The 72,089-nt window shown below is 43.3% G+C and overlaps 2 protein-coding genes and 1 pseudogene across 2 annotated transcripts in view; 2 read left to right on the top strand and 1 right to left on the bottom strand.

The window, feature by feature from the left end:
• The window catches only part of slc6a15 (solute carrier family 6 member 15), an 18,053-nt gene extending 15,191 nt beyond the window's left edge, over positions 1–2,862 (top strand). The window contains exons 10-12 of the mRNA XM_018747068.2: positions 768–927; positions 1,585–1,747; positions 2,340–2,862. Of these exons, the coding sequence (XP_018602584.1) occupies positions 768–927; positions 1,585–1,747; positions 2,340–2,711 (695 nt within the window). The 3' untranslated portion in view covers positions 2,712–2,862. The remainder of the gene's footprint in view (positions 1–767; positions 928–1,584; positions 1,748–2,339) is intronic.
• A 5,570-nt stretch (positions 2,863–8,432) lies between these two features.
• On the bottom strand, positions 8,433–35,753 carry LOC108931447 (mucin-2-like). Its single transcript, XM_029260067.1, has 39 exons — positions 35,687–35,753; positions 35,243–35,272; positions 32,127–32,349; positions 31,281–31,416; positions 31,121–31,166; positions 30,935–31,032; positions 30,637–30,829; positions 30,200–30,325; positions 29,664–29,784; positions 29,448–29,580; positions 29,253–29,330; positions 29,075–29,144; positions 27,326–27,463; positions 27,096–27,245; positions 26,859–26,938; positions 25,719–25,851; positions 25,363–25,609; positions 25,159–25,199; positions 24,860–24,933; positions 24,593–24,747; positions 23,966–24,104; positions 23,036–23,140; positions 22,748–22,942; positions 21,844–22,086; positions 20,884–21,040; positions 20,410–20,520; positions 18,699–20,285; positions 18,293–18,385; positions 16,790–17,031; positions 16,466–16,652; positions 15,959–16,157; positions 14,737–14,930; positions 10,730–10,799; positions 10,505–10,614; positions 10,099–10,130; positions 9,607–9,769; positions 9,307–9,344; positions 8,968–9,072; positions 8,433–8,848 (listed from the first exon to the last, which is right to left on the bottom strand). The coding sequence occupies exons 1-39, from the start codon at positions 35,736–35,738 to the stop codon at positions 8,750–8,752; spliced, it is 6,393 nt and encodes a 2,130-aa protein (XP_029115900.1). The 5' UTR covers positions 35,739–35,753; the 3' UTR covers positions 8,433–8,749.
• Positions 35,754–51,635: 15,882 nt separating this feature from the next.
• On the top strand, positions 51,636–58,352 carry LOC114909079 (cAMP-specific 3',5'-cyclic phosphodiesterase 4A-like; annotated as a pseudogene).
• Positions 58,353–72,089: the final 13,737 nt, after the last annotated feature.

Here is a 72,089-nt window from a genome sequence, read left to right on the forward strand (position 1 = left end):
CCTTGCTCCTTATTGTAGACCAACACATTTTTTGTGTGAAATGATCGTATTAATAGAAAAAAGTTGTAAATGGGTCAGATTTGACTGCTACATAACTAGACGGTTAAGTGGCCTAATGGCTTTGTTAAAGTAAACAGAAAGGTCCAGAAAATTAAGCAACCAACACAAGTTTTATTCAAGTCTTTATTCTAGAGTTTTTTCTTTTTTTGAAAAAAAGAGTCTGTAGCCTTTTCTGGTTCAGTATTTAGGGTTCATCGACACTGAATGGCTTGTCCTCTCAATCAACCTTCTCCGCACACCCTCCATAACCCCTTCTGACTACTTCACTGACAGGCAGTTTATACCTGGGATGTTTAGACTGGTCACGGGGGCACTGTTGAGTGCTGTTGGTTGTTTTCTCATGGGGCAGGAGCGTAAAGACGTGCTCCAGACAGTCCTCACCAACTTTCTTTGAGCTGAGGAACACATATCCTGGCGAGGGCCTGCATAAGTTACCTTTGTGCTCTAACTGACCTCACCCATTTCTCTGATTCTCCTGTTTGTTGAAAGAGTTAGAATCAGCCTCAAATTTAAAGAGTGTAATTTTTGGGCCCAAACAAACTTTCTACGTACACATGGTTAGGTACACGGTGGTCATCCTTACCATCTTTGACATCATTAATGCTTGACTATGGAATCATTTGCTTGTGTTTGAGTGCAAAATCAGCCTAGTTCTTTACTGGGTCCTTGCCAGCAACAGCCCTTCTACTGTTTGCTTGTGAGCGCAGTGGGATGCTGCCTGGTGGCGTTCAGCATCGGCCTCATCTTCGTGCAGCGCTCTGGGAACTACTTTGTGGCCATGTTTGATGACTACTCTGCCACACTTCCCCTGCTCATCGTGGTTGTCCTGGAGAATGTTGCAGTGGCCTGGGTCTACGGCATTGATAAGTGTGTTTTTAATGCATAAACTATCTGTGATTTCAGCCTGAAAAAAACATGGCAAATAGATAATTCTAATTATACTTTTCCAGGGCTCAGCTTTGTTTTCTAATGCAAAAAAATGCTTGTAAGGCAATTAATGACATCACATGGTTTCTTTTTTATGAATTTGGTCATCACACACACACACACATTTTCAGAACCGCTTGTCCCATACGGGGTCGCGGGGAACCGGAGCCTACCCGGTAACACGGGGCGTAAGGCCAGAGGGGGAGGGGACACACCCAGGACGGGACACCAGTCCATCCCAAGGCACCCCAAGCAGGACTCGAACCCCAGAGCCACTGGAGAGCAGGACTGTGGTCCAACCCACTGCGCCACCGCACCCCCTAATTTGGTCATCATTTTGCCTCAAATCTTTTAATACTTTAGCTTAATTTATTGTCCACCCATGCCTCCAACAGCTATGAAAGTATGAAAGCAAACTACCTGTCCCAGACATTCAGGCAGCTGTTACTGTAATACTGCTGTATGAGCTCTAGTAAATGATGCATGGGTGTAGGTAACACTAAAATAATGCATGAACTATGAGGCAAATCACATGCACTGAACTACCCAGATTGCTCAACATTACTGAATAACTGAGCTGCAGTCTCCTTTTCTCAGATTCTTTGAGGACCTGAAAGACATGCTTGGATTCTCACCATACCGATTCTATTACTACATGTGGAAGTACATTACCCCCTGTGTGCTTCTTGCTCTGCTAGCAGCCAGTGTTATACAGTTGGGAATGACCCCACCCAGTTACAGTGCTTGGATTGAGGAGCTGGTAAGTAGTGGCAGGTACCATGCTATGAAAAAGCTTTTGTATTGGTCGGTGAACTTCCCATGCCTCCTCAGTGGATGCTCCTCATCATCACATTACTATATCGTAACTTGAAAATGAGGCAGCTTTAAATTACATGTCCCATATAGCCTTTTTTCGTACTTATAGTTATATTTTCACGTAAATCTTTTTATAGCATTGTGTATATTGTCTGTGTATATTATATATTGTGTATGTTGTCACCAGACTCTGGCCTGTGTATTACACTCATCTGTTGTATTTTTGACAAAGTGCACTGTATGTTTTGTGTGGCATGGAGGTCCAAAGAGAAATGGTATTTTGTTCTCCTGTATGTGTAACTCACATATAGGCAGAATGACAGTAAAGTTGACTTTTCATATTTATTTGTAATAATAATTTAATTCCTGTGTCTTCATTATGTAATGGAAAGTAAGGGGATTTTCAGCTAATGACAAGGTTGACTTACATCAGGACTACCTGTACTGCCCATACAGCTTGCTATGACAAGCACCTCCATAACACTGTTGGCTTAAGAGAAAGCAGGGGATTGAGCCCCTGTCCCTGTGTGTCTCAGGCCCAGGAGCAATCTGTGAGCTACCCTGGCTGGGGGCTGGCTGTCTGTGTCTTGCTAGTGGCCATGGCCATCCTCCCAGTACCGGTGATCTACTCCGTGCGCTATTTCGACCTCATTGACAAAAGCTCCAGCAGCCTTTCCTCCGTGTCCTACAAGAAAGGCCGCATCATCAAAGAACAACCAAGCCCCGAGGATGATGACGCCAGCCTCATCCATGGCAAGTCACCAAGCGAGGTGCCCTCCCCCATGCCTGGCAACAGTATCTATCGGAAGCAGAGCAGTACTCTGGACATCGACACCGCCCCCAATGGCCGATATGGGATTGGCTACCTGATGGCAAACATAACCAACATGCCTGAATCAGACGTATAACACCTTCAACTGGCCAGTAATTTCAAAACGACCATTTGGCTGTATAAGCATCTGCTTTTGCATTTACTTGTATATTTGTAGATAACTTGTCCCCAGGCATCACATCACCCTGTCTGCTGTAAAACATGAAACACTTCTAACTTTGCTCTAAAGTGACGCTTACGATTTTGCCACTGATGAAGTCAGAGACCGGTTGCTGGACAGAACCAGATTAGGTACTGGTACTGTGGTAAAATGGTCAGTAAATAAAAATAACAAGGAGTGTTGCTTCAGCATTCCTTTGGCACTTTATCAAAAAGATAAAAAAAAAAAGATTGTTCTCCAGAAATCTGTGCCTAATAACTTCACATATTTGTTTTTTGAACTCTTAGCTTCATGGGGTATTCTGTGTATATATATATACATGTTTATATATATATATATATACACACACACACATTTTCAGAACCGCTTGTCCCTTACGGGGTCATGGGGAACTGGAGCCTACCCGGCAACACAGGGCGTAGGGCCGGAGGGGGAAGGGGACGCACCCAGGACGGGACGCCAGTCCGCCGCAAGGCACCCCAAGCGGGACTCGAACCCCAGACCCACCGGAGAGCAGGACTGCGGTCCAACCCACTGCGCCACCGCACCCCATATATATATATATATATAGGGTCTGGGGTTCGAGTCCCGCTTGGGGTGCCTTGCGACGGACTGGCGTCCCATCCTGGGTGTGTCCCCTCCCCCTCCGGCCTTACGCCCTGAGTTGCCGGGTTAGGCTCCGGTTCCCCGTGACCCTGTATGGGACAAGCGGTTCTGAAAATGTGTGTGTGTGTGTGTGTATTATATATATATATATATATATATATATATATATATATATATATAAAAAAATATAAAATCTATTTTTCTTAGTTTTGCATTTAGAAAAGTTGCTCTTAGTCAGAAATATGTTGATTAAAGCTGTTTTTTCTGTTTGCTTGCATATGTGCCGTCATTGTAAAGTCTGATTCACTTTTTGAAAAGACATTTTTCTGTGATATTGCTTAAAATGCAGCGCTTCTCTGGTAAGATTAAAGTTCAAACACAGTTCACGTTATGGTATGTTGTCTATCTCTTTTTAAAGGCATTAGAGCAGGAGGTGAGATTTGTTCAGTTGCCCAGAAGGTGAAGAGTGCTTGAAATCCAGGCTCACAGTTACATTGAGCTGACACTTTTTTCCAAAGCAACTTACAATGTTAAACTACTTACAATGATTTACCCATTTACAGGACTGAAACAGAACCAAATAAATACGCATTAGTTTATATGTTTTAAGCGATAGTTTAATCACCTGAATAAAACAACCTAAAGCAACCTTACAAAAGTGCTATGAAATGTCTGTGCTCTTGATATAGTTTGACCACAAGAGAAAGAATGTTAAGATCGGTACATCGCTACTGGGGCCCTATAACATCTAGGTGTGATAGAGCCATAAAATAACAACAAATGATAGGAAAAGTGACTAGTAACTTTACAAAAGGGGGTCAAGAGGTAACTGGGGTCTTGTTCATGGCCACCTGTAACATCCAAGGTTATAAATGACTGTTCAATATATTAAGACTATGGGCCAGTTGTGACGTCCGATAAGGGTAATAATAAAAGGTGTGAATGTCACGCCCACGAGCTCGGTGACAAGCAACACCGGTGGCTAATCAGGCTCCAGACACATAAAAGGGCAGCCCGGACCTTAGGAAGCTGTGGAACCTTGCTTCAGCCTCGTGACTCACTCACGCGCCTAGTAATTGCTCCTCGTCCTGCTCCTCGTCCTGCTCCTCGTGATTGACTCCCTGGTCTGCCTCGACTCATTGCCTGTCTTTGAATTATGCCTCTCGGATTCTCCCTTCAGACTACGTGTGCACATTGGTTACCTTTGCCTGCCTCCTCAACCATGTCTTCCGGATCGCCCCCTGAACCAGCTTACCCTGCTCCGCGCTTGGGTTCGACGCACCCGCCCCGGGGAAACACCGTGACAGTGAAAAGTAACAAAAGGTGTGAACAGAAATAACAATAATTAATTTCACACCTGTAGCTCCACCCACAGTGCCAGATAATACTCTCTGACCCAGCCAGGCCCACTCTGACTCCCTGGATGCTGGCACAACCCCAAAGGCTACTGCTGGATTCAATACCTTATTGTGCACTATATTTTGCATTGGAGATCTGTCGCTGCAGTTCATGGTGTTTCAGGTAAGTGTAATAGTGTTGCTACTGCTTTTTCCCAATGCGCATTCCTGTCATGTAGCTGTGCAGATAGACAAACACAATTGGTTGTGTGTCTGTGTAGTTGTTGGCGGTATTTTTATTCATTTGTTTGTTAAATTGTATTTAGTGGTTTGTTAGGGCACACGTTCACCTAAACAATTCTGTGTCCCGTGGTGTGGAGTGGGCATGACTCCATCGATCAATTAATCACTTTTGTTTCTTTGTATTGGTCACCAGTGTTGGAGTAGTTTTGATTTTGATTGGGAATCTCAGCTGACAGGAATTAGCCCCCTTTAAATAGCGGCTGGTGACTCGTAGCAGCAGCCTCTTGGTGCAAAGACGAGGGAATCTACCTGTGGGAGTCCCCCAAGGAAGGCCACTGGTGCCGTGTTCCGTAAGGGATCATGTGTCAAAAAGTGTGAACCATCAAAGTCGTCTACAGCAACAGAGCCATGCAATGTCGCCACCCCCGGACACCTGGATGCTCTCGCTGCTACAGTAACCTGGTTTATCCTCACCTGTCAAACCCTCCACCCTGATTTAATTTCTCCATGGGACTCTGAAACTGCTAGACTGCTGTGAGAAAGGCTGACTTCATACCAGCCTACGCCTCCCATCTCTCACTGGACCTCCTGGCCTTAACTGAAACCTGGATCACCCCAGACAACTCAGCCACACCTGCAGCTCTCTCCACTAACTACTTTTCTCACACCCCTCGTCCCTCCGGCAGAGGTGAAGGCACAGGCCTGCTCATCTCTCCCTGGTGGGAATATTCTATTCTCTCTCTTCACCTACATCTTCTGCCATCTTTGGAATGGCATGCTGTCTCTATCACTGCCCCAAACACTTCCAATCCCCTGCTATTCACAAAGCAGGCAATCGTCTTGACCTTGTATTTTCCCGCAACTGTGGCCTGTGTCCTGTCCTCTCTGTCACTCTGCTGCATGTCTCTGATTACTTCTTTGTTTCCTTCCAACCCTGCCTCGCCACTAATCCCTTGCCTCTTTCTGCACCCGTTGTCACCTTCCGCTGCAACTTAAAATCTCTCTCCTTCTCTACCTTCCTGCTTTGCCTCTGCTATGCTGTCCACTCACACTTTTGCTGCACAATACTCGGATCTATCAACAGATGATGCCACTAACATTTTCCTCTCTGCCCTATTTTCCTCTCTTGACTCTCTCTGTCCACTGTCTTCTAGACCAGCATGCCCCATCGCTACCCCATGGCTGTCTGATACATTACAAACTAACAGCACCAAACTCCAGGCTGCAGAGTGAAGATGGCATAAATCCAAAACTCCATCAGACCTGGACGCCTTCCAGCCGCTCTTAGCTGCTTTTCACTCTGCTGTCTGTTCAGCTAAAACCTCTTTCTACTACAGCAAAATACAGTCTGCATCTAAAAAACCACACAGACTCTTTGCCACCTTCTCATCCCTTCTGTGTCCTCCATCGCGCCCTCCTCCTTCTTCTCTCATTACTGATGACTTTGCTTTGTTTTTCAGAGACAAAGTCAAAGCAATCACTGACAAGTTCTCAGCATCACCCTTCCTGGTTCATACTGGACCTCCCCGCGAAGCTATGCTCTCCAAATTCAAGCCACTCTCCGAATCTGAAATCTCTGACCTCCTGATATCACACAGATTCACCACCTTCTCACTTGATCCGATCCCATTGTCACTCCTACAGAACATTTCCCCGCAACTCTCCACCTTCATCTCTAAGATAAACTCCTTGCTCTCTTCTGGCTGTTTCCTAGCTGCCTTGAAAACTGCTCTCATTTCACCTCTGTTAAAGAAATAATCCCTGGATCCCAATTCGGTCCAAAACCACAGACGAATCTTCCTCCTCTCCTTCCTGTCTAAAACGCTAAAGCGGGCAGCCAGTGATCAACTATCTGATTTCCTCACCCGGAACCACCTCCTTGATGGATATCAGTCTGGTTTCAAAGTTGGTCACTCCACTGAGACAGCACTTCTGGTGGTGTCTGATGCTCTCCAATGTGATAGAGCCACCTCCCTCTCCTGCTAGCACAAGTGCAATTCAGTTTCGCTAATTTGCCTCTAACACGTCTTTGGACAAGGGGAGAACATACATGTAAACTCCACACAGACTAAGCTAAGCTCATGTCAAACTCTTAGATAGTGAGGCAGTTATTTTCTTGTGTGTAGAGTGTGTAATGTAGCTGCTGTGTTATGTGCACAAGACTCTGGAAAGAAGATGTGTAAAAATAAATGCTAGGAAATTCTTTCAGCGAGTGCTCATAATATGCAGTGCTGTGAAAAGTTTTAGGCACTTGGTTGGGGAAAAAGCTGTAAAGTGAAAATGTTTCCAAAAATAATGCCCTTAATAAAAAAACTTCCTACAAAATTTTGTAACCATCCATCGTCAACAATTGTTTGTTCCGAGAGGGGTCACAGCAGGCTTGCTTGGGTCCTGTTATCCGGTGGGTCTGGGGTTCGAATCCTTCTTGGAGTGCCTTGCGATGGACTGGCGTTCCATCCTGGGTGTGTCCCCTCCCCTGCCAACCTTTCACCCTGTATTGCTGGGATGGGCTCCAGTTTGCCATGACCCTGCTCAGGACAAGTGGTCTCAGACTGTATGTGTGTGTGTGTGTGTGTGTGTGTGTGTGTGTGTGTGTGTGTGTGTGTGTGTGTGTGTACTTTCTTTCTTTAATGACATACAAAAGCCTTAACTGTAATACTGTAATTTTTTGCAAAAGCAATGCTTGGAAATCTAAAATATCCTCTTTCCCATTGACACTAATGCAGAAGACATTAAATAACGATCTAAAACAAATATTTTTGTGGAACATTTAAGTGTCTCAGACTTCTGCACAGTACTGTATGTAAAACAGTGGCGCACTGGCGCAGCGGGCTTGGCTGGGTCCGGCTCTCTGGTGGGTCTGGGGTTTAAGTCCTGCTTATGGTACCTTACGGCGGACTGGTGTCCCACTCTAGGTGTGTCCCCTCCCCCTGTAGCCTTGCGCCCTGTGTTGCTGGGTTAGGCTCCAGTTCGCCACTATCCCCGCTTGGGACAAGCAGTTTCAGACAGTGTGTGTATGTAAAACAAAGTATAGTTTCACACTGTCATGTAGCGCATCTTTATCATTACAGTTTAGAAAGCTAACATTAATGATGTGGACGAGTGCTGACTTGTTTTTAATACCCCACTTGAACCTCAGCCTAACCTTTCAGTTATTGTCTGTGGGATGCTGCTTCTAAAAGTTAACTCCATCTTCTATTTTTTCTGATTGTAATCACAAGGAAAGCTGTCAAAACATTTCTGAAATGTCCTGTTTTTTTTGCATTTCAAGGCTAAGTAAGATACACCCAGGATAAGACACGAGCCCAATATAGTATCACTGCAAAGTGCATACTAAAAAAAGAAGAGTGCCTCAAATGCGTAATTTCTCAAATCTGTGAGGCCATGTATGTTTCAAAGGGGTTTGAGAAATTGGTCAAATCATGAGAGTGATGACAGAGAAAAACATGCTTGCAAAGATCATTTAATCATTTCACATTAAACCAATAAGATTCAATGAGTTCCACCACCACAAGAGAAATTAGAAAACTCGTCAGTGACAATATGCTATTTCAGTTATTCCAATCTTGATTGATTTTTCTCAGTTATATATGGAAACCAGAAGAACATAAAGCCATTTGGGAAAATCCCAAGTGAAAGGTAACTTTAACAGGTATGATGTTGCCAGACACACACAGGAATGGCACATGTATGTATGGAAAGAAGTGTCAGAATCAGAGGGACATTATATGATCAGAGCACTGCAGGTTTACATTACGGCACAATTTGCTATGAAAAGCAGCATGTGTTGCAGATGTTCTTAGGGCATGTCTCATTGAGGTTTGAGCAGGTGTAACAGCACTTCTGGTCGTCCCACTTCCTGAGCGCCTACAAAGGAATGAGTGTAGTGTTAGAGGCCATCCACAAAGGAAAAAGAAAATATGCCACAGAAAGGGATTGGTATCTCCTAGCGACAGTGTGAAACAGAGTACAGTTAAGAAAGGTACCTCTGTACAATTCAGGGCCGGGCAAACTCTCTCACTAATCCGAATGCCATCTGGCTGACAGCTGTATGACACACAAGGACTGCTGCCTTTCCACTGGCTCCCAACCTGCAAGGAAACAGACGTGCACAAACACTTTGTTAAAACACACAGACTATTTTGTACACATTTTCAAGTCATAATGTCATAGTCCCTTTGCTCTCTCTCTCTCTCTCTCTCTCTCTCTCACACACACACACACACACACACACACACACACACACACTACAACATTTCCAGTGTTATTTAGCCCTGTTGCTTACTCAACATGTCACAGGATCATTAAAGTGACTTTCTGAATACCTTGTATTTTGTCCCGTTGTACTCACAAGTCTTCTCAACTGCAAAGAAATGTAAAAAATGCTGTAATAATCAGTACAGTGTTCTCAGAATGACACATTTTGAACAGAATGTTTTTCAGTGATATAAAACCATTTCTATAACAAAATAAATTGTATTAACAGTTCAGACACCATCTGTTCTCATTCTGGAATCTTTTTTTTTACAATCCCCTATTCAGTGAAAATTCTTCTGATTACTGAAGTAACGTGTCCTGTACTAGCACATGGATATACAGATACATCTAGAGAGTAAATGTATTACCGCAAATTGCCATGGGACAGGAGTCTGTGCTGTTGAAGGTGATCAGCATCTCGTTGTCCTTGCAGGTGGGAGGTGCTGGTTTGGGTTTGGGTGTGCACTCCTCTGTCATTGTGATGTTATTACAGGTGCATATGTTGCACTTGGACTCCCAGGTTTCACCAGGCTAAGAGGGACAAATTCATCAGAACACAAAAGTCTCCTCATGCAGAACACATAACAATGGAAAGTAAAATAAGAGGATTTCTCTAGTGTGTCTGCAGTCAATTTTAAAGCTTGGCACGATGGCTCAGAAAAGACGTTTAGCATCTGAAAATGTCCTTGATCTGACTGGATGCGTTCAGATTATCAGTTTTGTTATTGTCAGCCCAAAACAAGGACTTAAAATTTCAGCATTACATTTCACGTATTATACTTGAAAATCAATTTTTGAAATAATAAAATTTAAGTAAACTACCGTAAACTTCACTCAATCGTAAGAGCCAGGACGCTTACCTGCTTGGGCTCTCCAAGTGGACCTTTGCAGGCTAAGAATGGAATTGAGATATTTGAGTGTGTACAGTATTTCCATTTAAGTAGAAACGTGTTTCACTCTAACATCAGTTTCTTGACCCTCCTTAAGACAGGCAAATGTACTTTGCTAAAACAGGTAAATCCTACAGGTGTCTAGTACATTTTGTCATGCAAACAGCTACATAGACACACTACTAAATTGATTATGAATCTTCTTAACTTCAACAATTGTGACTTTTCTGCTTTCTCTGCATGTTCTAGCAGTAAAAATTAACTATATGTTTAAAGATATACCAATGCCGCCGATATCAGTATGAGAATTTGTATGAGGTCCACACAATTCAGATTAATGATTCACCTAGTAGAACAGCAGTGGAGTCTCACTTACTTGTGCACTGGGGGACGCACATATCTTTGTATTTTTCTGCCCGCATCATGTTTTCACGGCAGAAACACCCAGGCAATGGGGTGTCATAGCTCATCCCACTAACACGGTTTCTGAGAAAGGACATGCAGGTCTTACTAGGAATGGAATCACTGGCGTCACATAAAACATTTTCAGTTCAATTACGTAACCCATCGTCATGCCCTTCAAAGAGGTAAACACTCTTACTTGCAATCGCAATAGTCATCAGCCTTAGACCTGCACTCTTGGTAGATCAGTCCACTGCTACATGATATATCTAAAACAGAGAGGTTAAGATAGAATTCAATTTAGTCACACAGTGGTGCAGCGGGTAGCACTGCTGACACAGCGCCTTTTCTCTTCAGGCATAAGTTTGACGTTGGATCAGTGTGTGTGGAGAATGCATGTTATCCTCATGTGTCCGTGGATAAGTGGTCTGAAGACACAGTGTGTTTTGGATAAATTGTGTGCAAGTTGTGGCAGCTACTTGTGCAATGTGTGACAACAAAAACTCGAGGAATCACATGCCTGCATCTATGCTGGAACATCATATTTGTTCATATTTTTAATTTCATTCTCATTTTCTTTATTATTTTATTTTCTAAAAAGCTTGTCTGCTGCAGAGAAAAAAACGACCTGTGTTTCCTCTTGCAGCCATTAGCTGGCAGCAAAATGCAGTACAGAAATGTAATGAGGCTGTATCAGGGTCTCCAAGATTGGAGATGAATATGAGAAATGTTGTGCATATTTATGGAATTTCTCAGTCAAGAACTGGAATTCCTTTGGGGTTTGGGGAGAGTATGTATTTCATTCTTTTCATTTAAAATTAGTTTTAATTTTAAGGTAGCTCAAAGGTAATAAAATGTTGGAATGAAAGGTCTTAAAAAGCATTTTTATTGTCTATAGCAGGGGGTGTGGTGGTGCAGTAGGTTGAACTGGGTCCTGCTCTCCGGTGGGTCTGGGGTTCGAGTCCTGCTTGGGGTGCCTTGCAGCGGCCTGGCGTCCCATCCTGGGTGTGTCCCCTCCCTCTCCAGCCCCTCACCCTGTGTTGCCGGATCCCCGGGACCCCAGATGGGACAAGAGGTTTCAGATGGTATGTATTTTCTACATCTATATTCAAGATTATAGAGAAACTTAACCATGAACACACTGAGGGATTTCTTTTTCTTTAAGGTTTTACTAACTGTATAAATAACGGAGTTGGAAGTGGCCTGTAGGTGACAGACATCAGACATGTTCCATCCCATGGCTGTCTGATGTACTCTTAGCCAACAGGACAAAACTCTGGGCGTTAGAGCAACGACAGCAAAAATCAAAGGCCCTCGTCGACCTGGATGTTTACAAGGATCTTCAAGCAATTTTCCACCTGTCTCTTTCACTAAAACTATCATCTTCCACAACAAACTGCAGTCCACAATTAACACACCACACAGGCTCTTCACTACCTTCTCATCCCCACTCTCCCCTTTTCCTCCTTCCCCTTGCTCTTCTGTCACTAATGATGATTTTTTTGTGTTTTTCAGGGACAAAGTCAATGCAACCATGAACAACTTCTCAGCATCTGCCTGCCCTTATCATGTTGGACCTCCCTGTGAAGTCACCTGCTCCGAATTCAAGCCCCTGTCAGAAACTGAAATCTCCGACCTCCTGCTGTCACACAGAGCCACCACCTGCTCCTTCAGTCCTGTTCCTTCACCACTTCTACAGGACATCTCCCTGCAATTCTCCTTCTTCATCTCCAAGATCACCAATTCCTCACGCTCATCTGGCTGTTTCTCATCTGCCTTCAAAGTTGCCCTCATTTCACTCCTGTTAAAGAAACCCTGTCTGGATACAGATTCAGTCCAGAACTACAAGCCCAGTCTTCCTCTTCCTTTTTCTGTGAAAAACTCTGGAATGGGCAACCTGTGATCAACTATCTGCCTTCCTCACGCAGAATAATCTTCTTGATGGGTATCAATTTGGATTCAAAACTGGAAATTGCACCGGTGTCAGATGCCTTCCAGTCAGCTACAATAACCTCCCTCTCCTCAGTCCTCATCCTCCTCAACCTGTCAGTAGCAGTTGACATTCTCAAGCACTCGATTCTACTCTACCTTTTTAGACAGCTTCACATCAAAGGAACTGCACTGAAATGGACTGAGTTCCACCTATCAGAAAGATCCTAATAAGTGCTCTGGTGGGGCTCCCGATCATCTCCTCAGCCACTCTCAACTGGCATCCCACAGGGCTTGGTACCGGGTCCCCTACTCTTCTCAGTCTACATCTCTTCCCTCCCAGGGATTATCCTACCACTGCTATGCCAATGATACCCAGCTCTTCCTCTCCTTTCTATCTGGAGCTATAGACATTTCCTCATATATTCCTGCCTGCCTATCAGACATCTCTGCCTAGATGTCTGATTACCACTTACAACTCAACCTCTCCTAAACAGAGATCCTTCCCCCCCCAGCTGGTCCATCTTCCTATCAAGACTCTCTATCAAACTAGACAACTCACTCATTTTGGCTGTCTCCTCGGCTAAGAGTCTAGAAATAATGGTCAGCTCAAGTCTGTCAGTTTCTCAGCACATTGAAGCCACAATCTGGTCCTGCAGATACACCCTGCATAACATCCATAGGATCCGCTCCATTCTAACAACTGACTCTACACAACTACATGTCCAGGCCATGGTGATATCCCACCAGAACTACTGCAACTCTTTTCATTCTGGACTTCTGGCTCTGCCATCAAACCTCTACAGCTGATACAAAATGCTGCTGCAAGAGTTGTGTTTGACTTGCTAAAGTATTTGCATGTAGCACCCGTCCTCATCCCTCTGCATTGGTTTCCTATAGCTGCCCAGATTAAATTTCAACACCCTGGTTGCGGCCTAGAAAAGCATCAGTAGAACTGATGGAACCCCATATCTACAAGACCTACCCATTCACCACACCCCAACCAGACTACTATGTTCCTCCACCTCTGCCTGCTTGGTGGTCTCACACACAAAAGGTCCAAATTCAAAAGCACAAAGCTTTTCAGTTCTGGCTCTGATGAGGTGGAATGACCTCCTCCTTTCAGCCAAGACTGCTGAATCTCTCTCTACATTTAAAAATGGTCTTAAAACTCCCTTCTTCTGGACTCACTTCTCCCATGATCTCTTAAATATATGTTAAATGTGTAAATGTTCATGTTCAGCAGTTATGTGATTCTTACCACTGAATAATGGATAAACCTTCATGCAGCTACTCGTGTGATATACATTGGTTCATATGGTGGAATGTTAACTATGCTTTAGAATCACATGTCCATATCAAAGCGGGGATGCAGTGGTGCAGTGGGTTGGACCAGGGCCTGCTCTCCAGTGGGTCTGGGGTTTGAGTCCCGCTTGGGATGCCTTGTGATGGACTGGTGTCCCGTCCTGGGTGTGTCCCCTCCCCCTCCGGCCTTACGCCCTGTGTTGCTGGGTAGGCTCCGGTTCCCTGCGACCCCCTATGGGACAAGCAGTTCAGAAAGTGTGTGTGTGTGTGTGTGTCCATCCATATCAAAGTCTCTCTTTCTGTTAATGTAATGCACTTTTACTTTTCTGTGAGATGTAAGTTGCTGTGGAAAAAAGCGACTGCTAAATGACTAAATTTAAATATAAAGGTATGTTGATGTGATGAATCAGAAAATAACATTGGAAAGTATATTGTGGAGGAATCATGTTTCTTGCTTTCATTTATTTTAAAAGAGTTTTACTTTTTTTGGGGCCGCGGGGGTGCAGCAGGTTTGGCTGAGGCCTGCTCTGTGGTGGGTCTAGGGATTGAGTCCTGCTTGGGGTGCCTTGCACCAGGCTGGTGTCCCATCCAAGGTGTGTCCCATCCCCCTCTAGCCTTGCACTCTGTGTTGCTGGGTTACACTCTGTTTCCCTGTGACCCCGCTTGGGACATACGTTGTGGACATTGTGTGTGCGAGTTTTAATTTTGACGTATTTCAAATTAATAAAAGTAAACAAAAGTGTCATACTGTGATGGTAGAGACATCAAGTTAGGAGTTTACTATATCTCACACCAGGTTGCTCACACCATGACCCTGCACAAGCAGTTTTTAATAATGGATTTATGGAAGTGTTAATTGGGATAATGTTAAATTCAATGACCTGCCAGTCCTGTTTTCACAAGAATTCCTGGATTCTGTTCCACTATCAAGGTGTTTTAACTCAGAAGGAAAAGGAAAACAGGATTTATTACCGCAGTTTCCATTGGTCAGGTATCTCCACTCCACACAGACATTGGCTGCCCTGCACACTTCAGCCGCTTGACTTAGTGATGAGCAGAGACCTTTCTCGGTTGTGCTGTTTGATAAACACTTGTCTATCTTGCAACTTTTCTCAATGTCATCCAGGATGGTTGAATTGATCTTCTCTCTACAGGAGCTGAACACTCTAACATAATAACAAAGTTTGTGTTAAGTGTAGCCAACACACACACACACTTTCAGAATCGCTTGTCCCATACGGGGTCACGGGGAACCGGAGCCAACCCGGTAACACAGGGCGTAAGGCCGGAGGGGGAGGGGACACACCCAGGACAGGACGCCAGTCCATCACAAGGCACCCCAAGCGGGACTCGAACCCCAGACCCACTGAAGAGCAGGACTGTGGTCCAACCCACTGCGCCACCACACCCCCTAGCCAAAACATTTTTGTAGTTATACAGATATGCCATTGTTATTCACACTGTGCTGTGATCCACAACACTTAACTATTTGAAGACTTCTAAGATGTAGTCATTTAATCAATTTCCTTCTATTTCTGGAACTGCCAAGTTAACAGAGCATATCTGCCTCCTTTTTCTGCTGAGCTTATGGTTAAAGTAAAAGAAAGGTGTGAATTAGCAGTATGGTTCTTGGTGGACAAAAAAACCAAAGAGCTAAACACAGATGGACAATTAGCCACACTTAGTTTGTACCATATTGTTGAGAAAACCTCATCACAGTGTCCCACTGTAGCAAATTTCACTGGTGAGAAGATGAACACAGCATGGTCTCACCATGGTATTGCAAGAGTTAGTGAAAAGTGTGAATTATTTCAGAAATGCTGACTTTTTAAATGCAGCCAGAGGACTTGGGAACTGGACTTGTCACTTCTGTGTTACAAGATCTTAGTTTCTGATAGAATGCTTGAAATCACAAATAAAATGTTGAAAATAATGAAAAAACAAAATGTGGGTGGAATTGTACAGTGTCCCTTAAGCCTTAAATATGATATGAAAGGTAGCATTTGCATCTCCTTTCCATTACTTAATTTCTCTACTTGTTATTATGGGCACAGTTCATGCTCTAAAAAAACATAATTTCTATATTTTTAGTACTTATGTTTTTGAGAAAAGCAACTTTCAATGTGTGGTATGTGTTATTTGTTTTCACAGAATCTGCAGTCACGAATACGCTTCAGAAATAAGCAAAGCTTACTTATGTTTGAGGATGCCACAGATGCCGGTTGCATTACACTGAGGTTTAGGAGTTGTTGGTGGGATACAGGGTGCTTCTCTTGGTTGGCAGTGAGGCTTAGTAGGGTCATTATACACCCACGAGGAAGCTGTCTGTGGACAACAGTTGTCATTCTCAAGTGCACCACCTTTGCGCACACAGGATCCTCCAGCACAAACACCTGTGCGACAAGGAATGAGGGTTTAGTCACACACACATCCAAAGGGCAGTGACATGTGTCAGACACACTCAAAGGTACATGAACATGCAAGTGTATGATCCAAAAAAACAAAACAAAAAAAAAAAAAACGCATGTGATCAGTGTTCATCAGTGATATGTATATCCTAATACTACACATGTATAGCTAGATTTATGATTCCAAGCCACAATACCACTGCCATTTTGTACACACACATCTAAAGAATACAAATCAGTTGTATGCCCCATGAACACACACATTCAACAAATAAATGGAAAAGGAAACATACCACATTGTCCTTCAGTATTATTAGCAAAGTGTTCCATTGCCACATTCACAATAACACCTCTTTCGCTTGTGACTGTGACACTTGACCGGATTTTATCCATGTACATAATAACCTGAGCTCCAGTTGTCTGAAATCTTATTCCTTGTTTCTCAGTAGGGGGGAATATGCTGGCTTCATTGAGTGTGCACTGCAAGAAAGATTGTAAGCAAACATTTAACACAGAACATGCTGAAAACAAGTCTAATGTGGTATAACATAGTATAATGTTATCAACATTTATTTATTTATTTCTTGATTGATTAGATGGTTGACTGAGAAGCCTACCACAATTTTTGGGTCATTAGCTGAAATGTCACAGACAATATTGCTCTCATTATATGTCACGATGACCCTTTTAACAAACGACTCAAGAAAGAATGGGCTGTAGAAGCTATTGTCCACAGCAACAAGGAAGTTGTACTGAGGCTTCTTCTCTTTCACAAGGATATAAGTGCAGTTCTCAAAGAAATCGTAAGGTGTTCCCTGAAAGGTGATGTAGTGGGGGTCTCCATAAACATCACACCGACCTGTGAAGGAATTCAGAGAACTTTTGAGTTGTGTTGGAAGAGCATGTCAGGCAGGGGAAATACATACTTTCCATTTTCCATTCCTCATATGTTACAAAAGGATGACTTGTTAATAAGGTATGAAAGTAAGCAGTAAAGCATTTGACTCAGTGGTAACATTCCTTTTCCACATCCTGTCATGCCCTCACAGCCTTAGCAGCTCTGTCCATTACTGATGTGATGGACTCATTAAACACAACCAACAAAAAATTGTAAATACAATTTACATATGTGTCAAATACCGAAGAACAACATACTAATTGTACAAATAAAATTTATTTATTTTTTCTTTAAATCTGAGCTAGAAGTTAGCTACAATTGGGGCTTTTTGACAAAGAAGAGCTCTGGCTGATGTAAGGATGATTACTTTTTATTTTAAAAATTATTTATTATTTTCCAAGTTGTTTGGTTTTTATCTGATATTACAGCACAAAATTTAAAGCAAAAAACATGTATGTATAGCAACTGAGGTATACTGAGTATCAGTTTATACAGACACAGTTCATTCCACAGGACTCAACTGTTAAGAGAATGTCCATAAAGTGGATTTTCAGTTTACATTTATTTAAATGAGAAAAAGAACAGCACATTCCTAAATTGCATCATATCCACATATTAGGTCACTCAAAATTCATCATAATAATTCAAATGAATACCAACATCATATAAACTAAATGTTTTACCCTTTTGAAATAGAAAGGCTGAATAACTGAAAAACTTTAACAAGTTGTTGACTCCTTGGGTTGTTTTTCACAAACTTATGACCCGCAACAATGCTTTCAATGATCTATCATCTAAGTTGGACATGAATGTCATTATTCAGTATTTGCCATTCTGAACTATATGCCAAACTAATTTTTTGCTATGCAGATTGTTACCAAGTGAATTTTGGGTGTAATATGCTGTAGGGAAAATACAAATATTACTCAGGGAAAACGTGCAGCAGCAAATACTGAGCTGCAAAAATGGCAGTTTAATAGATCTACTGTTTGAAAGTAACCAGCAGTTTTAACTGAAAAGTTGTTTTCTTGAATTTGCCTTAAGAACTTTGCCCCCAACCCCTCCCTTTTCACCAAACCTCGTTCCTCAAGAACTTGCTGCATTCTTGAGTTCTTAATTAAGCTAGACCAATACAAAAATATTAGTTCATTGGAGAAGACAAACTGCTAAATGAATAAAGAGTAATGGAGAATAACACCAGGAAAATTCAGATTGTACTTACAGTCACATGTCCATCTGTTGCAACACCCATCAGAGATTTGTTTCAAGAGTCCTCTAGGACATTTTGGCTTGCTTGTTTCTGGACAAACACAAACTAAAGAGAGGAAGAGGTCACATATACTGTATATTCAAATATATTTACAACACTGACTACACTCATGAAGCATGCATTCCATTTTATAAATAGACCAATTCCACTATGTGCTCATTACACCAGTGTCACAGAATTCTGCATTGCTACAATGGCCTGAGTCTGTCATCAACTTGTCCTGGTTGCACAGTAGAAACAAAGCAGTGAATACTTCAGAAGCCTGCTGTTACTGTATTGATACATACAAACTGCACCATTCCATAAAGGAGTAATAGTATAAGCTCTTGCGTAATATCAAGGTTGTAACAAAACTCACCGGTTGTTGTCGTAGTAGGTGTTGTTGTGGTCGTTGTTGTAGTAGGTGTAGTGGTTGTTTTTGTTGTAGTCGGTGTTGTTGTTGTTGTTTTCGTTGTTGTAGTCGGTGTGGTTGTGGTTGTTTCTGTTGTTGTTGTGGTCGTAGTTGTAGTAGGTGTTGTTGTGGTCGTTTCTGTGGTGGTAGGTGTTGTGGTTGTTTCTGTTGTTGTAGTTGTTTCTGTGGTAGTAGGTGTTGTGGTTGATTCTGTTGTAGTAGATGTTGTTGTGGTCGTTTCTGTTGTTGTAGTAGGTGTTGTGGTCGTTTCTGTGGTAGTAGGTGTTGTCGTTTCTGTTGTTGTGGTCGTTTCTGTTGTAGTAGGTGTTGTGGTTGTTTCTGTGGTAGTAGGTGTTGTGGTTGATTCTGTTGTAGTAGATGTTGTGGTCGTTTCTGTGGTAGTAGGTGTGGTCGTTTCTGTGGTAGTAGGTGTTGTCGTTTCTGTTATTGTTGTCGTAGGTGTGGTCGTTTCTGTTGTTGTTGTAGTAGATGTTGTTGTGGTTGTTTCTGTGGTAGTAGGTGTTGTCGTTTCTGTTGTTGTAGTAGATGTTGTGGTAGTTTCTGTGGTAGTAGGTGTTGTGGTTGATTCTGTTGTAGTAGATGTTGTTGTGGTCGTTTCTGTTGTTGTAGTAGGTGTTGTGGTCGTTTCTGTGGTAGTAGGTGTGGTCGTTTCTGTTGTTGTGGTCGTTTCTGTTGTAGTAGGTGTTGTGGTTGATTCTGTTGTAGTAGATGTGGTCGTTTCTGTTGTTGTAGTAGATGTTGTGGTCGTTTCTGTGGTAGTAGGTGTCGTTTCTGTTGTTGTAGTAGGTGTGGTCGTTTCTGTTGTTGTAGTAGGTGTGGTCGTTTCTGTGGTAGTAGATGTTGTTGTAGTCGTTTCTGTGGTGGTAGGTGTTGTGGTCGTTTCTGTTGTTGTAGTAGATGTTGTTGTGGTCGTTTCTGTGGTGGTAGGTGTTGTGGTTGTTTCTGTTGTTGTAGTAGGTGTTGTGGTCGTTTCTGTGGTAGTAGGTATTGTGGTTGATTCTGTTGTAGTAGATGTTGTGGTCGTTTCTGTGGTAGTAGGTGTTGTGGTTGTTTCTGTTGTTGTAGTAGGTGTTGTGGTCGTTTCTGTGGTAGTAGGTGTTGTTGTTTCTGTTGTTGTCGTAGATGTTGTTGTGGTCGTTTCTGTGGTAGTAGGTGTGGTCGTTGATTCTGTTGTAGTAGATGTGGTCGTTTCTGTTGTTGTAGTAGGTGTTGTGCTCGTTTCTGTGGTAGTAGGTGTTGTCGTTTCTGTTGTTGTAGTAGGTGTTGTGGTCGTTTCTGTTGTTGTTGTGGTAGTAGGTGTTGTGGTCGTTTCTGTTGTTGTAGTAGGTGTTGTGGTCGTTTCTGTGGTAGTAGTAGGTGTTGTAGTCGTTTCTGTTGTCGTTTCTGTTGTCGTTGTAGTAGGTGTTGTTGTGGTTGTAGTCGTTGTTGTTGTTGTTGTGGTAGTTGTTGTAGTAGATGTTTCACAACTCGTCACACATTTTCTTGTGTTCTCATCAAAGTATGGCTTATCCGGGGGACATTGTGGGTAGCAACCTTTGAAGACATGGAAGCATTTTCTGACACTGTAGTTCAGTTTCTTCAACAACATTTTTCTATTTGTAAGTGATAATACAGGACTAACAACCAGGATGTGAAGCCACGGGAAATGACCTGTTACCTTCAAGGCTCTCAAATGGCTTCCCACAGATCAGTAATTCTGGGCTGGGCCCACATGCTCGGTAATGCCAGTTGCACTCATCGTTTTCATTGTAGTAGTCGCAGTAAACCGCTACAGTGGATACAGACATGCACATGAGTCTCACCCTTCCCCATTGACAAGCAACGCCATGGATGAGGGCTCATAGGACTATTTGCAATACAGGTAATATAGCAAAGTGGATTTCATCGCCAAGTGACAGATGGAAGCAACAAGAAAGACCTGGGTGGTTTTTATTTAGCAAGGTGCATACATTTCATAACCTGCCTTGATGTAGTTAATGTACTGTATGTGGCTATCCAAGGAAGGGTAATTCATTTTAGGTAACAGCAACTGTATATACAACCTTTCTCTGTTTAATGTGTCAGTAAGTAACTTTAATTTCTTGGGCACTTGAGAAAGAGTACATGTCGTTGTGTTCACTGCGATACGTACGACACAGGTCTGGTGTCCTCCAGTTGACACAGGTGCCCTTTCTACTGCATGCATCTGCGTAGGCTGCCACAGCAGTGCAGAAACCCAGGAACTTCCCCTCAAACTGACAGGAACACGTCTCTTTCACACAAGCCTCCAAGTAGTACTGAGGGTCCACCTAGGATGACCACAAGATGAACATGAGTGGAGACATCACTCACACACACACACACATACACATACACTGTTTGAAACCCCTTCCCAAGTGGGGTCGCGACGAACTGGAGCCTAACCCAGTGACACAGGGTGCAAAGCTGGAGGGTGGGGTGGGGTGTGGGGCCACCAGAGAGCAGGACCCGGCCAAACCTGCAGCACCACTACGCCCCCCGAGGTAAGGACATTATTTCCTGCCAAACAGGAAATTGACTGGTGGGAAAAAAATGGGCTCCTCAGAAATGCATTACTCAAACGTCTGGAACACATGGGGCAGCTGGCAGCATAGTGGTTAGAACTGCTGCCTTTGGACCCAACGGTCAGAGGTTAAATCCCAACTCCAGCTGTAACACTGCTGAGCAAGATACTTACCCTGAATTGCTCAGCTGTGTGGGTAAGTAGCTTTACATTGTAAGTTGTTTTAGAGAAAAGCATCAACTAAATGAATAAATGTACATGTACGGCATGTATTACAGCAGTCAGCGGTTGTGGCAGTTGTACTGACAGTAGGAATGTTTTGAAATCTGAGAATATTCAGTGTTACTGTCTTAAAGATTCTTCTTTCTCGTGACTCTTTCGATAAGTTCTCATGACCTGTTATAACAGCCTGCTTTGTGGCTAAGATTTTATACTGAGTACTTGTTTGGATGATTAAAAAAAATAATGAATGAATGAATGAACAAACGAACGAGCGATCAGCTTTACATTACACAGACTACATGAGTGAAAGCAGCAGACATTTTTATGAGTAAGAGCAGGACAGCATACCTTTCCGTGACACTCTGTGAAAGTGTCCATTATGAGGGCCTTGCAGCGATGCTCTGCCCACGCAGCACAGTAAGAGAAGCGTTCACAGGGAAATGTCTCATTTACAGCATCTAAGCAGGGTGGGGTGGTCGTTTTCCAGCTATTTCCAAACTCCAGCGCGTTGGTCACTTGAACCAGTGACCGTGTTTGCAGGTCGTTTGTCTCATCATCATCAAAATTCCCACACAGTCCACACACTTTTTGCTGTTAATCACACCAAGAAGGTCAGAGGTGAAGATCACACAGGGAGCCCATATTTTCAGAAAAATGTGCACTCATTTATTCTGAATTTAAGTTGTGTTGATGTCTCCCCTCAAACAAAGTATTGGCTGTATTTTCTCAAAGTCTCATTCATTCTCAGTGTGGTGTACTCAGTCAGGTCAGGGTCACTACTTTTTTCCATATGTTAGCAATATGTGTGTGTGGTTTTTTTTTTTTTTAATCATTCTGAGAATTGTACTGTAAGTTACTTTTCAGTGATTTGCTTTCATAAATGCAGTATAAAGAATAAATGTTATGCTTTTAGTAACGAAACTGATAGTTAACTGTATGTTAGAAATTGTATATAATGTCTATTAATTATACATTTCATATTAAGTTAAAAATGAATGCATGAAATCTTAAAGATAAACTCACTCACTCATTTTCAGAACCGCTCGTCCCATACGGGGTCGTGGGGAACCGGAGCCTACCCGGCAACACAGGGCGTAAGGCCGGAGGGGGAGGGGACACACCCAGGACGGGACGCCAGTCCGTCGCAAGGCACCCCAAGCGGGACTCGAACCCCAGACCCACTGGAGAGCAGGACTGTGGTCCAACCCACCGCGCCCCCTATAAGTTTACAACAAATAACTGAATTACCAACCTTCAACATTTCATCAGCTATGATGGTCAGTCGGGTATTCTTGTCCCAGATGACAGTCAAGCCCATACTGGGAATGGATATTTCAATGTATAGGCCAAAAGTGTAGACTGAGTACAGGATCACGTTCTCAGAGGACTGTGGCTGAAGAAGGTTCTCCTTCACATTCATGTCCTCAAGTGTCAGTGTAACCTCACCCTGTTCAAACGACAGCAATTTGTGAAAACGTCAGACAAGAGTCAGAAGAGGAAGAAGAAGTGAAAGCAATGTGGAGTGACACAGGTCCAGCACCTTAAGATTGATCACAATGACGCGAGCACACGTTAGAGCTGCATCGCAGCATGGAACACTCTCAGCCGTGATGGAGAACGACCCACTGGATCTGCCACAGGCATCCTGCGAAGCAACAAGGCATCATAAGAAAGTTGACCAAACCAGAACCCTCCTGTTTTGCAACAGCATGAGAACTCATTGCACATCTGAGTTTTTTGCAGTTCTGTCTGTCTGTGGTGAAGTGAATGACTGTGTCGATCAAAGCGTTTACAGCATCAGTTGTGTAAAGCCACATTATCAGAAATTTGTGGACCTCAGCTGAAAATCAACTTCTTAATACTTTTCTGGCCTTGTGTTCCTCCACAGCAAATACTGAATTAGCCCACAGTGTGTCCCTCAAGGTTTAGCAGGTCATCCTGCATCTCACTCATATTTGTTGATGAATTAGTGAAATTTTGTGCTGCAAATTTGTCTTCTATGGAGACACTAAAGGTCAGGAAACAGTCTGTCATTCCCACTCTAATACAGCAGTTTTTAAAATTGTTACAACTACTGCAAAGCGTGGAAATGAAGTTGATATTTCACAAGTTCAGTGCTCAAGCTCAATATGACATCCTCTATCTGAACTGTAAAGAAGCTACAAGCACGTCAGGCTAGAACTGCAGCACCAGAAGGTATCTGGAACCCACATTACTGCATCCTGGGAAAACTGCTTTGACACAACCAGCAAAGACTTTGGTATCACACACACACACACACACACACACACACACACACACACACACACACACACACACACACACACACACACACACACACACACACACACACACACACACATTTTCAGAACCGCTTGTCCCATGGTATCATCTTGTATTAATGTTTCCCGAAACATTGTGAATAAAGCAAGAACCCCAGACCAGAAGTAGTAATCACTGTCAAATTTACCTCAACCAAAGTGTACTGACAGTGCCCATCAAAGTGGTACCATTTGGAGTCAAAGGTCTTATAATGTCCATTCCCGTACACCTGACACTTCCCGGGACATCCTTGGGAGCTACAGGTCCATTTCCCACCCTTGCAAGTGCTGTGGAGTCAGGGTGGAAACCACTGTGTTATACACATTTTCACAGCTTTATGATATTACATTAAAGTTCAAAAGGAATACCATATAAGTAACATATTTACAACTGCTATCATTAACGAAACATCTGGTACTGCAGTGGTTAGTGCTGCTGCCTTTAGACCTGGAGGTTATAGCTTCAAGGCCTACTGGTAGGGCCCTTTAACAAGGTACTAACCCTAAACAGCCCCAGCAATATTACCCAGCTCCACAACTGAGTAAATAACTATAAGTTTCTTTGGAGAAAGGTGTAAGATAAATTAAGAAATGTATTGCTTCCCAGTTCATTCAGAGTGGGGATTCAGGTTTCAACCTGTTGAGGAATTAGATAATTATTGACAAATGGAAAACATCACAAAGGTAAGCAAAAGAAAAACCAATAATTGGAAGATTTCTGATTTGGAAATATGAAGGCTCTGCTTTCTTCTTGGGGCAGAAAATTGCATACTCACCATGTTTTACAATTGTCTTCTACCACATCTCCAGACTTGTATGTTTTTTCACCAGACACACAACTGCAGCTCTCATGTGGAACACAATTGCCATAATGGTCTTCATATTGGCCATTTGGACAAAAACAGCCACTCTGACAGAGCTTGTCCCCAGTCTAAAAATGGACATTTGTTTGGCACATTGTTACACTGGAAAGAGTTTAATTGTTTACAAGGATTGAATATTATTATTATTATTATTATTACTGTTATGCTATGCTAACATACCATAGGTTTTGTCAAGGCATCACATGTTCTTTGAAGTTCAGAGCAGTGCTCGTATGTTTTTGGTACGGGGCAATCTACGAAAATGGTAAAACATAGTAAAAGTGCTGCTTCTGCAATTCAAACTCATCAGCTGCCTCAAAGCAGTCAATGGATGCGGTAAATTTATAAAGTTGAAACAAATCCTTCCTACTTTGGCTATAAAACTTTTCTGGGCGTCACAAAATCAAAGTGTAATTACTTCATAGAACTGAGTCTAAGTCAAATCCATATTCTTCATAAACATATCTGACAAAGTTTACCTGGTTTCTTCGTGCAAACAGGCTTTCCGTGTTCACATGTGCTAGAAAAAGCAGTAGAGATTGTAAGCTTCTGCAATATGATGTAATTCCATAAAAGTACCACATTAGGTGCAATAGCTATTGACATACTATCAGTGAAAAATCCCAGAGGTTACATTTTTGTAGGTAGTTGTGTTCATGAATGACGTTTTTCACAAAACGTACCATTTTTGTCCATTGACCTCCACTGGCTCAGAGCCTGAAAACACCTTTCCCCCATAGTAACAGGAGCATTCTATCCTGGGCACACAGTTAGAGTTTTCACTGAGGTACGTTCCCTCTGGACAGCCACAGCCCTCGACCGGGTCACTGACCCCCTCACAGGTGGGGTCCGGCTCCGACAGAGAGCGGCAGGTACGGTTACAAGCTTGCATGTTGTACTCAAACTTTTGGTTGTGGTTGCACTTAGTCGCTGCAATTCAAAATGACGGAACAATGTTTGAAACGCAGAAAAGGCCGCGTTCTCTCATAATTCTGACATAGAGAGAAACAGAGTTTGAGCATGGAGCGGATGGACTTACTGCAATTTGTGACTGTCCTCCAGTCCTCCACTGTTTCCCCCTGTTTGGCACAAGCCTGAGCGTAGTTGGCCAGCACCACACAAAGGCATTCTTCCTTATTTCCGGAACAGCCGCACTGTCTCTGCTCACAGGCCTGCAAAAATCATGACACATTGTACAGGTACAGGGACAAAACCCAAGTGAGTCTCCACTCTTATTTTCCTCCACATACATTCTTGGACTGAACGGTCTCATCTCGCTCTTTAGTCCGCAAGGTCTCTTAAGACCTCATTCCAAGTTCCTGCACCTTTTGAAAACCACTGGCGTTAGACTGAGAACCAAGGCAACGCGGCTTCAGCTCCATCACATCAGTACACACTGTGAGACTGTGTTATGTATATTTTGCTCCATATCTGGCTCACAAAGTCTGACTTAAAAATATTTGGCACATGCAACATGCGGCAGTGACGATATGAGAGAACAGAGCCACCCAAAGTGAAGTGCGACAGCCTCCATCAGTCATAACTGTCAGCAGCGCACATAGGGTCTGTTGCAGCTGTGGGCCTGTCAATACCCAAAAAAGGAACATGTGTGTGTCAACAAGACCACCGTGTCACATCTTTGGTTTCCAGTCTTTGCATGGGCCTCAGCGAGGGCTCCTTTCCACCTGTGTACTATACCATACGATGTTCACAGTAAGTTCCTACCAAACAGCTGGTAGCGTAGTGGTTAGAGTTGCTGCCGTTGGACCCAAAAGGTCGCAAGTGCGATCTCCACCTCTGGCTGTACTATGCTTGAGCAATATACTTACCCTGAAATTGCTCCACTAAAAATTACCCAGCTGTATAAATGGGTAAATAATTGTAACCTTAACACTGTTAAGTCACTTTGGAGAAAAGGGTCAGTTAAATTAATACATGTAAATAGATAGAGAGCTGGCGAACAGTCCTTTGCGGATCTTGCACACTGTTGTTCACTTTCACTTTGCCTGATGGTTTGCTCCTGTCACATGGTCCAGGTAAACCACTTATATGTGAAACCACTGCACTGGGACCCGCCTGCCTGCCTTGGGCGTTGTCCTTATACTAACCGTGGCAACACTAGTATTTCTCATGGGATGCCACAGGTCTCAGACACATATTGTGGAGAAGAGTGCCTTACCTCAACAAAACTGTCAACTGTTACCATGCTGTGGCACGCAGCAAACTTTCCATTTGGATCTTTCAGGTACAGACATTCAGCTGCAAATTTAAAGAGTTAATGTTGTTGGTTTATCTTACACAACTTTGATCGCTTATTTTGCTACGCTTCTGTGCAAAAAGTTGGTTCTCTACATCATAATAAATATAATGTCGACTGAAGCAGCTGAGTCATGATAGAAGGTAAGAGGAGCATTACCTGGGGTCTGTGAGATGGTGCATTTCTGATGATCAGGTGTGCATCCTGGCTCAGCCCAGGACTGCGCAAACACCTCCGACGAGCTCTCAGGATATGACGTAAAGGAGATGAATTCATCCGTCGTGATATCGTTATAGTTTCCACAAATTCCTAAGAAGTCAAAGAACTGCCGCTTCAGCGAACAGCGATTAAACTAGAGGGTTTACTGTATCTCACAGACAAAGTCATACCTTTTGTTTGGCCTTTCTCTTGTGCTGGTAATGTCAGATACAGCTGGACTGTTGGAGAAACTCGAACTTGTAAACTCATCCCAGTGGAAGCGTGCAGTTGAACGAACACTGAACTTTGCCAGAATACCGTAACATTTTCTGGGGGAAAGGAAGCAAAAAATGAAATAATTCTGTTACAGACAGTATATTCAGATTTGAATATCCCTCCATCCATCCATTTTCATTAAGCGTTTATCCTGGTCTAGATCACAAGGGTCCGGAGCCTATCCTGGAATAATTGGCCACAAGGCTAGAGGGAAAGCACCCTGGATAGGACCCCAGTCAAAATGGAACATTAAAATACAAATATGTAAAATCAAACCAGAAAAGGTAAACGTGACAGTGTCTCTCTGGGAGCAGTGTTAAGGGCAGTAAGTAATGTTGTATTGTTCTCGGAGGTGTACGTCACTTTGGAGGAAAGTATCTGCTAAATGAAGAAATGTCCTTGCACGGGTAGTATTTTGTGAAATAATAATAAATTGTGTTAAAAACAGTACTGTATTTGAGTATGTCATACATCAGGAAGCTGCTCTGTATGAAATAACACTCAAAACATGTAAAGAGAAAGCGGTATAAATTCCTTTTAAATTATATATATATATTAACAGTCCAGCAGTCAAGTTTTATTTCATATGGTGCACTTGTATATCAACTTTTCACACTATTTTAATGCCACATTTAATGTATTTGTAGTATTCACTTACCTTTTTCTATATTGTGAAGTTTTATATTAAATAAGTACTAACTGACAGCTAAAAATGTTCAACATTGCTCAGGTTATGAGGAAAACTTGCAACGATAACATCTTCCACAATCATTAAGTATAACCTGCAACGTAACAAATTCTGTGAGTAATTCTCTTTATTTTGTTTCATCACTATGAAATAAATTGCTTACTACAATCGCAATAATTATTGTTTTTCTTGTGCTCTTCTTTTACCATGGTGGGAAAATGCAAAAAACCAGCTGCTGTAGCATTAGATCATTTTTGATTATACAATGTTCATGGAAAAATTATACACAGAGATGACTAGACTATTAAGAGTGAGAATTACTTGTTCTCTGCGTTCTGGCAGAATTTGTTTTTATTTACCATTTTTACTGGTTTTCCAGAATGACTGTGGTTCACCATTAAAAACTTTGTTCATACCTAGAACGAATGGTCTGTGTAGTGGTACACCTTTCATGGATGTAATATTTAAGACACATAAACTTACTGAACAATCAGAGCAGCAGTGGTGTACTGGCTTAAGCTGTCACTTTGTAACTGAAGGATACAGGTTCAAATTCTTCCCTAATTTAGTACCTTAAATGAAGTTATTAACCCTGAAGTGTCTTTGCTAACGGGGGTGCGGTGGCGCAGTGGGTTGGACCGCTGTCCTGTTGTCCGGTGGGTCTGGGGTTTGAGTCCTGCTTGGGGTGCCTTGCGATGGACTAGCATCCTGTCCTGGGTGTGTCCCCTCCCCCTCTGGCCTTACGCCCTGTGTTACCGGGTAGGCTCTGTGACCCCGCATGGGATGAGCGGTTCTGAAAGTGTGTGTGTGTGTGTGTGTGTGTGTGTGTCTTTGCTAAAATTACCACAAATGGGTACATAATTATAAGTAACTGGGTATAGTATTGCTAACACTGTAGGTCAGAATGGAAAAATGTCACAGCTAAGTGGTTAAATAATGACACAAGAGAAATAAGGTCTCTGTTATTCATACAAACCGGTGCGATAGACATCTTTGATGTTTTTATCACCAGCTTGCACACCGTCCATGGAGAAGGTAAATGTAGTCTGCAGGGAAAAAAAACAGCAGATTTCAACATAACTGACTCCAAGTAACACAATTTTACAGTGACAAAAAGATTGAAATATTTATGCTGATAAAGAAACAGGACGTACCTCAAACATTTTCAGTAAAACTTGGCTAACAGTAAAACTTGTGGTAGAAAAGGAAACTGAGAGAGTCCAGTATCTCCCCTAGTAATAATGATAAAAAAAGCAGAAAAGTGACTTTGGCAGCCAGTTCACATCTGCAGTTAAATAATGATCAAAACTGTTGCTCTTTCAACTGTATTTTTCCTTTTGTAAACCTACCTCAGCATGATATTTACACATCCCAGGTAAGGTGTAGTATTTGCCATCGAAAGTGGTCACATATCGTCCTTCGATTGTACAGATGGCGGGGCACGTCTTCTTCTCGCAGGTCCAGTCTCTGCCTTGACATTTACTGTCAAAAAGATGGGCAGTTTCTCTTTTTCAAGACAGCACTCTCAAGGATCACGAGTATCCAGTGTTTAGCGGATTCCTCACCATGTCTGACACCGTTCATCCAAAACAGCACCATGTGGAAGCACTTGGCCGTTGTGGACACAGGGACAGTTTTGCGGAGCAACACAGAGATTCCCAGGCTCCAGGTCGTTGAGAACAGTACCTAAGAGGCAGCAATTCCACTGACGGTGTTTACTTCACACTCAGCTGCACCTGTAGTCCTGCTTACCACAAAATCAAAGTATCTGAGGCCTCCATCGACTTGTGCGTATGTATGTGTGTGCATGAGGGTGCGCTTGTGTGAAAGCTGTTTCAGGAGGTGAAATATTTATGAAGGTCTGCTTGAGCTTGATGCAAGAGGCGTTCGGTTTGAAAAGCTCCTGAACAAACAATAACAGGAAGCCCTTTGTTTGAATAAATATAGTGCAGTGCTCAACTTGGCAAAAATGATCATTTATTTAAAATCATGTTTTGTGGCAAAATAATCATATCTCATGAAGGAACATTCTAGGGAGAGCCAAGTTATTTGTCAGTAATGTCAAGAACACACACTTTTTGAAACCATTCAAGACACTCACCTGGCGGACAAAGACATGTGGTGATATTTTCTGAATTTGCCACATCTGACTGTGAGCTTGAGCAAATTGGTGAGAAGGCGGGCCCAAATTCTTGAAATATAAGGTTTCCAGGGCAAGTTGGTTCAGCTACATTTGAATAAAGAAAACGTGTTTTAAAATGTGTTCTTTGTTAATCCAACAATCCGTTTGAAAAACGCATCAAATAAAGTTCACTTTGATCAGCACTGAATACCACAAAAGAGGGTATAAGGAATAAAGGGTATAAAAAATTTCAGGGCCAAAAGCATTACAAAGTGAGACATCAGGCCCTGTATTCCGTTCTCAAAAACTACCACACTGAATGAATTCACAGGAGCGTTACCCTTGATTGTTGTTTCAAACATAAATAGCACAATTTCTGCTTCAAACACTGCAACTGTTGTGAAAACGCTACTCACGGCAATTAGTTTTAATCCTCCAGTCTGAGATTTCAGAATAAAACTCCAAACAGTTGTGGGCAATTTCATTAAAAAATGGACAGTAAATTTCTGGCCGTTTGTCAAAGCCGTCGACATTGTGCCTACAAAGTATCATTGTCCATTCCAAATTACTGAAACAACTTGTCATGTAGGACAAAGGATTACAATCAACCTGACAAAAAGAGAGTGACAAATTAAACATCTGCTACGAAATGCAGTTTCAATACTAACCTCAGAGAAAGTTGTGTCATTTGTCTTAGATGTTTGAAACACAAACCTCTGGAGAGGGTACCGGCGGCTGGTATGAGTCCTGTGTATACATTTTTGGGACATTACAGTCTTGTGCTTGATGTACATCATTTGCTGGGTTACCATCTGCGGTGAAATGAAGAGACACTGAGGAAGGTGACACTTCTCTAGTCCTTCCGGCAGCAATTGCAGCGTTAAATGAAAAAGTACCCACCACAAAAGCCGGTCAAGCCTTTGATATCAGATGTGTCCAGCTCCACCTGAAATGGCAGCATTGTTCATCATCTCATGTTGAGCGCATGCATGTGACACTAAGGAATCCGACAGTTCCAAGATTTCAAGACAATTTGGCTAAAAGACCCATGACCTCTTACCCAGAATAAACTGATCTCATTCCCAAAACTTTGCCATAAAATGGAGAAAGTTGCTGGCAGGACCCTGCTCTTCATCTTTGTGTAGATGCCATACTGGAAGATGTGCCGATACATGTCGTTGTAAGGAACAGACACGCTGGCGAAAGGGAACCACAAGAAGAGTTTACCAGGGCTTTGAAAGTCATCCAGAGACAAATCATTTATCTTTATTTATTTACTGTGCAGCTCACTGTCTCTCTTAACATTTGCTCTTCTCTCACGGGGGTGGCACGGTAGCGCAGCAGGTAGTGTTACTATGATACAGCACCTGGGCTTTTAGATGTAGGTTTGAATCTGCTTCAATCTCTGCGGAGTTTGCCTGTTCTCCCTGTGTTCACGTAGGTTTCCTAAACTGCAATAGTGTGTGTGTGTGTGTGTGTGTGTGTGTGTGTGTGTGTGTGTGTGTGTTTGTGAGAGGCTACCCTGCAGTGGACTGTCACCACCCAGTGATCCCATATCACCACCGAGATAAGTGGTTAACGAAAACTGAGTGACTTCTCTCACAGAATTGTCCATCTCCTCAAACCCACCAACCTTTGCCAAAAAACTTAAGCGACTTTGGTGCTATTATTCTAGAGTACTCTGTTAGCATTTGTCAAGTGTAAATATAAAGTAGTGAAAATACATCCCTGACTGGACACACAAACATGCCTCAGTTGGCGTGCTGTTAATAGGATGGAATGCACTAAAGGTCAAAATCAATGATCCTTTGAGCGATCATATGTACAGCTGTTATTTAAAATAGTGAGTATGGTGCTCTATTTGATAGTGGTCATGTCTAAAAAAGAAAAAGAAGAAGTTACTGACCTTTGGTCCTCCACAATGATGTGACCGTTCTCCAGAGAGATTTTGGCATTGTTCACATTGATTACAGCTCTGCTGATGAGGCCACTTTTTCCACGAGTCAGAGTGACTATGACGTCCACCTTGTCATGCGTGAAGGTAATGAAGTTGAAAGGACAGTCGGACCGCACGTAGAACTTTTCTCCTGTAAGAGGCTGAGTGATCCCACTCCCATAGGTTTTACATGCTGCAGAGTAAAGGAGAGTAACCACAGAACATGAACAAACAGGTGAGCAGGGCTGTCACAGCTTCTCTGCTATTGTTACTATTTACCACAAATACAATAAAATATGGGACAAAAACTACTTTGCATGAATGAAGGACCATTTTGATTTATTTAGTATGTTATACAAGGAAGTAGGGAGGGCATGGTTCTGTGGTGGTGCAGTGGCGCAGTGGGTTGGACTGGGTCCTGCTCTCTAGTGCGTCTGGGGTTTGAGTCTTGCTTGGGGTGCCTTGCGACAGACTGGCATTTTGTCCTGGGTGTGTCCCCTCCCCCTTTGGCCATACGCCCTGTGTTGCCAGGTAGGCTCTGGTTCCCCACGACCCCTTATGGGGCAAGCGGTTCAGAAAATGTGTGTGTTTTACAAGGATCCTTCTAAAAAAAGCATTACTGTTACTAATAGATACAATTGTGTTAAAATGTACTATGCATTATTTTGTAAATATAGAAAATACTGTAACACCTTGCGATATTATTTGTTATTTAATTGCTAAGTAAGTTTGTTGTTACGTTCATGCATTTTATTGTGTTATTTCCCATCCAGCCATGGTTGTTCACTGTTCCTTATCTCAGGCAGTGGTTGAGAGAATGCGTGTAACCTAAGGGTTGTGGGAGTGTGCATGAGGGGGAACGAAAGAGTGAGACTGTGAGAGAAGCTGTGTAGGATGAAAATGCACACTTGGTCTATTAGACTTGTTCTTAAAGGTGTTTATGTCATTGGTTGTGGACGAGACAGCAGTCCATCTTATTGATTGGAACCATAATAAACCGCAGTCCTTTTGAAATTATCTCTAGCACGGTTCTGTATCATTTGGGTAATTACAATAAAATAAGCTAAGACAATGGCATCACTGCTCTGTCCACATATAAAATAGGCAGTTATTTGCATTTAATGCACAACACACATTTTCTAAAAGGTGTAAATAACAGCATATGACAATTTATAATTATTATTTAGAATTTATATAGTATGCAACTAATACCTGTATCCTGATAGATGTACTGTACTTACAATGTATTTACAGTGTGTTTGCATGATGACTCTAAATTGCTTTCTGTGTGTGTTTTTGTATCACATTGCTCTGCTTTATAAACTGTGAGTGACTGTATGGGAGTTTAGTACAGTGTACATAGTAATCACTGTAAGTACAGTAAACTCTACACACACTGAACAGGGCTCAAACCCACATCCAATTGCACAGCCCAGGTGCTGCAGGACAACATGTCAGCTTGTTTGGTAGATCTGAATTTATTTGCATTGTTTTCATTGATTTATTTAATGTGTACTGTTCTACAACAGAAGGGGTGTGGTGGTGCAGTGGGTTGGACCTCAGTCTTGCTCCCCGGTGGGTCTGGGGTTTGAGTCTTGCTGGGGGTGCCTTGTGACGGACTGGCATCCTGTCCTGGGTGTGTCCCCTCCCCCTCTGGCCTTACGCCCTGTGTTACCGGGTAGGCTCCGGTTCCCTGTGACCCTGTATGGGACAAGTGGGTGCGTGTGTGTGTGTGTGTGTGTGTGTGTGTGGTGGTGCAGTGGGTTGGATTGCGTCCTGCTCTCCAGTGGGTCTGGGGTTCAAGTCCTGCTTAGGGTGCCTTGTGATGGACTAGTGTCCCTTCCAGCCTCATGCCCTGTGTTGCCAGGTTAGGCTCTTCCTCCCTGTTACCCCCATATGGGACCAGTGGTTCAGATGATGTGATGTTCTATAATAATAAGCTGTACAGTGTTCTGGAGTAATTAATGAAGGGGAACTGTTATGTTGTGGTTTGGTGGGTGCCTGCTGTGTAGCATGTCTGGGGTTTGTGCCCTGCAATGGACTGGTGCTCCTGCCTGTGTGTGTCCCTGCCCTCTCCAGCCTTGCACCATGTGTTGCCAGTTTGGCTCCAGCTTGCCACAACCCTACTCAGGACAAGCAGTTGTTGATGTGGTTGGTTCTTATGTTGTTTTATGATAATTAATGTCAACGACTGAAATAATTGTATTCATTTAATGCAATTAAAATTTCATCATGTTTTACCAGACATTTTAATATAAATTAGTGTCAGTTTTTTCTTTACCACTGAAACTAATGGTATTTATGTTTTTATCAGTATTTAGCTTACAAGAGATTTTTTGGGTACACATTTACACTAAGGACAGAAAAGGTTAGGGAAAGGAAAAGCAAACATGTCCAACTTAATGGTTAAATTTAGCTGCACCTTGGTCGTTTGACTTTTTGTTTGTCTCAGGTACCAGCCCTCCTGGGGCCGAACTTGAGCTGAACTTTAGTAATACTGACACTTCTGACAGTAATATTGCTCACACTGTACTACTCTAATAATGCATAATAATAGATGCCTACAAATAAAATCTTTTTTAAAAAGTATCCTACTGCTTCCTATCCTACAAGTTTCATCTTAAGTCTTTTCACTGAAAAATGTTTCCAGATTAAACTACTCTTAGTCTTCTGTAAAATCTCCAGTTTAGTTTAAAGATTAATGCTGTCTTCAGAAAAATTACATGAAACTAGACAACAGTCTATGTATGCATGACACGTTGTTTTAGTGTGGTAGTGATGGACGCTTTCGCAGTGTCAGCCAAGCTAAACATCAAATCTGTAGCTTTCCATAATATAAATGGACTGAATATTTGATCCTCTTATCTCTAGATCACCTAACTGCTCCATAAAGTTGCATTACACTCATTGGTCACAATTACCTCAGTATACTATGAATTCTAAATGCAGCCACTCATATAATGTATGCTGGTAACATTTTTTGGGCAAAAACATGTGTTCAATGATTACATGTACATGTCTACTGCTTTTTTGAGCATGGAAGTACTGTAATTTACTGCACTTCATAATATAATGGATATACTTACATTCTTGCGCTGATGTTCTGTCAGCTTTTCCTAAAAAGCAAATATTAATTAAAATTAACATTTTGCAATACAAGGAAATCCCAGTAGTTAAATAGTATTGAAGGAAATAAATACATAGAGTTTAACCTTTTTGCCAAAAATGCTTAAAATATCAAAATTGAAGGGTTTAATTACTGCTAAATGAATCTGTGACAATGCAATTTCATGCAGACTATAAATAAACTCGACATAACAATTCTAAAAAGCAAATCACTACTACAACATTAAAATGGAAACTTATCTCCATTACATTTTTCTGTTGCAAAAAAAATTTACTATTTTTCACCAGTAATCAGAATGATCCCCTGTGTAATTTCTAGGCACATTATGCTAATTGAACGAAGTCTGAAATTTAAAAAAAAAAGCACTTTGGAACAAACTGATTAAAGTCATTGAGGACCATACCTGAAAGTATTGCTAGGATGCCCACAAGTGTGAGCCCCCAAAGAGCTGTCATGGTGTCTGACTGACAGTCGGGTGAAAGTAGAGCACCTCTCTTCGCACCGGGCCTTTTATTCCTTATGCACACAACTCATCTGAATAGCCCGCCCCCTACTCAGGTGTGTGCTGAACAAAACAAGGATTAAAGCATGAAAAGCATGCATTTTCTTAGTGCTTTGATATAAACAAGGAAAATTGATAGAATGCTAGAATGCAGTGGAAATAATTTTTTTCAGATATTTTATTCATATGTTTGTTGAACCAGGAAAATAAATTATATAAGCAATTGAATTATGATGGATGAAACAAAAGCTTATACAACTGCACTGATATTTTATATTTTCATTTTTCAGAAGTGACGTCATCCTGTTGATCAAACAGGATATTATCATCCTGTATCACATTGTTAAACACGCAAACAAGGGGAATTTTAATCATCACATCTTAAACTAACACTGCAACTGGAAGACTTCTATACCCCTGATGTTTAACTTATAAGAACATTTTTATGAGTTCCTTTCTTAACTATGTAGAGTTCAATAATGCCATTAGTCTTTCCTATGCTATTACTAGACATGGTTTAGGGTGAACAGTGTTTGGGAACATGACACCAAATTTTTTAAATTCTGTTTTCATTAGTTTTTAATTGCTTAAATCTGCTGTAATGTCCACTGGAATAAGCATATTTGAAAATGTATGGAAGAACTAAACTTTAAAACAGGTATATGAGTAATGAGACCTTCTGAGAAAATCCAACAAAATTATTTTTTTTTAAGACAGGTTATCTATGATTTATCTGTTGATATTGTCTTAGTTTTTTAATATTTTTCTAATATTGAAACTTTTGTTTTTAAATTCATAGGTAACCAAATATCCAATTTATAGTTTTGTTGCAATTTTTCAGAGGGTGCAGTGGCACAGTGGGTTGGACTGGGGTCCTGCTGTCCAGTGGGTCTGGGGTTCAGTCCCACTTGGGGTGCCTTGTGATGGACTGGTGTCCCATCCTGGGTGTATCCCCTCCAGCACTATGCCCTGAGTTGCCAGGTTAGGTTCCAGTTCCCTGCAACCCCGTATGGGACAAGCAGCTCAGAAAGTGTGTGTGTATGTGTATGTGTGTGTGTGATTTTTCATACCTGTGTCATAAGAAGCAAGCACTCTTTAGCTGTTTTACAAGTTTGACAACAGCAGAAGCAGATTAAACTATTAGCAGCAGAAATGCTACCCATTCCACAAAATTTAATATAGTATTTACGGTTTGTGTGGAGTTGGCTGCATTATGGGTTCTGGTTCAATTATCACTGAGTAAACATCTCTAGGTAACTAAATTTTGGTGATCTGCAATGAAAACCCAAAAAAAGTATCAGAAAATAATGTTTTTTGGTCATAAAATCATAAAATATATGCTGATGAATATTTTCACTTTAGGGGGGGTGCGGTGGTGCAGTGGGTTGGACCACAGTCCTGCTCTCCGGTGGGTCTGGGGTTCGAGTCCCGCTTGGGGTGCCTTGCGACGGACTGGTGTCCCGTCCTGGGTGTGTCCCCTCCCCCTCCAGCCTTGCGCCCTGAGTTGCCGGGTTAGGCTCCGGTTCCCCGTGACCCCGTATGGGACAAGCGGTTCTGAAAAAAAAATATATTTTCACTTTAGCTCTGTGGGCAGATGATTTTAATAAAGGATGACTGCTTTCATAGCCCTTCTTTTCTGAACAGCAGTACTGCAACTAATTATTTAAAATTATTATTTAAAAACCTTTAAATCTGGAAAAGTTTCCTGTTTAATACACACAAACAAGCATATTCCATATTACCATGTACAGAAAAAATAAAATGATCAGATTGGTACAACCTTTTCTTTACTGATATACACTCAAGTAAAAAGGGTTGAGTCAGTATGAAACCGGTCATTGAATGTGTTCTTAAAATCCCCTTGCTTGGGTTTGAGGTCTTTGGGTCACATATTTTTAAGTGTGTGTATAACTCTTAACCATTTAACTTCTGTGTCATTTTTAAAATAGAGGTATTGAGTCTGGTGTGTTGAAATCTCTCAGCTACAGAAATCACCACAAATGCTAAAGATGGGAAATTGAGTTTTTTAAGTCAGTGATACCAAGAGGGAAAAAAATAGGTGTTAATCCTTGGGGGAGAAAACCGTGTAACCATGGAAATTTAGAAAGGGTTCAAGGGAATCTGGATGCTCCCACGTTTGATAAGACTATTTCTCCAGTGACTTCTACTGGTCTTTAGTCAGTTTGGACATGTTCAATAAATTTAAAAGTTACATTTACCTATTTAGCTGATTCTTTTCTCCAAAGTCACTTACAATGTTAAGCCTCATACAATTATTTACCCGTTTATACAGATGGGTAACCTTGCTGGAGCACTTTTAGGGTAAGTACCTCGCTCCAGGGTACTATAGCTGAAGGAATCAGTTCTACAACCTTTGGATCCAAAGGCAGCAACTCAGACTAATACGATACCAGCTGTCCTATGAAATAAATTTATCTCCTTCTTGTGTCTCCTGAGGAGAGAGTGCTGCTCCATGGGAGCTGGACTGAATCCCCACCTGAGTCTGGACACCTGGGAAGGAAGACAGGAAGGACAAAGAGACACACACCTCAGGAGTTGGAAGAAGGACACACTGTTGGTACTAAGCACAAACTGTGATGAGGATTTTCTTACATAGTCAAATAAATTTATTGTGGTCTGAAATGTTTTTTAATTTTTCCCATGAATGTTTATGCCATGTTTACTTGATGTTGTACCTAATAGATGCTCTGAGCAGAAAACTGGGTACAGGAGCTGTGTTGTCGGGAATCTGCTATCTGCGCTTGAAAACACAGAGACATAGTTGCAGACGTGATTCTTAAGTACAGTTCCTTTGTTTCTTGCCACCATATGAACCAATGTTCATCACGCGAGTAGCTGCATAAAAAAAAACTCTGTAAGAATATCCATGATTCCTGATCACTTTCCCAGTATTGTTTTTTTAAAGATATATGTAAACATTTACGTTACATTACAGGAGTAGCTTTGTAAAGGTTTATCCGGGCAGGGTAGATGTGTAAAGATTATACTTGTCCCTGTTCTGCAAGGGATGAGTGTAGAATAACCAAAGTTATGTATCCTCATCCTCATCCACGTCCACGTCCACTGTTTGCTTCTGTTGTGTTACTATGAACTAAAAGCTGCTCTTCTAATCCCACCTCAAACTGCAGAAACATGCCTCAGGTGTTTCACTGACATTTGCTTAGGAAACATGTTGACATCAAACAAGATTTCAATCATAAAATTTACAAAAATTGCTCCATGTACTCCATCCCACTGACAAGTTTGTCTTTTTGCTCACTATTACACGTTTTAGTTGGATCCCCACCTAATAGACTTCTCTATCTCTGCCTGTTTTTTTCTTTTCTTTTTTAAAAATCGTCTTATTTATTACTGTTTGCAGGACCTACATACATTCAGCTTTAATGTGTTCAGCCACATGTTGTCTGGATTATGTGCCTACGGTGTTCATGTAATTCTAATTTTTCCCAAAGTATTTGTGTATAACTCCTCTGAGTACTATTTCTAATATTGTTTTGTCCCCAGTAACAGGTCACGGACTGTTACTCCCCGGTCTACCTGTTTTACGAGTTTCACCTCGGCTCCCATGAAACAGTGGCACAATTAGGAACTTTTGCCTTCCAGGGTGCAGAGTTCAAGGCCCAGCTGCTGTTGCAGTACCCCTCAGCAGGGTATTTACAGTAAAACCTACCGAGTGCCTAGTACTTACAGAGGTAAGGATACTTACAGATAATAAAGTTGGTTGATATACAAAGCTAATATGGTAAGATATCTTGGACCAAAGTGTCACTTCAGCAGAGAGTACCACACTTGTGCCTCAATTTAAAAAAACAATTGGGTCTAGAAATCTGGCCGCGACTCAATATATTTATAAGTCCAATCACTACTTTACAAAATATGAAACATATTATGTATAATACAGCTTAACCCTTTGAAATGCACATAGGTTAGATTCTGATGTAGCAGATAAAACTACATTCAATTAAAAATTAATAATTGTAAGGCGCTAAATATAGTAAGTTGATTTGGAGGAAGGTATAAGATAAATGTATGCATTTCCATGCTAATGTTCTTTGAAGTTAATACAATGTTGAAGAATATCAAAGTAAAATGTTATGCGTTACTATCTTTTTTTTGTTGTAGTGTTAGACATTTTTACAGCACTTAACCAAGGAATACACAGAAGGACATCTATATTACCAAACTTTTACTAATGATAAATTAGTAGCGAAAGCACCTTTGCTTTATAAAGGACTTCTGGTCTCAGTTGTGTTGATAAACTGAGGAGCTACTCTTAAGAATGAAAAGGAAGTAACTGGAAACATTGTTATGAATGTCTTTTGAAGGACATTTCAAATACTTCATTTGCTGCATTCAAAGTGCTACTTTAATGCTAATTAATTTGTCTGCATTCAAAGTGTGTACCACTACACACACACACACACACACACACACACACACACACACACACACACGCACGCACACACACATGCACAGACACACACACACATGCACACACATACCCTGAAACCACTTGTCTGGAGCAGGGTCACAGCAAACTGGAGCCTACCGGGCAACACAGGGCACAAGGCCGAAGGGGGAGAGGACACACCCAGAATGGGATGCCAGTCCACCACAAGGCACAACAAGCAGGACTTAACCCCAGACCCACCACATAGCAAAACCCAGCCAAGCCCACTGCACCACTACACCCCCCAAAAACAGCTAACTGAAGGGAGCTAAAATGGGAAAAAGGTAACCAGAGCACAAAGTACCTACTATCAAGAAATAATCTCACTGATGTACTGAAGAGTGTACACAGAACTTCCTACTGTTTAAACATTTACTGAACCATCTTGTACAGCAGCTTGTTTTAATCATCAGGTGCTTCAGGTGAAATATGTTGTTTGAGTGTAAGCTTGACACATCAATGAGGAAATAAAGGAAGGATCCTACTCTATGTTAATTAAATATGTAAACATTTTAATTTGCTTTGTTCTGTTGCTCAGGGGTTGTGTCAACATGCCAACACCTTGTAAAATCCCACTACTGAAATTCTACTGAAAAATGCTGACACTCAGATCTGTTGACATTGGGTGTGAAGCCAAAAAGAAGATCCTGGATTCTGACCCAGCAGGCTACTGGACAAATATTTTCAAGTCAACTTAGGAGGGTCATCAAGGAAAGGGGGAAAAAATAAGTTTCTGTCTAGCTGAGCCTAGCAAAAAAAAACTATTAAATATATTTACTGTCAGTGCCAAGGCACCAGATCTTTACCGCAGAACAACCAATTCCAATTAAAATGATTTCTTAAGAAAGAAGACTGGATTTCACTGAAGGTTAAGTATTGTCAGTAAATACAGTACAGTTTAATATTGTCTTAATAAATGCAGTATGTTCTGAAACAAATGTAATAAATGTCTGTCTCAGCTTCAATTTTCATAAAGTTTAAGAAACATTCCAATAAACACTTCTGCCCTAATTTCAATATGTTTTTTAGTGTAAATCTTCAGAGCTGTGATAAAACACTCACAAACACACACAGACACACATCTCAAGACTAGGAATCAAAGGAATTTTAGTGAAACAAAAGAAACACACAGTGTTGATTTTGAGGTGCATTAAAGTACCTCACATCCTTTTAATACACATGGTACACAAAAGTTTTTTTCTAACAGGTCCCATTTTCGAATACATTTCCGTAGTCATAAATATAAAAAAACTATGCATGAAATAACCAAATCACTCACACACACTCACACACATTTTCTGAACCGCTTGTCCCATACGGGGTCGCGGGGAACCGGAGCCCAACCTGGCAACTCAGGGTTTAAGGCCAGAGGGGGAGGGGACACACCCAGGACGGGATGCCAGTCTGTCGCAAGGCACCCCAAGCGGGACTCAAACCCCAGACCCACCGGAGAGCAGGACCCGGTCCAACCCACTGCGCCCCCCTAACCAAATCAAATGGCTGAAAAAAAAAAAGCAAGTGAATCCATGAGGAGATGCTGAGACACCCCTTATAGTGTTCAGTCATGTAGTGTCAATCTTATTCTTTCTGTTATTTCTTTCCTCATGTCACAGTGCTGAAGCAGGTCTCTGACCTCCTGCGGAAAAGTGCTGTTCCACACCAACGGGACCGAGTCCTCACCTGGGTCTGGACACACAGGGCAAACTGAAAAACATGATGGTCTGGGAGACTGACATTTTCATAATAAGCTAAGGTCCAAAAAGCTTAGTTATGAAAACTGTGTTTGTTATTTTTGGGGAAATCCACACGCTAAAATCAAAATGTCACTAATAAGAGATAATAATTATAACAATTATAATTCTAAAGACAGTCACTGACTACTTTTTAATTGAAAATGGGTCAAATATCAAATCTTTCTGAACCACCTGAGTAAAATATCCTTATCAGAGCATGCGCATGCACACACACACATTTTCAGAACCGCACGTCCCATACAGGGTTGCGGGGAACCGGAGCCTACCCAGCAACACAGGACGGAAGGGGAGGAGACACCCCTAGGACAGGACGCCAGTCCGCCACAAGGCACCCCAAGCAGGACTCAAACCCCAGACCCACCAGAGAACAGGACCCACTCCAACCCACTGCACCATCACACCCCCCATGTGTGGGAAAGCATTTAAGAATATTTTTTAAGTGAATTTACTGCCGTTCTCAAATACTCGAGAAACACAAACAAGGAAGGGAGCTAACGCTGAGGAAGAAAGATTATAGACACAAAAGGTAGGGCAGCAGACAATCATGTCCTTTGATCAGTAATTTCAGAGAATGTATACAGCTAATGTGGAACAACTAAAAGGAACTCAGCATGGTTCAATGAAACTTGTTAGAATGTCAGAAACTACAACATAAGCGAAATAAACTGAACTGCAAACTGTAACAGACAACATGGATTGAACGTGTAAAAAACAGGAGAATGCACTTTTTATGACTAGATCTGAATATAATTCTAAATTAACTGTTGAGGATAGAAACAATCCTTGCATCTTTTTAAACAAGTGGTCAATCTGGCCAGTAGGAATTCGAAAAAAGCAACTTAATATTATTCCTGTTACAAATGATGACTTCATGATCTTTTTCAATAATAAAGTAGATACCACTGGAACATCAATTATTCCACCTACCTCAGATTCTGTGAGTGAAGAGGGACTGGGCTCTAGTCTGGGTACAAGTGATACTGCTATGGAGTGTACACTGCTTTAGTAATTTCAGTAAAATACCTTAAATGGACATTATGGGCCTAATCTGTTTTATGAAAACCATGAATTGTCCTCTAGACCCAGACCACACCAAATTATTAAAAGACCCAATGTCCCTTCTTGCAGAACTTACAGTTCATGTTATTAATCCTTCCTTACTTAGGAATGAACGTGCAATAACTTTTTATCTCTAATCACTGACATAACAGAAGTACTCGTGGTAGATGGGGATACAGTAGCAAAATAAATTTTATTTTATACATTACAGTGAGAACAGCAACATCCATCCATCCATCCGTTCATAAAATTGCAGTAAGAGCTTGTCCTGAGCAGAGTCGTGGTGATTTCAAAGCAATGCAGGAAGCACTGGGTGCAAGACTAAAGGGAGTACAACCTGGACGGGATGCCAGTCCATTACGATAAGACCAACATACAATATTTACAACAAAACTATTAAATTATCACTAATTTTCCAAATAATTAAAACTAACACCATCAATTGTGCAGGACAGTAAAGTTTTTGGGTCGGTCATCAATGTTGCCTTTGGATTTCAACTTGTAAATGACAAGAGAAAAACTGTTCATAGAGAAAATTTTTTCTAAAATATTCACAATGTTTCAGTGAATCCCATGAGCTACCATCATTAAATGTATAGACAGTGCTAACAGGCTCTGACTAATGTCTGATTAGATTCACACTGTGATGGACTCACCATTTTCTACTCTGGATTCATCCTTCCGTAGCCTGCTGCTTCTCCCCAGTGCAAAAATGATGTTCCTTTGGGTTTAGCAATTCTACATTAAGGAAAACACAACTTTGGATGAACATATAAAACATCTCTGAAGAGGATCAATATACACATACATACACACACTTTCTGAACCGCTTGTCCCACATGGGGTCGGGGGGAACCAGAGCCTACCCAACAACACAGGGCATAAGGCCAGAGGGGACACACACCAGGACGGGACGTCAGTCTGCCGAAAGGCACCCCAAGGGGTCCTCGAACCCCAGACCCACGAGAGAGCAGGACCCAGTCCAGTCCACTGCACCACCGCACCCCCCGGGATCAATACAGTGCTGAGAAATATTTTGGTAGGAGAAATTATGGGGAAATGACAGCAGGAATTAACACTTTTGGGTTCCAAGGTTTTCTGAACAGTACTGCAATCTGATAACACAAAAAATCCACAATGCACAAATAATTATGGACCAGTGATGGGCTACTTGTGTCCTGCCGTAAGCCATTGTGGAAGTATGTTAGCTTCTAACTTCCACAACACTGCAATGATGTTAGAAGTGGGATGGTGCTGGAATCATACTCCTGCCATGTCAACTAATACACAACAATAAACTAAGACACAAAATGAACATCTGCAATATTTTAAAACAAGGACCAAGAGAAGATAGAATGAATTTTGTACAAAAACAGAAGAATATTTACAGATACAATATTTATAGTGTCTCAGCAACAATGTGAAGGATGAGAATGATGAGGAAACAGAGATAAACAAAATCTGAGCACAGCTGACTCTCATAAAAGAAAGGAAGGACAATAATGCACCTATATGTGCTGTTGCCAAGCTCCTGACAGACTGGCAGAGGTATCCAAGCACTCGAAGGGGCCGCCAGGTCGACAGGTCCAAGAGGATCACATGACCACCCCTGGTTCCAATCCAGAGGATAGCGTTAGGTTGTATCAGTAGAGCTTTCACACTGGCGCAGGAGAGTCCTGTCCCCAGGAGAGGCCACTCTTTCCCTGTACTCAGATTCCTGCTGAGACTATGCCTGGATGGAGAGCACACAACACTTGTAACTCTGTTCAGTTTAAAGCTGTCAGCTTATAAATAAACTTGTCTAAATGGCTAAATACTGGTAACGGTCTTACTGCTCTTTATTCTGCTTAACAGCAGGAATGCTATAAAGGCATAAGCTGAACAAGGAATCCTCTTTTTTACTAAACAGAGTAACACAATACATCCCATGTTCACGTTTACTGAGTGGGCTTAGCCTCTGTACACTGGCTCTGGATCATGTCATTCTTTCCATGTACATTACCCCACTCTCAGACAGGGTGCCTGAGTGAGTGGTTCAGTGAACTGAAAAGTGATGGAGACCAGATGCGAGTTAGCATGTAGCCGGCAGTGACGTTTTATTTCTTTTACCTTTTTTACAGTTTCAACATAAACAAGGCAAATCCAAGGAAAAAGTCATTACAATATACACATTTAAGTTCTTGGAAGAAATATAGACTTCTTTTAAAAAAATCTTTTGATAATACGAGGGCGTGGTACCTCAGCGGCCTTGGCCGGTTCAACAAGTTCGAGTTCCGCGATGTTCGAGTGCCGAAGCTCCGCTGTAGTTGTCATGTACTGTACAGTGTATTATAAATATACTGCACTGTATACATGTTTAAGTTCTTGGAAAAAATGTGAACTTTTTTAAAAAAAAAAAAACTATTTACTGCACGGGGCGTGGTGCCGCAGCGGGCTTGGCTGGACCAAAGCGTTCAAGTTCCGAGGCTCCACTGTAGTTGTCATATACTGTACTGTGTATTATAAACTATGCTGTACGTTTAAGTTCGTGGAAAAAATGTGAACTTTTTAAAAAAAATCTGTTTAGAGCAGTGGAAGTGGTGCGCTGCTGACCTCAGCTGAGGATGTCCTCGGGCGATGGAAGGAGTACTTTGAGGATCTCCTCAATCCCTCCGACACGCCTTCCGAGTCTGGGGTTCGAGTCCCGCTTGGGGTGCCTTGCGATGGACTGGCGTCCCGTCCTGGGTGTGTCCCCTCCCCCTCCGGCCTTACGCCCTGTGTTACCGGGTAGGCTCCGGTTCCCCGTGACCCCGTATGGGACAAGCGGTTCTGAAAATGTGTGTGTGTGTGTTTAGAGCACATGAGGGGGGTGCAATGGTGCAGTGGGTTGGACCAGATCCTGCTCTTCGGTGGGTTTGTGGTTCGAGTCCTGCTTGGGGTGCCTTGTGAAAAACTGGCATCCCATCCTGGGTGAGTCTCCTCCCCCTCCAGCTGTACACCTGTGTTAGGCTCCACTTCCCCAGGACCCCATATGGGACAAGTGCTTCAGACAATGTATGTGTGTTTTGCAGCAGTGGGCTGGATACCCTTCCTTGATTTCAATGAAACAGTTTTTTAGTTGGTGGTTGAATTTTGTGTTCGGGAGAGAGTACTTTGTTATCAGAGGTATGACATTTCAAAGCATGATGATTTACATTTACTCACTTAGCAGACACTTTTCTCCAAAGCGACTTACAACAAACATTATGTAGTGTACTAGCCCACACACCAGCTTATTCACCAAGGTGACTATGCTGCTAGATACACTACTTAGAAGGAGCTACTCATCCATGAGTCAGTGAGAGACACACAGACACACACACAACAGCATATCTTTGGACTGTGGGAGGAAACCCACACAGACACAGGGAGAACATGCAAACTTCACACAGACTGAGCAGGGATCAAACCCACGTTCTCTCACACCACCCAGGCGCTGTGAGACAGTGTCACCATGCCACCCTGCACTTTTCAGTGTTTGTAATTTTATGTGGTCTAACAATCATCTTGTGTACCCTCTTGGTCGGAGAGCCTCGAACAAAACTGTGACTGCATTCTTGAAGTGAATTCTTTCTGAACAGATTCTGTGGAACTTCATCAGCTGCAATTTTATTAGTCCTTTGAATGTGTGCTTCGGGTGCTAACTGGATTTGTGTAGCAGACAATGTTTGTCTGTTTTTTGAAAAAGACCTTAGTTTTTAGTGATTTAAGGCCATCCTGAGATTCACTGTAATATAGAGTGGTGGTAGTGGGGGTGCGGTGGCGCAGTGGGTTGGACCAGGTCCTGCTCTTCAGTGGGTCTGCGGTTCGAGTCCCGCTTGGGGTGCCTTGCGACGGACTGGCGTCCCGTCCTGGGTGTGTCCCCTCCCCCTCCGGCCTTACGCCCTGTGTTACCGGGTAGGCTCTGGTTCCCCGTGACCCCATATGGGACAAGCGGTTCTGAAAATGTGTGTGTGTATACAGTGGTGTCGAGGAAGTTTACTTCCCGTGTGTCCCAGTGTTGTTTTACTGCTATTTTTTGGGTGGTGTGTGTTCATTATAGCTGTGAAAGTGTTGAAGTCTGCGAGGCTGTGGTGCCAGACTGCGAAAATGTCATCTAGATATCTATAGTAGAGAAGTGGTTTGATTGGGCATTTGTCAAATAATGTTTGCTTCCAGTCTGCCATATATATGTTAGCACAGGCTGCTGCAATTTCTTGCCCATTGCTGTGCCCTGGATCTGTAAGTAGCTTTTGGAGTCTAATACAAAGTCGTTTCTGGTTCAGCTTATGTCCAGTAGTTTTAGTATTAGTATTTCCACATCTGGTCTATTCGGGTCTGGATACTTGCTGAAGAGTCTCCTTACCGCTTCTAGGCCCAGATCTGTGGCAATGTTTGTGTACAGGCTGTTGATGTCAGTAGTGAATAAAATTGCATCCTCTGGAATGGAAATGTTCTCCAGCTTGCTAATGAAGTCGTATGTGTCCTTCAGGTAGCTGGGATGTAGCTGGAACAGAGGGTTCAGGTAGCTGTCAATGTACTCTGCTATATGGTACATTTCACTATTGCAGTCTGACACTATAGGTCTTCCTTTGGGGATCTCTCCAGGGATTGTCCATGTTTCGGGGTCTGCGTGTATTTTTGGGAGGAGATAGAAATTTCGGGCCCGTGGAATTTCAGGTCCCATTAAGTAATGTTTTTGTTTCTTTGTTATGTGCTGTAGGGGTGTGGTGGCGCGGTGGCGCAGTGGGTTGGACTGAGTCCTCCTTTCCAGTGGGTCTGGGGTTTGAGTCCTGCTTGGGGTGCCTTGCGACAGACTGGCGTCCCTTCCCGTTCTGGGTGTGTCCCTTTTGCTCTGTGTTGCCGGGTAGGCTCTGGTTCCCTGCGACCCCGTAGGGGAGAAGTGGTTCAGAAAGTGTGTGTGTGTGTGTGTTATGTAGTGTTTGATTTGTAACTGTGTTAAAATCTCAACTTGTTTCTGGTCCCAGTGGATGCGGGAGCGGAGTGTAATGTTCCGTATTACTTAGGTGTCATGGGGCCTCATATTTGTATTGTTGTGCGTCCATTATTACGATTGCAGAACCTTTGCCTGTCGGTTTAATGACTACGTGTTTGTTTTTCCTTAGTGTCTGTATTGCCCCCCTTAAGTGTGGGCTGAGGTTGCATTTTTGGTTGTGTGTGTGTGTGTATGTGATGGATCGTATTATTTTATTGTTGTATTTGATTAATTTCCGAATATTGGGACTGACTTGTTTGAAATTTGGTTCCCATTTAGGTGATTTGGTAAATGGGGTTAGCTATTTCTTTTGTTGGAAACTGAAGTATTCTAATAGTTTTAATTTTCTGTTGTATGAATGGATGTCCCTGAGGAGTTCCCCCAAGTCGGGTCCCTCTGGTGTGGGAATGAAAGTGAGGCCTCTCTCCAGAAGTTCCTCTTCTGGTTTCGTCAGGGTGAACGTTTTGGACAAGTTGATAATGTTGGTGTGCTTTGTGTTGTTGTCGCACGTCTCTACCCTTAAAAGTTTAACTGGTCCAGCCAGTGTCCGATGATCAAATGCACTGTTCCTGTTGTCCACCGTGTTACATTAAGATGGTCAACTTTGAAGAGAAGTTTGTTGATCATCGGTAATGAACTCCCGTGTTGCTCAGTGTGTCTGTTGATGGCATCCAGTGTGTTCTGTTGCTCCCTGGGTAACATGTCTGAGTATTGTATCGGGGCGTGTGTATGGAGGCATTCGGGAAAGTTTCCCTTGCCGCCCTCCACATGTGCTGTAATCGCTCGATAGCTGTCTTGTACGGTTGTTGCAGACGGTTATGAAGTCCTGCAGCTAATATTACCTGTTGTGTCTGGAGGTGTATGTTTGTTTTTTCTAATATTTTGGCTATGTGAAAGAAGTTGGCCTCTGGGTAGCTGTCTACCTGAACCCCATTCGGCATGGTGCCTGCGATTCTTCCTATATTTTCATCCCCTATAATTATGGTCGGTTCCCTTACTTCTGATTCCCACTCTGCAATCTTCCTTTCCGTGGCCGAGTGCTTGTAGGTGCCTGAAGTGCCACTGCAGTCTGTGGCACCAATTCCTCCTCCGAATTGATGGGGGGGCTCCGGCTACTGTGTATGTTTCTTATGTTATCTATTTGCTCCTGTTCCACACCTCTTCCTGTACTGAGTGTTGAACTGCTGTCTGTGGCCTGTTCTACTTTCAGTAAATTCTGTGTCCTTTCCACTGTAGTCTGTCTGTTTCCCTCCCCACTTGTCTGTTTTTCCACAACTGTTCCGCTCTCCGGGAGGGCCTCAGTTATTGCTACCTCCTGAGACACTACGCTGGTGTTGGTTCTTATAGGTCCTGTACGTCTCTGTCCCTTTCCTCCCGTTCCCTTGCCTGTTTCTTCCGTATCCTTCCCTTTGTCATTCTGTTTCTTTACTTCACTGTAGCCATTTTCTGTTTGTTTTGTTTTCCCTTTTGTCCTGCTCTGTCTGTCCTGTGGAGCCCTAGGTGGTGTGTCTGCTTTCCTATGTACTTGTGCTATTGTTTTAGCTGTCCTACCCGTTCCTACTCTGTTCTGTTCCGTGTTTGTTACTTGTGCGTATGTCCGGTGGCTGTTTGCCAGTCCCAGACAGGTAACTGTTCTAACCCTGTCTTTTTCCTCACTGTTTTCCGTTCGTTTATTAAGACCCAGGATATGTTTCATTCTGATCAATGTTTCTTCTTTTAATTGGTGTCTGTATCTACTTTTTGCCAACTTCACCACCACCTCCCATTCTGCTTCACTGGCTAAGTCAGAAGTGGGTTTTTGTGTGTATATTATGCCTTCATAATGGGCCTGGAGTATATACATGTTACTTTTCATCCAGGCCTCAATTTTTTTTTTTGTACTGTCTGTCACATAATGTTGTTAGGGGATGAAGGTGTAATAAAATGGGTTATTTGGAGCTAGGCATAGGGTTGCAGCAAGGGTTATAGTTGGAGCTTAGGTTTGGATTGGAGCTAGGGTTAGGGTTGACGCTTAGGTTAGGGCTGGAACTAGGGTTACGGCTGGAGTGAGAATTAAGGTTGGAGATAGGGTTAGGGTTTGAGCTTGCGTTATGGTTGGAGCAAGGCTTAGGGCTGGAGCTACGGTTAGGGTTGGAGCTAGGGTAAGAGCTGGATCTATGGATAGGGCAGGAGCTACGGTTAAGGTTGGGGCTAAGGTTTTGGCTGGAGCTGGAGTTAGAGCTTAGGTGAGGGTTTGAGCTAGGGTTAGGGCTGGATCTCAGCACAGAGCTTGGGTTAGGGTTGGAGCTAGGGGTAGCGTTTGCGCTATGATTCGGGTTGGAGCAAGTTTTAGGCTTGGAGCTAGGGTTAGGGTTTGAGCTAGGGTTAAAGTTGGTGCTAGGGATAGGGCTGCAGGTAGGGTTAGGGGAGGAGGAAGGCGAAGGGTTAGAGCTAGTTTTAGGGTTGGAGCTTGGGCTAGGGTTGGAGCTAGGATTAAGGCTGGAACTATACATAGAGCTTGCGTTACGGTGTGAGCTAGGGCTAGGGTCGGAGCAAGTCTTTGGGCGTGAGCTTGGGCTAGGGTTAAGGTTTGAGCTAAGGTTAAGGGTTGGAGCTAAGGTTAGGGTTAGGCTGAGGAGAGTTATGGACTTCGTTTACACAGTTGTATTTTGGTTGCTCTGGCAACATGTGTTCTCTTCCAGGTTGTAACATGTCAGTTTTGTTTTCGGTGTGTTTGTGCATGGTGGAGTGATGCTGATGAATGAAGTGTTGCTGGGAGGTGTGTAAAGGCGATATATGTGTGTGTGTGTGTGTGTGTGTGTGTGTGTGTGTGTGTGTGTGTGTGTGTGTGTTTATGGGGTGTCCAGTTGTGGGAGAGTCGCATGTGTTGTCAGAGAATTTTTTTAGTTTTTTTGTTGCGGAGTAATGTCTCCCCCATGAGTTTGCGCGAGTCTCCTAATTAGTGACCAAATACAAGCTTTATAGCAGAAACTTCACCCTTCTGGCTACACCATAACAGCCTCAACAACTAATTCCAAAATGCATATTCCGCAAGAATAACACCCAGCATAAATAGAAAAGCATACAAACCATATGAAACATTTGTCTATTATAAATATCTCTATCTTACAGTATATAAAAACATTTATCCCCTTACACAGTAAATCACCCCTGTCAAGCTGGTTGTGCCCAAGGACTCCTACCTGGAAATACTCCGAGCGGTTCAGTCCATCTGGTTTGCAATACAGGTTAACCAGCACAAGAAAGATGTTAAACTGCTGAAGGGTAAGCAAAGAAGCTACAGAAATTATCCTTGAAAACTGCAGTAAATGTGTTTACTTTTAACAACCACCTATGTACTTGTCATAGTTTAATTTAAGAAATGTTAATAGTTAAGGACAAACGGATACCGGTAGACCTTTCCCCCAGCACCCAACCTGGTTCAAACAGAAAATGTTAAGTGTAATACTGGACCAAAACAAACGGTGTAACAGCACAAAGTGAAATGCATGTGAACAAGCAGCAGCAACAGCAAGAGTCAGTACTTCACTGATGGTATTTTTGCTGGCATCTTATTGATTCTTTGCTACAAGCATGCCTGTCGCAGCTCAGGATGTGACAGTCAGGGTTGGAGCTAGGGTTAGGGTTGGAACTTTCTGCTTTCTCGGGCTTGTTCTTTTCTGGGGATTTTGCAAACACGTGAACCTTATTCTGTTTTCCGCACTTGACGCAAATGCGTTATCTTTTTTGTCTCCAGCTTTGGGTCACCATGCCCTGTTTCAGTCTCTACTTGTGTATGAGAGCATCAACACAACAGTTTTCTCACCCAGTTTGTCTTTGTTAGTTCCTGCTCCTTCATACAGTGTGCAGCATTACATCTCTCCTTTAGAGAGCGAGGCAGAGCGTGCAGAGCGTCCAGAGCGAGGAGTCGAACACCGGTAGCCGAGACGGCGACTTTCGAAAGACTCAAGTTCCTGTTCGACGTAAGTTCCATTCCGAATGTATCGTCTGACGGCAGAACGCGTATCGCCATCGCTCACGCTGACTCGGACAGATAGGAGCCGTGTGGGAGGCGCACCTGCCCAGGTGAATGTTTCCACTAGTCCCTCCCTGGTCTCACAAGTTGCGTGTTTCTCACAGCCTGGAGTTGGACAATGTTCCATCCCAGGAACGGAGTCCTCTGGCTTCGCAGGCGAGTCCAGGTCTGCTGCTGCACCCCTACTTCCCACTGAGCCAGCGGCGCGAGTCCTTCCTGTACTGCTCGGACTCCGACTATGACCCATCTCCCAGGGCCATGTCCCGCAACTCCTCTCTTACCAGCGAAGGGTAAGAGGCTCCCGCTCCATATCTCTGCACAGTCTCTAAACGCACTGTGTATCTCACAAGCTCACTGACTAGTCCTCGGAACTCACAGCTGCAAACACAACTGGGGCCCCATGTGTGTTCGGAAGTCTTTTTTGTTTGTAAGTCCAAAGTCATTTTTCACCACCAAGTCACAATCCATGGAAGGTTCATTGTTATTGAGGTGTCACTTGATTGATTTGTTGATTGGTTTCTGTAAATGTCTCAGATAGCTATAATAGGTAAAAAAGAAAAAAAAAACTTTTAGAGACATTAATATTTTTATGCACTTCAAGATGTGTTCCAATTGAAAAATGATCCACTTCACCTTTCCTGTTGTTAACCACTTGGCCAGTTTGGGGTCCCGGTGATCCAGAGCCTATTCCAGAAGCACAGAGCCCAAGGCTAGGCAGGGTACACTCTGCATGTGATGACACTCCGTTGCAGAATTTAACAATGACTCAAAATATGACTGAACATTGGTTCATGTGGTGGAAAGAAACAAACTAACTGTACTTAAGAATCACGCGTCTCTTTCTCCTAATGTAATGAACACATTGTATTTTCGCTGGGATGTACGTCGCCTTGGAGAAAAGTGTCTGCTAATTGAATAAATGTAAATAAAAATATGTGACCTTCACAAGTTCCCATTGAATGCCAGTTAATGACTGATTGATTGATCTCATAAGCGTAGGTAACGTTCCTCATCTTGCTGTTGATCGCTGACACTCAGGATCCCCAGGCAGGAGCTGTAAACACTGTGGAAGTGAGCTGAATTCAGGTGGTCCCACACTCTTCTTCCATTTGGCTGCTCTTTACTGCCATCTCTCAGCTCAGAGGGTAAACGCAAGTCATATTTGTTCCTCCACAGATGTTTTTAAAAAACAGTTCAAGAAAAGTGCAATTACAAATTACCTGGAAGATGTTTTTGCCTTTAACGATTTGTGGCTCAGACATCCAAAACCTGAGGCGCCTGTGCGTAAAGTGCTTAGTAATCACTTCTCCTCCAATACTGTGTGTTTCATTCACTGTAACTTTGAAGTCCCATTCTTTGTACCTTCACATGCCATCACCTTCCTCATTCTTGACCTTTCTTTGGACGTTTCTCACACATGCGCTGATGTTCAGAAAGGTCAGTTTGGAGTTCCAAGCTCACCTGAACAGAATGTCTTTGCACTGTGGGAGGAAATTTTATGTACTTTGTTTTATTCACTAATTGTTGTTTGCACGCTTGACTTTTATGTTCTTGTTGTTCCTCTCCTCAGGCTCACAGAAGACTTCATTGTCCCCCCTTTTGCTCAGGTGAGGCTGTTTTGCACACAGAGTTGGTGATCCGAGTCTCTCGGTTCTTGAGCTCTGAATTCCAGCTGGGTTTACCCCTGAGGACAACTCATCCAGCCTAGAGTATCGCTCACAATCAATCATCGGGCTCTCCTCTCTTTCCAGGTTCTGGCAAGTCTGCGATGTGTAAGAAGCAACTTTGCCCTCCTCGCCAACGTCTCATCACCCACGGTCAAGTCGATGTCTCGCTTTCGGTAAAACCTGCCAATCTAAACTGTCACTGCAGTCAGTGAGAACCATGTTACCACCTCCTCTGTGACAGTCTGTGAGTGTGTGAGAGCATGTTTGACAGAGTGTGTGTGAGTAGCATTGTGTCACTGAACTTTGAAAGTATGATTCTTTGTGTGGTTCCTCGAACGTGGTGAAGCTTTTTTTCAATCAGCCTCAAAATAATGTTGCGTTCCCCACAATGGCCAGTAGGTGGCGCTGTTCACATATCCCTGTTGTAATATGCAGGAGGTCTCCACTGGGAATGCAGCAAACCACTCCGAGGACAGTGCTCTCCGGTACCTTTAGTTCGATACCCTTTGCATCGCTCACATTCACACTCGCACTCATCCACACACAAACATCAGCACAGTCATGTGACCTTGATGTTGCCTTCATGTGACCTCACAGAGGAGACCTACCAGCAGCTGGCTTGTGAGACCTTGGAGGAGCTGGACTAGTGCTTGGACCAGCTGGAGACCATCGAAACGCACCGCTCCATCAGCGACGTGGCCTCGACCAAGGTGCAGATCTCACCTGTGCTGACTGACACTCGTACCGCGGCACCGACAACCACCACGTGAGAGTATGTGACAACCCCCCAAACGTGGCCTGCGGTCATCCTTCCACTGTGTGTGTTTTCTCATTCAGACTGCCCCCCATCTGTGCGTAGCGTCACTTAGATTAACACCCAGCTGTGTGTGGTGCGTTTCCCGCTGCTGTCCAGCTGGGCACTCTTTGTGCCCTCTCTTAGAGACGCCCACTGAGTGCTACCGTGTGTGGTGTCTCTCTCCGAGTCTCACTGCTGTAGGATGTATGTCACGTCTCTCCATCTGCTCACCACTGTGGTGTTTTTCCAAAACACCAACACTGATCCTGAACAATGTGAAGATTCGGTTGCCAGGGAAACCTTTTTTCTTGCCATGGAGACTGGTTATGAAATGCTGTGGGTCTGTGAGGATGAGCATGTACAATGGACTTCACAGGGCTGTGTATGTATTCACTGTGAGAGAGAAGGAGCACAAAACAAACACACTCTCTCATCCTGATTGACTCCGCCCACAGTTTAAGCGGATGCTGAACCGAGAGCTCTCCTACCTGTCTGAGATGAGTCGCTCTGGAGTCCAGGTGTCCGAGGACATGTACAGCACATTCCTTGGTGAGTGCAGCTGCTGCACTTGGACAAGGACTCCTGTGACACCAAGCCCACCTGTGCCTGAAAGCTACTCACCTGTCTGCTTATATTTACGCACTCAGACACACATCCTTTCATTTTTACAGCAGTTAATATCTAATATCACGGCTAATATCTTCTGATCAGTTACATTTTTATGCATATAGTTTTCTCTTTTTCTGAACACTGAATGCAACGAAAAGTAGCTTTACTACAAATGCGTGACTTTCCAGAGATTCAATTGGTACTACCTCTGTGGATCATTCCGCCTGCGTTTCCTCTTCCTGTGGTGGCAACAAACGTTTGTTAACTGACTTCTGCACAATTTTTTTTTCATGCTGAGTGGTTCAATGCTCCACTGAAAGTTTAAAAGATGAAGCTAAAAAAAAACACACCTTACTGTGTTTGTGTGTGTGTGTGTGTGTGTGTGTGTGTGTGTAACAACCTCTACTGACCGTACGTATCCATACCTGTCCGCCTCTACTAACCCTACGTACCCATACCTGGTCGCCTCTACTGACTCTACGTACCCGTAGATGTGATATCCCTCAGACAAGCAGAATGAGGTGGAGCTCCTGAGCAGAACTCAGCACCATGTCAGACCAGTGGAGTTGGGCTTTTGTCCCAAGACTCCAGGGCAACTCTGCCTCGATTTGGGGTCCAAACCAAGCATGAAGATGTGTTGGCCCAGGTGAGCTCCAACATTCATGTGTCAATACTAAATAACACACATAGGTAGGTGCTCGTGCACACTGTTATTCACAGAGACGGATACCACTACACATGAGTACACACAGGCACTGAGACATATTAAGTCCAGTATCATGACAGTACTAAAGTGCATCCACCTGGAGGATAAGGTGTGTGTGTGTGTGTGTGTGTGTGTGTGTGTGTGTGTGTGTGTGTCAAACTTGGTGAGCACATTGATTTTTCTCTAATTTCAATTTATTGTGCTTTAACACAGAAACAAACACAGTCTTCGGGTTCTGTGGGACTATTACATTCACTCTGTGACTCCTGTTTCTCACACTTGCATTATTCTTTCAAATTCCTCCTTCACAGAAGGATAGAACATCTGCAGACTTCTCTTGTAACTTGGCACATCTTTCGTTGTACTGCTTGCTGTGGCTGCACTGATGGAGGTGAAGCCGATGCGAGTCATCCGTGGCCGTCTGCTTATTGCGACACTTCCCTGTTTCATCATCCCCTTATGTGATACTTGGAGTTTTTAAATAAATAATTAATTTTTATATCCCAGGACGATATCTCCGTTCATTAGATGCAGGTTACCTTAAAGTACCTGTGATCAATAAGACCTCAGTAGGAGGTCGCGCCTTTAGTTATAGAGCACCTAAACTGTGGAATAGTCTACCAGTTACTGTCAGAAATGCCCCGTCTGTTTCTGTTTTCAAATCCCGACTTAAGACTTATATGTTCACTCAGGCATTCCACCTCATAATGTAATTCGACCTGCCATTGGTTATTTATTTTATCACCTTTACAAAAATGCATTTTAAATTTACTTAAGCAACAAATTACTAACTGTCCTATCTTCTCGTTGCGCACTACCTCGCTACATAAGACCTGAGGAGGCTGGCCAGTGGTGACAAAGGATGATGTCCATCTGCCGTGACAATCGAGACGTTCGATGCCGAGTTGGGGATCCAAGATGCCATTTATCAACATTATAATTACTTGTTAAACACTAGCTTAGAAATTGTTATTTTCTAGAATGCCCAGGAGGGGTGGGCAACCACTGGCCTGTGGACCTCCAGAGTCTGTTTTTCTCCCTCAACCTTCAGCTGGGAGTTTTTGTTCCTTTCCCCGGTGGGAACCAGTAGGTATACTTATAGCTCTATAATAAGTTCTTCATTATGGTAGCCATTAGTTGACTGTCTTCTTCGTTTGTATCAATTTTTCTTGCTGTATGCCTGTGTTAAAGCGCTCTGTGTCACTGCGTGAGAAGAGCGCGCTATAAAAAATAAAAATAATAATAAAAAAATAATAGTGGTGACAGGTGACACTTTTCTAACTTCTCCAGGAACTGGAAAATCTGGATAAATGCAACTTCAACATTTTCACTGTGGCTCAGCTGTCCTGCAACCGGCCACTCAGCTGCATTATGTTTGCCGCCTTCCAGGTAGGTGTGTGTGGAGATTTGCAAGATGACCAAAGGCAGGCCTCAAGTCAACTTGAATGGATGTCCATCTGCTCCAGCTACAATTTTATTTGTATCATTATTGATTTATTTTCTGTTTTTCAGTTGCCAGTTAGTTTTATCAGCATTTACTTATCTGTGCTGATGTACTTCATTTTATGTTCGATATATAAACTGACACACTGTCAAAGTCTGTACTTCAGAGAGAGCAGGATGAGAACGAGCTCCTTCAGCCCCTTGGGATTGCAGTCATCTGTTTCATTCCAACATCTTCAATGGGCTGAGTTTACGTGGCTCTGTGTGTGTTTGCATGGCTGTGAGAAGGAAAGGGGTCTCATGAAGACCTTCCGAATGCCAGAGGATACATTGATGGCCTATGCGATGACCGTAGAGGACCACTACAACGCGAGTGTGTCCTACCACAACAGTCTGCATGGAGCAGATGTCACGCAGTCTACTCATGTCCTGTGCTCCATGCCTGCTCTCAAAGTGCGCAAACATCTCATTAAATGTCAACATTCTGAAGTTGGACAAAAACGCTTTCCAGCACCATACAACAGCAATATGTGCCTTTACACAACAAGCTCCTTTTTTATCTCACAAGTGTCCAGATGTGACTGGTGGACACCTTATTCTTCTATGGCTGTCTAGAGCACTACAGTAGGGACAATCCGCCGTGAACAATGATGTCCGCTACACCACCCGATGTCCTTTCTTTCGTAATCTCTGCTGGGGCAAACACTTTGCCTGCAGTCCATGCGGTATCACACACTTCTAGTTTTTTCACTAGAGTCGTTAGCAGACCAATAGCTTCTTATGAAGAACTGAAACACTCACCAGGAAGGACCTGCAGGCACATGCCATGTTGGTGCATCTTTTAAAGAGGACCCCCTGAATGAACATATCTGAATGTGTTTTGCTCTCTCTCTCTCTCTCTCTCTCTCTCTACCCCCCCCCCCCCCCTCTTTGTTATGCAGTCTTTATTGATCTTGAGATTCTCACTGCTCTCTTTGCAGCTGCCATTCATGATGTGGATCACCCTGGAGTCTCTAAGCAGTTCCTCATCAACACTAGTGAGTCACTGCAGTAGAAAACTGTAACTCTACAATGTGCATAAACAGAGCACAACAAATCAACGCAACAGCAGTGCGATACTGGACTCTGGGCACGACTTTCTTGTAACATATACTGTAAATTACAAGCAAGGACTGCTGACAATACATCATATCAAACCAAAACTCTTGGTGAAGGCTTTAATCGCAGCTGAAAAATGCGTGAGTCAAACAAACCAGACTCCTGTCAAGAGGGTTACTTTGGTAAACTGAAGGATTCAGCCCCAAAAAAAGGAACCAGTGAAACTTCTGGGAATCAGAGTGCCGTCACTTTGGACTCGTAGTGGACTCACACTACTGAAAGATTGGTGGAATAGGGAATAAAGCAATGGACACCCAACTCATTTCACCAAAACACATAGCACAGAACCCAACAGCATATCATGTCTTAAGAGACCAACATCAACCCAGCAAAGGAGGGCAGAGGGCACTGACATGTTCATGAAAGCATTTGTAGATGCTGGTCTGGATTATCTTCTGGTTCAGTTAATTGAAAAACTGTAATTTTCTGCTCCCCGTGTAGGTCCTAGCAACTGGTATGTCTAAACACATGAGTCTGTTAGCCAATCTGAAAACAATGGTAGAGAATAAAAAGGTGACAACTTGAGGAGTGCTGTTACTGGACCATTACACTCACCGCATAGAGGTAAGAACAGACCAGTAGACTGAGGACTATGGTAACCACAGAGAATGAGTATGGGCTTCTATGCTGTAACCTCTTGAGTGTGCTCTATGTGTGCATGGTACCTTTTGGCATCCCCTTCTTTGCAATGGGAGCTTTTTTTTTTTTTTGTTTTCTGCTCCTCAGCTGCTAGCTGGTTCTTCCAAAGAGTTAGCTACAGTTTTTCCTGTTATACTGTATTGTTTCTTGACTTGAAATTTTGTTCAGTGCCCTATGGTGAGAAGAGCACTCTATAAAAATATGTTGAATTGGACGGAATGACACACACACATTTTCAGAATCGCTTGTCCCATACACGGTCACGGGGAACCAGAGCCTAACCCGGCAACACAGGGCGTAAGGCCAGAGAGGGAGGGGACACACCCAGGACAGGACGCCAGTCCGTCGCAAGGCACCCCAAACGGGACTTGAACCCCAGACCCACTGGAGAACAAGACCCAGTCCAACCTACTGCGCCACCGCACCCCCCGCTCAGAACTGAATGAAACAACTTCAAAACTGTTATAAGACTTAAGTAACCATTCTGCTCTTGGTATGTGTATAAAAGTCATTCAGACATTTCATATTTCTGTATTTATATATGTAAATCACAATAACTACTATGCTACGCTATTGTGCTATGCACAATACTGCTATGGTCTTGTACGAGTGTGTGTCTGTATTAGGGTTAATGTGTATAAGGCTGTAATAACCACCGGGATCCTGTGGGGGGGTCTTACTGCAGGTACTGAGGATCATGGTGCACCGTGCATGCCTCAGCAATCCCACGAAGCCACTGGCCGTGTACCACCAGTGCACCGAACGTATCATGGAAAAATTCTTCAGACGGGGACAAAGAGCGCGAACACAGCATGGAGATCAGTGCTATGTGTGAAAGACACACCACATCTGTGGAGAAGAGTCAGGTACAAACGGTGTCTGTGTGTGTAATTCAAATTGTTTAAATATTCAAGATCAAGGAGGGAAAAAGTATATGAACCTCTAGCAAACATGGTAATTAAAGTCAGGGTTTCCAATTAGTGAGATGCCATTCAGGTATGTGTGTCTGAGCTGACCTGTTCTATTAAAGAATTCTTCAATTGGGCTACCTGGCATAGGGGGTGTGGTGGCGCAGTGGGTTGGACCACAGTCCTGCTGTCCGGTGGGTCTGGGGTTCGAGTCCCGCTGGGGGTGCCTTGCGATAGACTGGCGTCCCGTCCTGGGTGTGTCCCCACCCCTTCCGGCCTTACGCCCTGTGTTGCCGGGTAGGCTCCGTGACCCCATGTGGGATGAGTGGTTCTGAAAATGTGTGAGTGTGAGAGATGCGAAATGAATGATCTTGGTGTATTTTGTAGCGTGCGTCCGCCCCATGGAGCTACTACTAGAATCAAACTGGTGCGGGAGGCAGGCACTGCGGGGTTAAAGGAATGTGCTCTTCTAATATTCGACGCGTACGTGATCGTGTCTTTCACTAGCAGTCTTAACAAAGACGCTCCAGACAATACAAGACACATGCAACTATGTACACACATAAACACTAATATCAACTGTTTACACGACGGATACTGGTACAACTGACTCCCCTCAGCTCAGTGCCATTAACAGTATATCATCATCATAATGACATGTGTTGCTTAGGATGCTCTCTCTCTGCTCTCTCTGGTACCAAGGCCGGGTTAACTTAATGTAAGCTCTGCGATGCACTTGTTGCAACATATCATGATGAATAGCAAAGCTCAAAACGTGAAGGCGAGACCAAAGGGCTCAGAGAAACTAAGTCTGTTGAAATGAGTGAGAAAAATTTCTCAGTTCATAGTAATTAGTTTTGCCGCGTTGAGCAGAGGCAGCTCTGAATGGATTGAGGAGCACAGACACTGAGTCAAGTGGACACACCAGTCAAGGCAGAATAAAACAGGGATAAGTTAATCCTAAATTAGTTAGTAGGTTAACGTTTTTTAGTTCTGTTTTGTGCTCTGCTTTCATCAGAAATTCTAATGTACTATGAGTACTACAAGCATTTTGTCTGTGTGATTAGCTCAGCTTTGAAAGCATAATTTCTGAATGCTGAACGTTATTTCATAATTGCTCATCACAGAAATATCACACTCGCTAAAAAATATTCCACCAGTGAATTAAGAAATAAGTTAATAAATTATTACTGAAAATTAAGTATGTTCTCTCCTAAACTGGCATTTGTTGCATATTTCATATGTAAAATAATGAAAATTTGCACTTAACATCTTCACAAATAAGTTTGTAGTGATCTGATCTGAGCCGCAGGCATGTGTTCTGTGTAGACACAAGTTTTGGTCATTATTGGACAACTAAATTTTCTTTGCCAACAGGCTTGTCATTTAGCTAATTTCTGTTCATTTTTTATTTATTTTAACTGCAGGTTCTTCTCATGTCTGATCTTGGTGTGCTGTGGAACAGAACTTAACTTTTTGGGGACCCCATATTGTTTTGGTAAGTGCATTTAACAAACACTTAAAAGCTATACTGATGGCAGCAGTATTTCAGCAGTCATTCAATTTAAACAATGATTTAAACCACAACTGCATAGATCTGCAACAGCTAATTGTGTGGTATCCATTTTTTCTTTTTTACTGGTACCATGGTTATGGTACGGTAAATGACCATACAAAAAAGTTAAGCTGAAGGGAAAATATATAGGGAAGAAGGAGGAGCTTGACACCGGTAGGTCGTCATCTTGTAATTCACACTGAAGAGCTGTTACATTCATGCTGACAAAAGTACTGGTACACATTTCTTTCACTTTCTTCATCTTTCAGCTTCTTGCTAGATGTGGTTCTGTGTCTTTGGTTTTCCTATAGAATAATAATGACTAATTGCAGCAGAGTCAACCTGCCACAGGTCATGTGTCGCCAGCCTAACTCTTCATGTTTTCAGTGAACTGTTGGGATTTTAGTTCTGTTTACTCAGGATCATATGAGATTCCATCATGGCCAAAAGTATTTTGTTACATTGAACAGATTGCAGGGGGTGCGGTGGCGCAGTGGGTTGGACCACAGTCCTGCTCTCCAGTGGGTCTGGGGTTCGAGTCCCGCTTGGGGTGCCTTGCGGCGGACTGGCGTCCCGTCCTGGGTGTGTTCCCTCCCCCTCTGGCCTTACGCCCCTGTGTTCCCGGGTAGGCTCCGGTTCCCCGTGACCCCGTATGGGACGAGCGGTTCTGAAAATGTGTGTGTGTGTGTGAACAGATTGCATTTATTTCACTTCGTACGGCTTTATGTAATCAAAGGTGATGCGGATCTCCGTGCCCCAGAGATCATCACTAATGTTTCATTTTTTGTCCCTTTTCTCTCTTTGTTGTTTGTCTAGTTTATGTGGCAGTGTAAAGACTGTGGCACTGAGTGTCTAGGGCCTAGGCAATCAGAACTTCTTAAACATTACAGACTAAAACGTGGTCATTTCAGAAAAGGCCATCGTATTAAATGTGTATATCCTGATTGTCTATGTATTTATAAGACTTGGAATTCACTCTTGACACACTTGTCGAGGAATCACGCCAATACCTTAACGCACTCTGATATAGTTACGACATTCTCCTGTCATGCATGTGGCCCTAGTGAATTTGGAACAGAACATGACTATTTTGTGCACATAAGTCATCATCTGAAAAACAATGAGACAGTCACTTGTATGTTTAAAGGCTGTCAATACATTTACATTCATTCGCTTAGCAGATGCTTTTCTCCACAACGAGCATTGTGTAATGTACTAGCCCACACACCTTATTCACCAAGGTGGCCGCACTGCTAGATACACTACTTACAAGGAGCTACTCATCCATGCATCAGTGAAACACACACTCTGAGATACTCACATTCAAGTCGCATAAAGGTCGGAAGCACAGCTTACGTTACATTAACTGTAAAAGGACAGCAGTCCTCAAAGCACTTTGCTTCTATTTAGGTGAGAATGATGGACCTCTTGTTCAGGAGTATGTGGTAAGTCAGTATCACATGTACTGTTTTCTATTCAAGAAAATGTTTTATGATTTAATGTCGCTTGCCCACTAATCATTACAAGCTGTTGTGTCAGCACCAATAACTTTGGTTCAAAACTCTTGAATAGGTAGAAAAAATAGCTTTCACAATGTTATAAAGAGAGATGCTTCTGTTATTTAGCCTATCTTCATTGATATAAGTGGGGTGGTCAAAATAATAGAAACGCATGTAAGTAAATCCAATATAATTTAACAGCACCACGAACTGCAGCCTCCAAAATTACGATACAGCTGAATTACCACCTCTTTGAAAGTTTGAATAAAAATTAAACATTATAACCATAATGAAAGTAGTATTTCATAACCATTGTATTAAACTGCATTGCTTTTAGCTAAATGTACCGAAGAAACTGACAACTGAGTGTATATATAAGGCGTTGATACACACGTAATACTTGTTAGTAGGAGACATTCTTTATCGGTTTGTCTTTGCAAAAAAGACTTGATAGGAAGAGATATACACAATATCACCAGATTTATCTTTAGGGGTTCATAGGTATGTGAGCAAGTGTATGTAATTAACATTAAAATAATTGCATGAATACATGCATTCTGTTTTCTCCTGTTATATTTAAATCTACAGGACATTAATGGAGATGACATCCTAAGAGACCTGCAAAAATCTACAACGGGCATATATGTCGTCAACAAGGAGGGTGCAGAAACTGGACATTATGATGATATTGGCATTCGTTGAAGGAGCTGTCATTCTGGAGAACACAAGATCTGTACCCTGAGCTTCTGCAATGATGCTTGGAGTCATCTATGCACTGAACATGGCTTACTCCAAACATCTGAAGTACTACTATGAATTTATTCAAAAAGTGCTCTTTCGGATGGATAGTGAAAGGCGGTCCCCCAGAATCCTTGGTTTAAAGAACAAAATCAGTGCTGGACTGTAAGATTTTGTCAGCCGCACCCTATAAAGCTGCAGTGATATTTATGTTTTTTTGCTGGGGGGTGAGAGAGAACATGTGAAATGCAGTTTCAGAAGATCTTGTAAACTGAAGAACAAATTGGAAAAAAATAAATATTTAAAGGTATCCTAGGAAAAGAGGTGCGGTGGTGCAGTGGCGCAGTGGGTTGGACCGCAGTCCTGCCCTCCAGGGGGTCTGGGGTTCGAGTCCCACTTGGGGTGCCTTACGACGGACTGGCGTCCCGTCTTGGGGATGTCCCCTCCCCCTCTGGCCTTAAGCCCTGTTACCGGGTTTGTCTCCGGTTCCCTGCGACCCTGTAGGGGACGAGTGGTTCTGAAAGTGCGTGCGTGCTAGGGATTTTGAGGACTATTCATTACAAATGAAAATTTGTGTTGTTTCTGTTGATAGTGGTCAGGAATGGTGCTGTTACTTTTTGTTAATGGTACTGGTGCATTTTATTTTAAGATCTTAAGCCAATCAAGGGTTGAGAAACTGACTTGCGTTACAGGCACTCTTGTTTCTGAGAAAAAAACTTGTGTTACGTGCGGTCACAGATCATGACTGACAAAAGCATTCGGATTTGTCAGCGAGTAATTTATTTTTATGTTTTCATTGCTTAGTAGTATCTGAGCATCATATTTCATTTTTCTCCACTGTGAAAGATTCTTTTATTTTCTATAGAAGATTTTATGTAAGTCAGCTAAGGGTTTCAATTAATGCAAGTGATACTTGTTGAAGAAAGTATACTGTATGTTTTCTGCAGTCTTGGTTTATTAGACTTCACTATGACAGATGTTTCTGAATTGCTTAATTCAAGTGCCACAAAGTCACAGTTGTTAAAATATACTGTTTCCTTTATTTGTCTGAATATTTAGTCTATTGAAAGTTAAGCTAATAATGGCTAGAAATGTTTAATTAGATGTAAAAATGTAAAAATCTAACAATTGATTTGAATTAGAGTAAACTGTACTTAAAATGGTTAAGCTAAAAATAAAAATAAAATAGAGTAGATCTTACTTGAAAACATTAAGTACAGTCAACTTAAAAATGTCTGGATTTAGACACGTTTATATCGTGCATCCCTTTGATATAATAAAATTGAGTAAATTCAACATATCATTTTTTTCAGCTTATTTACAGCACAGGGGCGTGGTGCCTCAGCGGGCTTGGCCGGGTTCGAAGCGTTCGAGTGCAGAGGCTCCACTGTAGTTGTCATGTACTCTACTGCGTATTATAAATATACTGCAGTGTCTACACGTTTAAGTTCTTGGAAAAAATGTGAACTTTTGTTAAAAAATGCATTTACAGCAGGCCAGGGGCATGGTGCCTCAGCGGGCTTTGCCGGGTCCGATAAGTACGAGTTCCGAAGCGGTCGAATTCCAAAGAGGTCAAGTGCCGAAGCGATCGAGTGCCGAGGCTCCACTGTAGTTGCCATGTACTGTACTGTGTATTAAAAATATACTGCAATGTATACATGTTTAAGTTCTTGGAAAAAATGTCAACTTTTGTTAAAAAATCCATTTACAGCACGCCGGGGGCGTGATGCCTCAGCGGGCTTGGCCGGGTCTGATGAGTACGAGTTTCGAATCGGTCGAGTTCCGAAGCGGTCGAGTGCTGAGGCCTCAGTGTAGTTGTTATTTACTGCACTGTGTATTATAAATATACTGCAATGCATACACGTTTAAGTTCTTGGAAGAAATATGAACTTTTTTAAAAAATCCATTCACAGCACGCTGGGGGCATGGTGCCTCAAGGGAACTGGCCGGGTCCGATGAGTACGGGGTCCGATGAGTACGAATTCCGAAGCGTTCAAGTGCCAAGGCTCCGCTGTAGATGCCATGTACTGTACTGTAGGCTGGACCTAGGGTTAGAGTTCGAGCTAGGGTAAGTGCTGGAGCCAGGCGGAGGGTTTCAGCTTTTTTGTGGGGCTGGCGCGATGGTTTGCGCAGCAGCAAGAGTTCAGCTGGGAGCTAAGGTTAGGGCTGGAGGTAGGGTTAAGGCTGGGTCCTGGGCTATGGCTGGAGATGGGGTTAAGGCTGGAGCTAGGGTTAGGGTTTGAGGTAGGGTAAGTGCTGGAGCCAGGCTAAGGGTTTCAGCTTTTTGTGGGGCCGGTGCTGTGGTTTGCACAGCAGCTAGAGTTCAGCTGGGAGCTAGGGTTAGGGCTGGAGGTAGGGTTAGGGCTGTGGCCGGGGCAATGGCTGGAGATAGGGTTAAGGCCGGAGCTAGGGTTAGGGTTTGAGCTAGGGTAAGTGCAGGAGCCAGGCGAAGGGTTTCACCTTTTTTTTTGGGGCCGGCGCTGTGGTTTGCGCAGCAGCTAGAGTTCAGCTGGGAGCTAGGGTTAGGGTTGGAGGTCGGGTTAAGGCTCCAGCTTCGCCTATGGCTGGAGATAGGGTTAAGGCTGGAGCTAGTGTTAGGGTTCGAGCTGGGGTAAGTGCTGAAGCCAGGCTAAGGGTTTCAGCTTTTTTTGCGGCCGACGTAATGGTTTGCGCAGCAGCTAGAGTTCAGCTGGGAGCAAGGGTTAGGGCTGGAGGTCGGGTTAAGGCTGGGTCCTGGGCTATGGCTGGAGCTAGGGTTAGGGTTAGAGAATGGTAAGTGTTGGAGCCCAGCTAAGGGCTTCGGCTTTTTTTGGGGGCCGGCGCTGTGGTTTGCGCAGCAGCTAGAGTTCAGCTGGGAGCTAGGGTTAGGGCTGGAGCCTGGGCAATGGCTGGAGGTAGGGTTATGGCTGGAGCTAGGGTTAGGGTTCGGGCTGGGACAAGTGCTGGAGCCCAGCTAAGGGTTTCAGCTTATTGCAGGGACAGCGTTGTGGCTTGCGGAGCAGGCGGAATTCAGCTGGGAGCTAGGGTTAGGGATGGAGGTCGGGTTAAGGCTGGAGCCTGGGCAATGGCTGGAGATAGGGTTCGGGATTGAGCTAGGGTAAGTGCTGGAGCCAGGCCAAGGGTTTCAGCTTTTTGTGGGGCCGATGCTGTTGTTTGCGCAGCAGCTAGAGTTCAGCTGGGAGCTAGGGTTAGGGCTGGAGGTAGGGTTTAGGTTTTGTTCTGGACTATAGCTGGAGGTAGGGTTATGGCTGGAGCAAGGGTTCGGGATTGAGCTACAGTAAGTGCTGGAGCCAGGCTAATGGTTTCAGGTTTTTGTGGGGCCAGCGCTGTGGTTTGCGCAGCAGCTAGAGTTCAGCTGGGAGCTAGGGTTAATGCTGGAAATATGGTTAATGCCCCAGCTTGCCCTATGGCTGGAGAAAGGGTTATGGCTGGAGCTAGGGTTAGGGTTATAGAATGGTAAGTGCTGGAGACCGGCTCAGGGTTTCAGCTTTTTGCGGGGCCGGCGCTGTGGCTTGTGCAGCAGCCGGATTTCAGCTGGGAGCTTGGGATAGGGGTGGAGGTCGGGTTAATTCTGGGTCCTGGGCTATGGCTGGAGGTAGGGTTATGGCTGGAGATAGGGTTAAGGTTAGAGAATGGTAAGTGCTGGAGACCGGCTAAGGGTTTCGGCTTTTTGCAGGGCCGGCGCTGTGGCTTGCGCAGCAGCTGGATTTCAGCTGGGAGCTAGGGTTAGGGATGGAGGTCTGGTTAAGGCTGGAGCCCAGGCTATGGCTGGAGGTAGGTTAATGGCTCTAGCTAGGGTTAGGGTTCGGGCTGGGACAAGTGTTGGCCAGGTCCGATCAGTACGAGTTTCAAGGCGGTCGAGTTTCAAAGCAGGCGAGCACAGAGGTTCCATTTAAGTTGCTACGTACGGTGCTGTGTATTATAAATGTACTGCAAAGTGTACACGTTTAAGTCCTTAAATAAAATGTGAACTTTTATTAAGAAATCCAAATACGCCGGGTGCGTGGTGCCGCAGTAGACGTGGCCAGGTCCGATCAGTACGAGTTTCAAGGCGGTCGGGTTTCAAAGCAGGCGAGCGCAGAGGCTCCATTTAAGGTGCTACGTACGGTGCTGTGTATTATAAATGTACTGCAAAGTATACACGTTTAAGTCCTTAAATAAAAGGTGAACTTTTATTAAGAAATCCAAGCACACCGGGTGCGTGGTGCCTCAACCGGCTTGGCCAGGTCCGATCAGTACGAGTTTCAAGGCGGTCGAATTTCAAGGCGGTCGATTATCAAAGCGGTGGAGGGCAGAGGCTCCATTTAAGTTGCTACGTACGGTGCTGTGTATTATGAATGTACTGCAAAGCACAGACGTTTAAGTCATTAAATAAAAGGTGAACTTTATTAAGAAATCCAAGCACGCCGGGTGCGTGTTGCCTCAGGGGGCGTGGCCAGCTCCGATGAGTACGAGTTTCAAGGCGGTCGGGTTCAAAGCAGGCGAGCGCAGAGGCTCCATTTAAGGTGCTACGTACGGTGCTGTGTATTATAAATGTACTGCAAAGTATACACGTTTAAGTCCTTAAATAAAATGTGAACTTTCATTAAGAAATCCATTCACAGCGCGCCGGGTGCGTGGTGCCTCAGGGGGCGTGGCCAGGTCCGATCAGTACGATTTTCAAGGCGGTCGGGTTTCAAAGAAGGCGAGCGCAGAGGCTCCATTTAAGTTGCCATTTACTGTGCTGTGTATTATAAATGTACTGCAAAGTATACACGTTTAAGTCCGTAAATAAAAGGTGAACTTTTATTAAGAAATCCAAGCACGCCGGGTGCGTGGTGCCTCAGCAAGCGTGGCCAGCTCCGATGAGTACGAGTTTCAAGGCGGTCGGGTTTCAAAGCAGGCGAGCGCAGAGGCTCCATTTAAGTTGCTGCGTACGGTGCTGTGTATTATAAATGTACTGCAAAGCACACAGGTTTAAGTCCTTAAATAAAAGGTGAACTTGTATTAAGAAATCCAAGCACGCCGGGTGCGTGGTGCCTCAGCAAGCGTGGACAGCTCCGATGAGTACGAGTTTCAAGGCGGTCGGGTTTCAAAGCAGGCGAGCGCAGAGGCTCCATTTAAGTTGCCATTTACTGTGCTGTGTATTATAAATGTACTGCAAAGTATACACGTTTAAGTCCTTAAATAAAAGGTGAACTTTTATTAAGAAATCCAAGCACGCCGGGTGCGTGGTGCCTGAGCAAGCGTGGCCAGCTCCGATTAGTACGAGTTTCAAGACGGTCGGGTTTCAAAGCAGGCGAGCGCAGAGGCTCCATTTAAGGTGCTACGTACGGTGCTGTGTATTATAAATGTACTGCAAAGTATACACGTTTAAGTCCTTAAATAAAAGGTGAACTTTTATTAAGAAATCCAAGCACGCCGGGTGCGTGGTGCCTGAGCAAGCGTGGCCAGCTCCGATCAGTACGAGTTTCAAGACGGTCGGGTTTCAAAGCAGGCGAGCGCAGAGGCTCCATTTAAGTTGCCATTTACGGTGCTGTGTATTATAAATGTACTGCAAAGTATACACGTTTAAGTCCTTAAATAAAAGGTGAACTTTTATTAAGAAATCCAAGCACGCCGGGTGCGTGGTGCCTCAGCAAGCGTGGCCAGCTCCGATCAGTACGAGTTTCAAGACGGTCGGGTTTCAAAGCAGGCGAGCGCAGAGGCTCCATTTAAGTGCCATTTACGGTGCTGTGTATTATAAATGTACTGCAAAGTATACACGTTTAAGTCCTTAAATAAAAGGTGAACTTTTATTAAGAAATCCAAGCACGCCGGGTGCCTGGTGCCTCAGCAAGCGTGGCCAGCTCCGATCAGTACGAGTTTCAAGACGGTCGGGTTTCAAAGCAGGCGAGCGCAGAGGCTCCATTTAAGGTGCTGCGTACGGTGCTGTGTATTATAAATGTACTGCAAGTATACACGTTTAAGTCCTTAAATAAAAGGTGAACTTTTATTAAGAAATCCAAGCACGCCGGGTGCGTGGTGCCTCAGGGAGCGTGGCCAGCTCCGATCAGTACGAGTTTCAAGACGGTCGGGTTTCAAAGCAGGCGAGCGCAGAGGCTCCATTTAAGGTTGCCATTTACGGTGCTGTGTATTATAAATGTACTGCAAAGTATACACGTTTAAGTCCTTAAATAAAAGGTGAACTTTTATTAAGAAATCCAAGCACGCCGGGTGCGTGGTGCCTGAGCAAGCGTGGCCAGCTCCGATCAGTACGAGTTTCAAGACGGTCGGGTTTCAAAGCAGGCGAGCGCAGAGGCTCCATTTAAGTTGCCATTTACGGTGCTGTGTATTATAAATGTACTGCAAAGTATACACGTTTAAGTCCTTAAATAAAAGGTGAACTTTTATTAAGAAATCCAAGCACGCCGGGTGCGTGGTGCCTCAGGGGGCGTGGCCAGCTCCGATCAGTACGAGTTTCAAGACGGTCGGGTTTCAAAGCAGGCGAGCGCAGAGGCTCCATTTAAGTTGCCATTTACGGTGCTGTGTATTATAAATGTACTGCAAAGTATACACGTTTAAGTCCTTAAATAAAAGGTGAACTTTTATTAAGAAATCCAAGCACGCCGGGTGCGTGGTGCCTCAGGCAAGCGTGGCCAGCTCCGATCAGTACGAGTTTCAAGACGGTCGGGTTTCAAAGCAGGCGAGCGCAGAGGCTCCATTTAAGGTGCTACGTACGGTGCTGTGTATTATAAATGTACTGCAAAGTATACACGTTTAAGTCCTTAAATAAAAGGTGAACTTTTATTAAGAAATCCAAGCACGCCGGGTGCGTGGTGCCTGAGCAAGCGTGGCCAGCTCCGATCAGTACGAGTTTCAAGACGGTCGGGTTTCAAAGCAGGCGAGCGCAGAGGCTCCATTTAAGTTGCCATTTACGGTGCTGTGTATTATAAATGTACTGCAAAGTATACACGTTTAAGTCCTTAAATAAAAGGTGAACTTTTATTAAGAAATCCAAGCACGCCGGGTGCGTGGTGCCTGAGCAAGCGTGGCCAGCTCCGATCAGTACGAGTTTCAAGACGGTCGGGTTTCAAAGCAGGCGAGCGCAGAGGCTCCATTTAAGGTGCTACGTACGGTGCTGTGTATTATAAATGTACTGCAAAGTATACACGTTTAAGTCCTTAAATAAAAGGTGAACTTTTATTAAGAAATCCAAGCACGCCGGGTGCGTGGTGCCTGAGCAAGCGTGGCCAGCTCCGATCAGTACGAGTTTCAAGACGGTCGGGTTTCAAAGCAGGCGAGCGCAGAGGCTCCATTTAAGGTGCTACGTACGGTGCTGTGTATTATAAATGTACTGCAAAGTATACACGTTTAAGTCCTTAAATAAAAGGTGAACTTTTATTAAGAAATCCAAGCACGCCGGGTGCGTGGTGCCTCAGCAAGCGTGGCCAGCTCCGATCAGTACGAGTTTCAAGACGGTCGGGTTTCAAAGCAGGCGAGCGCAGAGGCTCCATTTAAGGTGCTACGTACGGTGCTGTGTATTATAAATGTACTGCAAAGTATACACGTTTAAGTCCTTAAATAAAAGGTGAACTTTTATTAAGAAATCCAAGCACGCCGGGTGCGTGGTGCCTCAGGGGCGTGGCCAGCTCCGATCAGTACGAGTTTCAAGACGGTCGGGTTTCAAAGCAGGCGAGCGCAGAGGCTCCATTTAAGTTGCCATTTACGGTGCTGTGTATTATAAATGTACTGCAAAGTATACACGTTTAAGTCCTTAAATAAAAGGTGAACTTTTATTAAGAAATCCAAGCACGCCGGGTGCGTGGTGCCTGAGCAAGCGTGGCCAGCTCCGATCAGTACGAGTTTCAAGACGGTCGGGTTTCAAAGCAGGCGAGCGCAGAGGCTCCATTTAAGGTGCTACGTACGGTGCTGTGTATTATAAATGTACTGCAAAGTATACACGTTTAAGTCCTTAAATAAAAGGTGAACTTTTATTAAGAAATCCAAGCACGCCGGGTGCGTGGTGCCTCAGGCAAGCGTGGCCAGCTCCGATCAGTACGAGTTTCAAGACGGTCGGGTTTCAAAGCAGGCGAGCGCAGAGGCTCCATTTAAGTTGCCATTTACGGTGCTGTGTATTATAAATGTACTGCAAAGTATACACGTTTAAGTCCTTAAATAAAAGGTGAACTTTTATTAAGAAATCCAAGCACGCCGGGTGCGTGGTGCCTGAGCAAGCGTGGCCAGCTCCGATCAGTACGAGTTTCAAGACGGTCGGGTTTCAAAGCAGGCGAGCGCAGAGGCTCCATTTAAGGTGCTACGTACGGTGCTGTGTA

The sequence above is a fragment of the Scleropages formosus genome, chromosome 2, assembly GCF_900964775.1.
Source record: "Scleropages formosus chromosome 2, fSclFor1.1, whole genome shotgun sequence".
NCBI lineage: Eukaryota > Metazoa > Chordata > Actinopteri > Osteoglossiformes > Osteoglossidae > Scleropages > Scleropages formosus.

Bases quoted from the DNA above. Each gene is read 5' to 3' on its own strand.
- LOC108931447 (XM_029260067.1), bottom strand. From the start codon at position 35,738: ATGACAGCTCTTTGGGGGCTCACACTTGTGGGCATCCTAGCAATACTT. The intron at 30,830-30,934 runs GTTTGTGTTTCA...TCTTTTTGTCAG, and splicing joins CGCCGGTACCCTCTCCAGAG to GTTGATTGTAATCCTTTGTC. The intron at 23,141-23,965 runs GTAAATTTGACA...GTTGCTTCGCAG, and splicing joins GTCAGTACACTTTGGTTGAG to GATGCCTGTGGCAGATCCAG.